Source organism: Lolium perenne, chromosome 7 (assembly GCF_019359855.2).
Source record: "Lolium perenne isolate Kyuss_39 chromosome 7, Kyuss_2.0, whole genome shotgun sequence".
NCBI classification, from domain to species: Eukaryota; Viridiplantae; Streptophyta; class Magnoliopsida; order Poales; family Poaceae; genus Lolium; species Lolium perenne.
The window spans coordinates 203,759,822-203,831,758 of NC_067250.2; the positions used below are offsets into that span (position 1 = coordinate 203,759,822).

The 71,937-nt window shown below is 45.0% G+C and overlaps 4 protein-coding genes across 5 annotated transcripts; all 4 read right to left on the reverse strand.

The window, feature by feature from the left end:
• Nucleotides 1-38,202: 38,202 nt before the first annotated feature.
• On the reverse strand, nt 38,203-38,715 carry LOC127315637 (non-specific lipid-transfer protein A-like). Its single transcript, XM_051346107.2, has 2 exons — nt 38,312-38,715; nt 38,203-38,244 (listed from the first exon to the last, which is right to left on the reverse strand). The coding sequence occupies exons 1-2, from the start codon at nt 38,684-38,686 to the stop codon at nt 38,203-38,205; spliced, it is 417 nt and encodes a 138-aa protein (XP_051202067.1). The 5' UTR covers nt 38,687-38,715.
• Nucleotides 38,716-39,101: 386 nt separating this feature from the next.
• LOC127314439 (cytochrome P450 703A2) lies at nt 39,102-42,254 on the reverse strand. 2 transcript variants are annotated; one of them, XM_051344905.2, is made up of 3 exons: nt 41,975-42,254; nt 40,395-41,266; nt 39,102-39,880 (listed from the first exon to the last, which is right to left on the reverse strand). In XM_051344905.2, exons 2-3 carry the CDS (start codon nt 41,241-41,243, stop codon nt 39,215-39,217), a joined length of 1,515 nt encoding a protein of 504 aa, XP_051200865.1. In that variant the 5' UTR covers nt 41,244-41,266; nt 41,975-42,254; the 3' UTR covers nt 39,102-39,214. The 2 variants fall into 2 exon arrangements, with proteins under 2 accessions (XP_051200865.1, XP_051200864.1); XM_051344904.2 differs by lacking the exon at nt 41,975-42,254 and having other exon boundaries at nt 40,395-41,922.
• Nucleotides 42,255-42,270: 16 nt separating this feature from the next.
• Nucleotides 42,271-44,434, reverse strand: LOC127314438 (pentatricopeptide repeat-containing protein At1g53600, mitochondrial-like). The gene has a single exon (XM_051344903.2). It carries the CDS (start codon nt 44,374-44,376, stop codon nt 42,271-42,273), a length of 2,106 nt encoding a protein of 701 aa, XP_051200863.1. The 5' UTR covers nt 44,377-44,434.
• Nucleotides 44,435-46,924: 2,490 nt separating this feature from the next.
• Nucleotides 46,925-52,214, reverse strand: LOC127314437 (hydroxyproline O-galactosyltransferase GALT2). The gene is made up of 7 exons (XM_051344902.2): nt 51,214-52,214; nt 49,586-49,818; nt 49,209-49,499; nt 48,558-48,686; nt 48,023-48,196; nt 47,580-47,687; nt 46,925-47,486 (listed from the first exon to the last, which is right to left on the reverse strand). The coding sequence occupies exons 1-7, from the start codon at nt 51,971-51,973 to the stop codon at nt 47,280-47,282; spliced, it is 1,902 nt and encodes a 633-aa protein (XP_051200862.1). The 5' UTR covers nt 51,974-52,214; the 3' UTR covers nt 46,925-47,279.
• Between the last annotated feature and the right edge of the window lie 19,723 nt (nt 52,215-71,937).

Genomic DNA, 71,937 nt, shown 5'->3' on the forward strand with positions numbered 1-71,937 from the left:
GGCACTGTATTTGCACGTCGGCTCCGTTAGGATTCGTGTTGACTCTCATCCGCCGACGTGACCGCTGCCCAACAGATCGATGTTGAACACAAGCAGAACATGTGGTGAAGATAATTTTGGCCGATTGCTGAAAATCGGCCTCCATATTGATCGAAACGCTCAATGAAGGTCTTGTAATTTTCCTTCATAGATTTTTGGGGCCGATCACAAGGATCAGCCTCGCCACGTTTTCTCATCGGTTTGCTCTTGCTACTCGGTCAGGCCAGTGGATAAGACCAGCCTCACCTCATCCTTTGTCATGTCGATGCGCTCGCCGTCGTCCACATTGAGTGCATCGTTTAATCCTGGAGCGCTAAACTCCATTGGAAGGATGAGCACCATGTTTGTGCCAGCCGATGTTTCATCATCGGCTTTCCTTTGCTTGGGGCGCCACTCCATTTTCCGTGGTCGACCCTCTTCATCCAGGGTTCGCTAAATTTTCGCGGCCAGATCAGGCCGCGCCTTCCTTAACGTGTGCAGGTATAACCTTTCGGCTTCCTCCAAACCACGCAGTCGCTGAACCCTACGCTTTTGGGAACGGCTAAGTCCATCAGGGCACCACCTTGGCCGGTGGTACCTGTCTTCTTCTTCTTCTCCCTCGTCTTCCAAATCCTCGAGATCTTCCAACCGAGGGGACTCAGCGCGTTTGCTTCGAGGCGGGAGAGGCCCTAAGCGTTGGAACACGGACACGTTGGCTGCCTCCTTCTTCTTCTGGTTGCATTCTGGGCAATTGCCGATTGTAGGCAATCGGCTCATTCCTGAATCCCAGCAGTGTCTGAAGAAGGGACAGTCCCAGTGCCTGTCCTCGTCGTCTCGCTCCCTTGACTTTTCCTTGGCACGGCGCTCGTACTCCTCCTCATCGCGATCATGCCGACGATGTCTTCTGGCTTCTCTAGCCGGACGATCTCTTTCATCATCATCGCTGGATCGTTGGCGTTGGTCATACTGACTCACATACTTGTTGAGGAGGTGATCAGAGAGGGGTCGCTGATATCTTATGTTCTTCACTTCTCCCTCTGTGACGTAACGCTTGCCATCGTGACGGAGCCGATCGCGTGGAGCGGCCTCCTCTGTGTCCTTGCTACGAGAGCAACGGCCCTCGTCTCCATCCTTGCCAGCGTGGTGTCCAAGTCCTACCATGTTGATGCTGAATGAGGATCCTGGCTGGCAACCTTCAGGATAAGTGCACTCCACCATGTTAACGGCGGGGAAGGGGTGGGTGTCGACCTTCATGGCGTACTGGTTGAAAATCAGACGTCCTTGTTCTATCGCCATTTGGATCTGCTGACGCCACACCCTGCAGTCGTTGGTGGCATGGGAGAGCGAATTATGCCATTTGCAGTATGGCTTTCCGTTCAGCTCCTGTGCCGTGGGGAATTTGAGACCTTCGGGTATCTTCAACTGCTTCTCCTTGAGTAAGAGGTCGAAGATTTGCTCAGTTTTGGTCACGTCAAAATCAAACCCCCTGGGCGGGCCTGGTGGCTTTACCCATTTGCAGGAAACGGGGGTTGCCCCCCGAGTCCATTCAGCCACTGCTACCTCTTGATCTCCCGCAGAACCTTCGTCTTCATCTGCCTCGACCAGGACTACTGCACGCTTGAATTTGTCCTGGTACAAGTCTGGATGGCGCTGTTCATATGCTGACAGTTTCTGAACCATGTGCGCCAGTGAAGGGTAGTCTGCCTGGAAGGCCATGTCCTTGAGTGGCGCTGCAAGGCCCGCCACTGCCAACTCGACTGCTTCCTTTTCAATCACACGAACCGAATAGCATCGGTTCCTAAGATTCCTGAAGCGCTGGATATATTCTACCACAGTTTCTCCACGCTTCTGGCGGATTTGTGCCAGATCGGCAAGGCCAGACTCGGAAGCTTCTGAGTGAAACTGCATGTGGAACTGTTCCTCAAACTGCTTCCAAGTCCGGATCGAGTCCGGTGGCAACGAGGTGTACCACCCGAAAGCCGATCCCGTGAGGGACTGTGCGAAGAACCTCACGCGTAGTGGATCCGACACTGAGGCCGTTCCTAGCTGTGCCAAATATCGGCTCACATGCTCGATGGAGCTGGAACCATCTGATCCGCTGAATTTGGAGAAATCAGGGAGCCGATATTTGGGTGGTAGCGGGACCAACTCGTATTCATCGGGGTACGGCTTGGAATAGCCGATTGTCCTCCTTTTCGGCACCATGCCGAACTGGTCCCGCAGGATCGTGCTGATCTGATCCACGGTGCTGGCTGTAGGAGTCGAACTCTGAAGATTCGCCGGGGTGGCGTACTTAGCCAGCCATGCTTGCTTTTCCAGCTCTGAGCCAACTGCAGAAGCTGGGCTCTGGAGGTTCGTCGGAGTGGCGTATTTAGTTAGCCACGTCTGCTTCTCAAGATCTGTCGCTGACGCTCCTCCTGTTTTCCCAGAAGTCCCTGATGTTGCGGCCTGGTTTGCGAGCGCCCAGTTGCCGCAATCTGGCACGTATGTGCACATGTACCCGTGAGGGATCTCCTTAGGCGCCTCTTGCAAGAACTGGCAGTCACTAGGGTCACCACCGATCTTGTAGACGACGAATGCCGGTGAGTTCAGCACTTCTGGTGCTGCCAACGCAAATGGCAGCGGTGGACGGGACTGGAGTGGCAACTCTCCTTGATGTGTCCCGAGAGCTGGTCCTGACGGCGAGTACTGGTGCCTCATGATCTCCTGGATCACCCGAAGAACGACACGCTCCAAAGTGTTCACCAGGTTCTCGGAGTGGCGGTGTAGCGAGTGAGCCACCATGTAGTTGATCTCCTGCCGCAGGGACCTGGTGCGTTCTTCTGACGGGGCAGAGAGGTCTATCCCATCGAGCGCACCATCCGGCGAGAACCCCTTCCACCTGATGCCATGTGAACGGGTTCTGTGAAAAGAGCCGATGAGGTCGGCTTCGAGGATTGCTTTGACCTCGTCATACTTCTTCTTGAGCTCGTCGGTCAGATCCTCGTACGTGACTGGCGTGCCGTCCGCCATCTCAGATGTAGATGGCGATGTGGTTGGTGTCGAAGCTTGTCCCACCGGGCGTGCCAGAATGTGTTGTCGTCAGAAACCCACCGGCGGGCAGCGACGGGCAACACAGTAGAGCCGGGAACAACTTAGGGCTGCGGCTGGCCCTGGTCCCTCCGAGCGACGGCCCGCAAAGCCTCTGGTACACACGTCCGATGCTGGTGCAAGGGCGTGCCACCTGACCTATACCTGGTCAGGAAGGTGATGGAGATGCCTCGCTTAGTTTCCTGCATGGCATACACATAAACATTAAATACGAGCCTCGATCGGCTCTCAGGATATCCTGTGAATCGGCTCAAAGAGCCGATCCACCCATGATTCGTACGAGGTGCACGAATATATGGTGGTCCTGCTTGATCAAGATAAAGCTAAAGCGATCTACGACGATTTAGGGTTTTCACCGCATAATCGGAACATCCTACTCACGATTGGGCCTCGCGGCCACGCACGGTGATCGTAAGCCGATCCTAGATAGGGCCTAAAAACCAACACGAGGTTGATCCCCGGAACATCCTGTCTAGGACTAGCAAACGACACCCTACGTGCCGCTGGATCCTCCAACCCTTTGTAAGGCCTAACTATTGCAGATATTAAACTAATCCTTGAAGAAACAAGGAGCAACCGTAACGGATCGGATCTACTAAATAATGATCAAGCGGGGTGCCGCCCCTACACCTAAGATAGGTGTAAGGGCGGCTAGATATGCAAGGGTTGCACTACGACATCATATGATACGAAGAACAATGCTAACCCTAACACATCTAAGATAACTACGTTGCTCGCCATCAAAAAGGCTTCAGTACGAGTAACGCGTGAACAACATAAAGCTTGTGCTGCCTAGATCGCAAGATGCGATCTAGGCAGCATGATGCTTACCGGTAGAAACCCTCGAGACGAAGGAGTTGGCGATGCGCCGAGATTGATTTGTGGTTGAACGTTGGTTGTTGTTTATTCCATAAACCCTAGATACATATTTATAGTCCAGGGAACTTTCTAATTCAGGCGTGCACCTAACCGTGCACGGGTCAAACTCTATCTTCTAATCTAAGATGCGATCTACTATATTAAGATACACGGGCAATCTAGCCCAAACTCCTCGTGCAAGGCCGCTTCAGAGATCTTCTACGGGTAATCTTCCACGCCCATCTCCCTTACGGCCCATCTCCTGATTTGGCCAAAATCTGGTGATAACAGAAATTGCATACCGCAAAGTGATCATAGTCCTTTTGCATGATGATCTTGAATGATGTAGCACGCCTGTTTGAATACTTGCAGTTGTCCATAGGCGGATGGCAGAACTGACAGTTGCCTTGATCCATTTGAACCTATCAGAAAATAGAAGACGATATGAACCCTAAAAAAGTATTTACAGTGGTGGAAACATATCTAATCAAGCAAACAAACGCATGCAAGGACGAAAAAGGATAAACAGATTGGACTAATGCAGTCAAATCAAGCAAACAAACGCATGCAAAGATGAAAAGGATGAACCAGTACAGTAAAATCAAGCAAACAAACGCATGCAAGGATGAAAAAGGATAAACAGATTGGACTAATGCGAACAGATCTAAGAAGATTAGATAGAGGGAATGAAGAATGTTCAATAGATTGAAACCCTGCAGAGACATCAATCAAGAAGAACTGGCACAAAAAAATCACCTTATAGAAAAGACGGCAAGAACTGGAAGCAAGGAGAGGGGGTTTTTTTGTTTCCAACTAAACTTGCAGAAGAGAGGGGGTTTTTTTTTGTTTCGAACTCACCTTGCAGAAGAAGCGACTGCAAGATCTTGATGAACTTGAAGAAGAACCGTCGACGAACTGCTACAGGAGATAACCGCTTCCAGTCGTCACCGTCGAGGAACTGCTACAGGAGAAGTGGGAGAAGTGGAGCGATAGAGAAGAAGTGGAAGAAGTGACGGAGAGAGAGATGAACTGGTTAATATAGTAGGGGGACGGTATGACTTCCAACAACCCAGCCCAGGATGAATTATATATGGGCTGGCGACCGGCCCAAAAATAAAATGAAGGCCCATGCAAGAAAAAATCAACTACTGTTGCAATAAAAAATCCATGCAAATGTGGTAAAAAGCCCGGTATGACTTCCAATTTACTACTTTCAAATCAACTACTGTTGCAAGAAAAAATCCATGCAAATGTGGTAAAAACACAAGTGCCTTAGGAATTCTTGCATCATAAAACTTAAAAATCCTGGATTTTTTGGAAATCTCCTTTAGAAATGGCAAAAAGAACATCAGCTGTTGCAAGAAAAAATCCATGCAAATGTGATAAAAACACAAGTGCCTTAGGAATTCTTGCTTTCACATATATAGTAGTAATCATAGTTGATTACAGTAGTCTTATAATTGAATCTTAGCAAATCCAAAACACATTTAATACTATGAAGCAAATCACAGTAGATTACAAAACACAGTGTTCTAAACATTACACACTTCATCCATTCAAATAATAATCACAGAGATTAAACAGCAAGTCACACATTACCACTTAACAACTAGACCCTATACTTCATGGGTTGATGATCTCCACAAAGTCCAGATCAATTGCTTCCGCCCTTGGTGTTGCAATCATTAGAAGGAGAGTTCCTTCAACAATATGTGCCTGCTCCCTAAATTGATCCCACCCAATTGTAAATGCAATGTGATCATCTCCTTCAATGTGGTAAAAGGCTACAACAGCCTCTTCAAGCTCCCTCTTCCACAAGTGTGCAAATCCATTGACAGGGGAGCCGACATGGTTAAATGGTTTTGGATTCAGGTACTGAAAGAGAGAAAAAAACTCTTGTCAGTACAGACTTGTATTTACAGTTCCACAAGTGTCATGCACATGTCTTATTAGATGTACAACTTACCAGGGCATCAAAGTGCACATGTTCCTCATTATAAATGTGAGCAAAGAACTGGAACTCCTTTGTACTCTCATAGAACTCATTTTCATCAAGTTCCTGGTTTGGTGCAGCCAACACAACTTTGGTCAGGCCAAAGGTAATGGCAGCCATATGCTCCTCAGTGATGGCTCTGATGTTTGTAAATATTGTCTTGTGGAGTTGCACTCTGATTCTTGGGATGACATCATAAACAACTGATCCTGAACAAAGAAACAAGTCAGTACAGATTATTATTTAGAAGCTGTAATGATAACCTCATGTCAGGCAAAAAATACATGAACACATGAATAATGTATCATACCTTGTTCTCCAACATAAGGTTTTTCTTCCTTGACAGTGTTCACAATTTGGTACACATTGAGATGGAATCTGTTCTCTTCTTCCATGTAGGTGAAAGAAAGTACATCACCAAGTTGGATATTATATAACCTGACAATGGACCTCCAGTATGGACCACAAATAGTTGTATTGGTACCATCTTTCACAAGGTACATGTCATAAACCCTCATTGGGCATTTTGCCACCATCCAGTTCTCTGAACATGCAAGCTTACTAACTTGCTCCTTGAATTTGCAAGGCACAATCTGAAATAAATTAGAAGAGCAGGGAGGAATGAAAAACTAATAGCATACCATACTGAGCATTGCAAGGCACATCAAGAAATAATTTGGTAGAGCAGGGAGGCACATCAAGAATTATTAATGCAAGGGAAAAATGCAACTTATTAGAGCAGGGAGGCACATCAAGAAATAATTTGGTAGAGCAGGGAGGCACATACTAACCATTCAATTTTCAAATCCCTGCATCATCTGAACTTCAAAAGAAACTGCACGCCTGTTAGAACGGCGACCACAAATTTCCAGTGGTTGACGACAGAAATGACAACCAACCACATCCATCCCTGATAAGAACATGATTATGACCATAGAAGAAATGGGCATGAAAATTGATGCAGAAGCAAGGAAGTATGTGTACCTACCGAAAGTGCAACGCAGAAGAAGGAAAACAAATTGTCCAAACTGATCCTCCCTAGGGTTCTGGCGCTGCATGAATCATCAATGAAGAAAGAAGAGGTACAAAGTCATGATCAATGAAGAAGCAATGAAGAAAAATGATAAGTGAAAAATAGAGGAACTCACCAGGAACTGCTTCTGTGTATTCTCTTGGACGGTTGGCCTTCTTATATAAATGGAACTACCACCTACCCACGTTCCCACGACAGGAAGGGCAACACCCTCATGTCGTTTCCAAAAAAAGGCCCACATGCCCATTATGCAAATAACTAATTCAAGTGTAGGCCCAATGGAACAGAAATACATTGAATGGACATTTTTTAAATTGCCAAATGTTGGCTACCTGCCTTGTTCTGAATATAGATTAATTCAGAACATTGATGTCAGGATAGTCATTTTGTTCAAAAGGGAAAAAATCATCATCAATACAGGCGGGCAAATTCAAAAGATCCATGCATTGCAGAACAATACAGGCAGGATAATCAGACGTCAAAAGATCCATGCATAACTTATAATAGTCTTGACCAGTATTATAGCAAGACTATGAGACTTAATTCATAAGATCCATGCATAACTTATAATAGTCTTGACCAGTATTACAGCAAGAACCAATAACACTTAACTTATAACTACTGAACCATCTAACACTGGACTTCTACACTGAACAATCTTCAAGTTTTGTGATAACCATCCTTAGCCAGGCAAACTGATCCCTCCTAGCCCACGGAATATCCCTCTCATCCTTGAAGGTTATCTTGCAAACCTCTCCTTCCTTGAGTTTGAATGATTCAACAGTTTTTGTCCATCCAACACTGATCTTGGCCTTTCGATCACCATCATACCTCATCCTGCAGTACTTGCTTAGAGAGCTTGTACTACAGTTGACAACTACAACGACATCATGAGCTCCACCAGAAATGCCATACTTAATGTGCTGTTGTGACATGAGAAATTTAACAAGGTATGCACTGGTGTACTCTTGTGAAAAATCCTGAAATTGATGGAACAAATTCGAAATCAGTGAAATTCCTACAAGAATTTACAATGTTATGGAACCATGCATCATCCTCCAAACCAACCAAAGTCAATCAAACCAGAGACATAAGAACTAAACCAAGATCATCCAGGAGCAAGAAGGATAAGGGCAAGTAAATCAAACCAGAGACATAGGAACTAAAGCAAGATCATCCAGGAGCAAGAAGGATAAGGGCAAGTAAATCAAACCAGAGACATAGGAACTAAAGCAAGATCATCCAGGAGCAAGAAGGATAAGGGCAAGTAAATCAAAACAACAATCAAACATGACCATTTAGGTAACATCACTTGGTTTGACCAAGAGTTGCTGGCAGAATGTGAGCAACTAGATACAGATACTATTTAGAAGCTATTCTTGTGCAAATATATAAAAATAGATGGAAAGCAACAACATTCAAAAGACAGTGACTTCATCAGTTGCTATTTAAAATAATGCAAAGAAAGCAGTATCACTTACCATTGTTTTTCATCAATGTGCAGACATAATGCTTCATTTGTGGCATCGGCAGCTCCTCCACAATGCTACATAGCTGATTCCTTTGATTGCAAGTCAGCTACACTTCATTTCCAAAAATGCAGCACTTGTCAAATGATTCATCACCACCGAAACCTGGCCCTATTTGGCAAAATATTGTGGTGTTAAAATAATAGTAAGGTAATGCAGCACTTGTCATCTTTGAAACATAACTTTGATTAAGAAACAAAACCTCGAAGAATGGTCCATGTGTTCCAATCATCCTCGTCAGCACTGAAGTAATCATCGTCTTCACTGTAATGATCATCGTCTTCACTGTAATGATCGTCGTCTTCACTGTAATAATCATCCTCTTCAGTCTCATAGTCTGGCTCCTTCTTGTTCTTCTCACTGTGATGGCAAACAGTATAAATTAAGCTTCCCATAATGGACCAGTACATAAATTTCATGATGGACAAACAAGATGAATTAAGAATGATAAATTACAACTCTGATGCTAGATTAGGAGCTAAGTACTTTGTTCCTGTGTATAGAACTGTCTGTTGTTCTTATGATCGTGTTTGTGTGCCATTATGTGATGGTAAAGTCACCATATTTGAATGTGGTGAGGAGAAACTGTTGCCAGGGTGCCCAAAATGGCAATCAAACACATGTGCTGTGGCTGAACAGAGATGAATTGTTGTATGTAGGCATCCAAAGAATGTGCAGTTATGTTCGGACATGTGCAGTACAAGCTATCAAACGATGAACTAAACATCACATAAGATGAATTAAGAATGAAACAAACCTGCTGGCGAGGGTGCTGCTGCTGCTGGCGAGGGTGCTGCTCCTGCTGGCGAGGGTGCTGCTGCTACTGGCGAAGGAGTGTCCGGTGGTTGCAGATCGTAAAACGGAGATGTTGTGAATCTGTCCCGGTGGAAGGGACTCCAGGGAGGGAAATGTTGAGGAAGTTGGTGAGAGCGGAATGGTGACGGTCCTGAAGAGGGGAGCCTGTGGTGCCTGCGCCGGAGATGATGAAATGTAGAGTCAGTACCTTGTTTCAAACATTCACCAACTAAGGACATAAACAGAGCTTCCAAATCTACCTAATCGAGAGTGAAAATTGATGTCAGTACCTTGTCTCTCATCTCCTTGTCTTGGTCCTGCGAACGAGATGGTGAAGGAGATGGGGCATGGAAGGGCCTGCGATGGGGACCTGCTCCGGTAGATCCTGCTCCAGTAGATCCTGCTCCGGTAGATCCTGCTCCGGGGTTCCTGTGCCAATGAGCTTGCGATGGCTGCACAGGTGGCAGCGATGGAGACAGCGGCCCAAGATTGCTGATCTTGCGGCGTGATGCTGGTGGCTGCACCGGTGGCAATGGCTCTCCATACTTGCGACGGAGAAAAAGACCAGAGGAGAACGGCCATTGCGGATAAGAAGGATCCATGGCGGTCGGCGAGGGAGAACGGCGGTGGTGAAGGAGGAAGAACGGCTGATACGCTTACAGCACGCGACCGTTGGGAACCCCAAGAGGAAGGTGTGATGCGTACAGCGGAAAGTTTTCCCTCAGTATGAAACCAAGGTTTAATCGAACCAGTAGGAGCCAAGAAGCACGTTGAAGGTTGATGGCGGCGAGATGTAGTGCGGCGCAACACCAGGGATTCCGGCGCCAACGTGGAACCTGCACAACACAAACCAAGTACTTTGCCCCAATGAAACAGCGAGGTTGTCAATCTCACCGGCTTGCTGTAACAAAGGATTAGATGTATAGTGTGGAAGATGATTGTTTGCAGAAAACAGTAGAACAGTATTGCAGTAGATTGTATTTCAGTATAGAGAATTGGACCGGGGTCCACAGTTCACTAGAGGTGTCTCTCCCATAAGATAAACAGCATGTTGGGTGAACAAATTACAGTTGGGCAATTGACAAATAAAGAGGGCATGACCATGCACATACATATTATGATGAGTATAGTGAGATTTAATTGGGCATTACGACAAAGTACATAGACCGCTATCCAGCATGCATCTATGCCTAAAAAGTCCACCTTTAGGTTATCATCCGAACCCCCTCCAGTATTAAGTTGCTAACAACAGACAATTGCATTAAGTATTGCGCGTAATGTAATCAGTAACTACATCCTCGAACATAGCACCAATGTTTTATCCCTAGTGGCAACAGCACATCCATAACCTTAGAGGTTTCTGTCACTCCCCCAGATTCACGGAGACATGAACCCACTATCGAGCATAAATACTCCCTCTTGGAGTTAAGAGTAAAAACTTGGCCAGAGCCTCTACTAATAACGGAGAGCATGCAAGATCTTAAACAACACATAGACATGAATTGATAATCAACATAACATGGTATTCTCTATTCATCGGATCCCAACAAACACAACATATAGCATTACAGATAGATGATCTTGATCATGTTCGGCAGCTCACAAGACCCGACAATTAAGCACAATGAGGAGAAGACAACCATCTAGCTACTGCTATGGACCCATAGTCCAGGGGTGAAGTACTCACACATCACTCCGGAGGCGACCATGGCGGCGTAGAGTCCTCCGGGAGATGATTCCCCTCTCCGGCAGGGTGCCGGAGGCGATCTCCTGAATCCCCCGAGATGGGATTGGCGGCGGCGGCGTCTCTGGAAGGTTTTCCGTATCGTGGCTCTCGGTACTGGGGTTTTCGCGACGAAGGCTTTAAGTAGGCGGAAGGGTAGGTCAAGGGGCGACGCGAGGGGCCCAGGAGACAGGGCGGCGCGGCCAAGGGTGGGGCCGCGCCGCCTGCCCTCCTGGCCACCTCGTGGCCCCACTTCGTTGACTCTTCGGTCTTCTGGAAGCTTCGTGGCAAAATAGGACCCTCGGCGTTGATTTCGTCCAATTCCGAGAATATTTCCTTACTAGGATTTCTGAAACCAAAAACAGCAGAAAACAGCAACTGGAACTTCGGCATCTTGTTAATAGGTTAGTTCCAGAAAATGCACGAATATGACATAAAGTGTGCATAAAACATGTAGATATCATCAATAATGTGGCATGGAACATAAGAAATTATCGATACGTCGGAGACGTATCAACGGCAGCGGCGGCAGGAGGAAGAAAGCTAGGGTTTTTTTTGGTCGAAAGAGGAAGCACGAAAGGAGGAGAGCGGTATTTAAGTGGAACGCCGCGGTGGGAGGACGAAAGTGTTTAAGTGGAAAGCACGAATGGCTTTTTTGCAAAATTAACGTCGACGTGGGAGGACGAAAGTGTGTAAGTGAGAAATCACGCAGGGCTTTTTTCGCAAAATAAGAAGTGCATATATTGCCTCTTCCTCTCCGCCCAGACACGATCTAGGTTTCATTTCCCCCACTCCGCTAGGGTTTTCTTGGACACTCCGGAAGGAGGAGACGGAGCTGAGGAGCCGGAAGGAGGAGACCACGCCGGCGAACACGTCGGAGGCAACGCCGGCGAACACGTCCAAGGCAACGCCGGCGAGGAAAGGTACAACCAAATCTTGGACTCTCCATTCCAAATCTTGATCCTTGATCCCCATTCCAAGATCTTGATCCCCATTCAATAATCCTTGATCCCCATCCCCAAAATCTTGTCAACCATTCCTCCTGTAGATCCGCCTATGAAACCAGTAATCGTTTAGGCTTCTGTTGTTGGTGTCCAAAATCAGGGATGGTCTGTCGTTTAATCATGTGTGTAAATCTTCTAAAAATATGAACAATTGAGGTTCAGATGATTAAGTTTTGTTGGGCTGTGCATATACTGGTCTTAGTGGTTGATGAGGAGCATTTCTGTCATTTTGCATTGATTGCATGTACTGGCTTGTGCATGCCATGCTAATCCATCCTGGATTGCATGTACTGGCTTATTGATGCTATCCTATACTTCTTGGCTTGATCCTACGCTTATATGGATGAATTGCTAGCTGTTGTCTTCACTGATGCATGCTACTGATGCTACTTATGCATCTGAATATGTGTTCCTGTTGCTTTACAGTGATACCTTGGCATAATTCATGCATGGATTTGTTATGTAATCCATCCTGGATGAATGGATTACTGATGAACTGCATATGCAGTGATGCTTAAGTGTTTTGCTTTGCATGATTTGATGTTTCCATGGATACTTTGGAAATAAATAAAGTCTGAATGCATTACTGGATAGTGATGGTTATCTGTTGTTGGTAAATTGATGGATTTGTGTTTGTTGTGACCTTAGTAGCCTTGCTACTAACTGGTTGCTCACACACTTGGCTTAATCTTGTTGGCTGCCTATCTCTGCTTGCATAATAGGGAATCATAGTTCATATGAAAGCCATTATGCTTGCTTATGAAGAATTTCTAGGATTTCTGATGGTTTAATTATCTAGGGTTTCATTGGGTGGTCTTTGATTGCATGTACTGGCTTGTGCATCCAGTGGTGCTGGTGGTAGATGGAACTGTCAAGTCTTTTTGGCTATTGTCAACTGCCAAGTCTTTTTGGCTATTCAGACAAATGAAACGCAAGAGATAAATTTGTTTTGTGCTTGGTGATAATGACTTGTTTAACATGGCAATTGCTTTTGTTGGATGAGTTACAAGGCAATAGAAACTGTCTCTGTTTACCAATTGTCTGGTGATAATGTCTGGTTATGGTTTTATACAGATATGCAGATACATAAGCAGTAGCATAGGACAATAAGTATAAAAGCATATGCAACTGTTTGAAGTGGTTTAATTATGTCTGGATCAGTTCCTCCTATTATGTCTATTTGAAGTTGGTTTAGCTCCTAGCCTTAGAAAATAGTACATGCAAATGAAGCCCAACCATCTAGTTGCTCTACTGTCTTCAGTTAAAATGCATTACTGTCTGTCTGTCTTCATATTGTTTTGATATTAATTTGAGTTGTCTATTAATATTATAACTTCAACCTTCTAGATGGGATCCACAAAAGACAATCCAATTGAAATTGACAGTGACCCAAGCTTGTACTCCGGTTCTTCAAGCTCAGATGCTGCCATGTCTGAATGTGACAAGTCTGAATGTGACTGTCATTCCTTTGGGGTCTTCAGAGGTATGAAATTGCAATTGATTCCTTCTTCTTCCTGTTGGTTAATATCATCTCTAGTCTAATGTGGGTTAACATCAATGTTGGTTAACATCAATGTGGTTATTTATTTATTTTTACTAATGTAGGCTTCCATTACTTAACAATGACATATCTCTTTGTTACAACTAGGGCCACTGGTAAGTGGGAGCCATGATTTTGATGAGCACTGCATGTTTGGAAATGACATGTACTTGACAAAAGGTCAAGTCAATTTCCTTAATGAGCACTGCAACCACTTTCCAACAGAGGAATTTCAGTACTATGTCTACGGGATGACCAAGTCAGCAGTGATAAAAAATAAATGCAAGCTGGTAAAAATACAAAACCTAACCTTCATTACTGTTGAGTACTATAAGAATGCTATTACTGTTGCTGATTGGAACTGATTGTATACATTGTATGGTTGACAGGATATTGGAAAGAAGTTCACTGGCAAGTACCTGAAAAGGTTCATTGACCATGCTCCGTGCAATGTCATATCTTGTTGCTCTAGAGTACACCGACAGCGATGCATGCTTTAAAGTGACCATGAAGATGGCAAAGGGAAAGGCCAAGAATGCAATCATAGCAACTGGTTGGTCAAAGGCTATGAAGACTTATGAGATCAAAGAAGGAGCCATCTGCATCTTTGAATTCTACGTTGACATGAAAGGTAAGCTTGGTCTGATGATCCACAGTGTACCTGATGACTCTGATGACTCTGATTCATCTGAGTCATCAGAGTAAGTGCTCAACTTCCCTGAGCCATCCAGTTAGTTATGGACTATTAGTTGTCTAAGTTGCTGAAGTTATGGACTGTTAGTTGTCTAAGTTGCTGAACTGCTGAAGTAAGTGCTGAACTGCTGAACTACTTTTGATGCCTACCAGTGGGCATTATAATGCCTGTGATGCTTTTGTATGTAATGCCTGACATGCTTTCGATGCCTACCAGTGGGCATTATAATGCCTGTGATGCTTTTGTATGTAATGCCTGACATGCTTATGATGCATCTTACTGCTATGCCTGTGATGCTTTTGTATGTAATGCCTGACATGCTTTTGATGCATCTTACTGCTATGCCTGTGATGCTTTTGTATGTCTGCTATGTCTGTGATGCATTGCCGGCACTTACCTGTATGCCTGTAATGAGCATTGCCGGCACTTTTGAAGATTTGCCACGAAAACAACTGGAGGCATATCGATAAAGTGCCGGTAATACTGAGCATTGCCGGCACTTTTGAAGATTTGCCACGAAAACAACTGGAGGCATATCGATAAAGTGCCGGTAATACTGAGCATTGCCGGCACTTTTGAAGAGTTGCCACGAAAACAACTGGAGGCACTCGATAAAGTGCCGGTAATACTGAGCATTGCCGGCACTTTTGAAGATTTGACACGAAAACAACTGGAGGCACTCGATAAAGTGCCGGTAAAAATAGGTATTACCGGCACATTTTGAAAAATGCCGAGAAATTACTGGCACAGACCCAAAAAATGCCGGCAAAGATTACAAATGCAGGCACATTTGAGAAGTGCCGGCAAGAAAGTGCCGGCAATTCTAGCACCTGACATAGTGTAACACGATGCAAAAAGCCAGGAGATATCCGTTTAGACGTGCAAAGTAGTCTCACCGCCCGCCATAGTCGGTCCTACCGGATACATGGTGGCGCGCAGATATGGGTATACCCTTTGGGTACCCATTATTAGTATACCTGGCTCGGCCCAATATGGAGAAGACCCAATATAGAGAAGACCCAACAAGGCAACCCGAAGAAGTAGTTGATTAGGACTCTTGTAAAACCCTAGGCTGGTTGCGTATATAAAGCTAGCCAGGGCACCCGATAGAGGGGCCAACACATAGACAACATAGCTCCGCCTACGGCGGCACCCTGTAAAGATACTTATGATCATATAGTAGATTGCTAGCAGCATGTAGGGATCCTCCACCGAGGGGACCCGAAGCTGGGTATATCGTGTGCCCAATCTCGCTCCCGGAATCTCCATCGTCGCAATCTCCCGAAACCCAAGTATATAATCTGTAGGCATTGCCGAGGTGATCCCTCGTCAATTGGCGCCGTCCGTGGGGATCGCGGCGACTGGATTTTGTTATCCGCGCAAGATCGTTATCAACATCTTCCAGATCGCATCGAGCTGGGTCGTCCGCATCGAGCGTGTTTCCATCGCATGTTGGCTGACAGCATACGGTCCAAGCGGCGGTGGCAACAATTACGTCACAAGTGGTGACGGCAACAATTCCAGGCCACGCTAAGGGCATCTCCAGCGGCGCGACGCAAACGGACGCTCAGTGACCGTTTTCGTCCGCCGTGACCGGAAATGCGTCTGGGGCCTGTTCCAGCGGGGCGACGCAAAGTGACTGGGCCCTCCGCGGAGACGCAAACCTGGCCCAAATATGCGCCAGGTTTGCGTCTCCCGGACGCTCGACGGTCGCTCCGAGCGTCCGCTCGCGTCCCCACGGGCCCTCATGGCAGCGACCTAGGTTCGAATTCACAACCGCCGGTGACCAACCGCCGCAATGGAGCGCCGAACCGCCGCGGAAGAGCAACCGCCGGCCTCTTCGTTTTATGCGCCGCCGTTAATCCGCGCACATTATAACCCCCGCGTCTACGGTAATTCAAGTTCAACCGCCTCCTTCTTCATCCTCTTTTCTTCTTCAACACCGGCACGTCATGAGCGACTACACACTGCCGTCCGACTCGGAGAGCGAGGGCAAGTCGCCCGGATTCCTGCATTGGTGGGAATCGCCGGCGACGCCAAGCGATCCGGGCTCCACGCCCAGCTACCCTACCTCCACACCGAGTGAGGACGAGGAGGAGGGAGGCGGCAATGGCAGCGAAGGCCAGGAGGAGGACGGAGGCGGCGCTGCCAGCGACGCGGACGACGAGGAGGAGGGCCAGGAGGAGGAGGACTCCGACAGCAAGTTCGCCCGATTGGAGGCGCAGGAGGCGGCGGACGACAAGGCGGCGGCAAGGAAGAAGTCCAGGGCGCGGGCGGCGCGTTGTCGTCCGTTCACCGACGATGACGACGAAGACGCCATTTCTTCCAGTTTCAAGTCCTCGACGGGCGCGTCGTCCTCCAGTTCCGACGACGAGGTGACAAGCAAGAGGCGGAGGAGTTTCCACGACGACGACGACGCAGGGCCTTCGAACAAGAAGGCCAAAAATAGTTTTAGTTTATATGTTTTTAAATTTCTTCTTATTTGTATGTTAAATATGTTTGAATCTAGTCGATTGACGTATCCGGTTAATTGTTTAGGCTATAATCTATTCGATTGGACCAACATGACATCATGAGTACATCTTTTTCGCGTTTAAAACTTGATCATTCAACTATAAACTGTAAAGAAGTAGCACAAAAAAAAGAAACAGTTGCATGTCCAAAATGCATCGGACCGCTGTAGGTAGCCCCCGATGCAAACGGATATTTCGCCCATTGCGATCAATTTAGCGTCCGCGGGGCGACGCAAACGGACGCTCGCGATCACTTTTGAGCGTCCGAAATGCGTCGCCGCGCTGGAGATGTCCTAAGGAGCTGCACGTTTTTGTCAAGTAGAGATTCGATTTGCCGTGAGTCGGGGCATCATCATGCAAAGTCTAAAAAAAAGCAGCAGAAGAAAGGCGCGGCCAGCAGAGATAATCTCTCCTCGAGGGGAGTGCACGCACACATGCACCTGTTGTTGGTGTCCACGGCTGACGGGATCTTTACTATCTCATCTCTCTTCTTACAATTTTGTTTTCTTTCTCTTTATTGTTGATTGTTCTATTCAGATCTAACCTCTTATGCAAGGCAAGATTAGATTGGAAATCTAGCAGTCAATTCAGCGCTGCCTTATTCACTCTCTGGCACCGCAAATCATGCTTTGGTTCATATGCAGCAAAGTTCAAAGGCGTCCAAATCTTATCATTGAGTGAAGTTACAACTTATTTTGCGTGACGCTCAAGGGCTGACATGTCGCAGACCTGCCGTAATAATTTCACCACCGATAAAAAGATCATCAGGTGCTATATTTCCAATTAATTACTTTGTTTTTTACCAAATATTTTTCTTCTCGTACTATTATTTGCGCGCAGATTTTTGCGTCTTAATACAATTGTAGATCGGAATAAACTTCGACTACTCGCCTGTCGTGGACTCGACATTGCGAACTTAATACACTCAGAGGCTCACCCGTGGCGGTTACGTCACATCTGTCGCGTCTTCTTCATCGACTACTTCCGATCAGGCACCGCGCGACTACACCGACTGCGACTCGAGTGGAGCCTACTCCCATCGGGAGCGCTGGATTTTATTAAGTCCTCTAACAGGAGTCGATAAAAAGAGGGGTTGCGCCCAGAAATATAATCAAGTTCTTCATCGAGTAGTACAACTTGAGACTATGCCCAAGTGCAAGCACTTGCCCATAGACTCGGGGGCTACTCCCATCGGGAGCGCTGATACGTCTCAAACGTATCTATAATTTCTTATGTTCGATGCTACTTTTATGACAATACTCACATGTTTTATACACACTTTATATCATTTATACGCATTTTCCGGCACTAACCTATTGACGAGATGCCGAAGAGCCAGTTGCTGTTTTCTGCTGTTTTTGGTTTCAGAAATCCTACAAAGGAAATATTCTCGGAATTGGACGAAATCAACGCCCAGGGTCTTATTTTCCACGGAGTTTCCAGAAGACCGAAGAGCATACGAAGTGGGGCCACGAGGGGCTGTAACCATAGGGCGGCGCGGCCAGCATGGGGCCCGCGCCGGCCTATGGTGTGGGGCCCCTGCGCCGCCTCCAACTCTGCCCTTCCGCCTACTTAAACTCTCCATCGCGAAAACCCTATTACCGAGAGCCACGATACGGAAATACTTCCAGAGACGCCGCCGCCGCCAATCCCATCTCGGGGGATTCAGGAGATCGCCTCCGGCACCCTGCCGGAGAGGGGAATCATCTCCCGGAGGACTCTTCATCACCATGATCGCCTCCGGATTGATGTGTGAGTAGTTCATCCTTGGACTATGGGTCCATAGCAGTAGCTAGATGGCTGTCTTCTCCTCATTGTGCTATCATGTTAGATCTTGTGAGCTGCCTATCATGATCAAGATCATCTATTTGTAATGCTACATGTTGTGTTTGTTGGGATCCGATGAATATGGAATACTATGTCAAGTTGATTATCAATCTATCATATATGTGTTGTTTATGATCTTGCATGCTCTCCGTTGCTAGTAGAGGCTCTGGCCAAGTTGATACTTGTAACTCCAAGAGGGAGTATTTATGCTCGATAGTGGGTTCATGCCTCCATTGAATCTGGGACAGTGACAGAAAGTTCTAAGGTTGTGGATGTGCTGTTGCCACTAGGGATAAAACATCGATGCTTTGTCTAAGGATATTTGTGTGGATTACATTACACACCATACTTAATGCAATTGTCTGTTGTTTGCAACTTAATACTGGAAGGGGTGCGGATGCTAACCCGAAGGTGGACTTTTTAGGCATAGATGCATGCTGGATAGCGGTCTATGTACTTTGTCGTAATGCCCTAAGTAAATCTCATAGTAGTCATCATGATATGTATGTGCATTGTTATGCCCTCTCTATTTGTCAATTGCGCAACTGTAATTTGTTCACCCAACATGCTATTTATCTTATTGGAGAGACACCACTAGTGAACTGTGGACCCCGGTCCATTCTTTTTCATCTGAATACAATCTACTGCAATCATTGTTCTCTGCTGCTCATTGCAAACAAACATCATTTTTCACACCATACGTTTAATCCTTTGTTTACAGCAAGCCGATGAGATTGACAACCTTACTGTTAAGTTGGGGCAAAGTATTTTGATTGTGTTGTGCAGGTTCCACGTTGGCGCCGGAATCCCTGGTGTTGAGTGATACGTCTCCAACGTATCGATAATTTCTTATGTTCCATGTTTGTTTTATGACAATACCTACATGTTTTGTTCACACTTTATATCGTTTTGATGCATTTTCCGGAACTAACCTATTGACGAGATGCCGAAGTGCCAGTTCTTGTTTTCTGCTGCTTTTGGTTTCAGAAATCCTAGTAAGGAAATATTCTCTGAATTGGACGAAATCAACGCCCAGCATCTTATAATTCCACGAAGCTTCCAGAACACCGGAGAGGCACCAGAGGGGAGCCCTATGGGCCCCACACATGTGGCCGGCGCGGCCCAGGGGGCGCGCCCCCCTATTGTGTGGCGCCCCCGTCAGCCTTCCGACTCCGCCTCTTCGCCTATAAGAAGCCCCCTGACCTAAATCTTCGATACGGAAAAGCCACGGTACGAGAAACCTTCCAGAGCCGCCGCCATCGCGAAGCCAAGATCTGGGGGACAGAAGTCTCTGTTTCGGCACGCCGCCGGGACGGGGAAGTGCCCCCGGAAGGCATCTCCATCGACACCACCGCCATCTTCATCACCGCTGTTGTCTCCCATGAGGAGGGAGTAGTTCTCCATCGAGGCTAAGGGCTGTACCGGTAGCTATGTGGTTAATCTCTCTCCTATGTACTTCAATACAATGATCTCATGAGTTGTCTTACATGATTGAGATTCATATGAGTTTTGTATCACTATTCATCTATGTGCTACTCTAGTGATGTTATTAAAGTAATCTATTCCTCCTCCATGATGTAATGGTGACAGTGTGTGCATCATGTAGTACTTGGCGTAGGTTATGATTGTAATCTCTTGTAGATTATGGAGTTAACTATTACTATGACAGTATTGATGTGATCTATTCCTCCTTTTATAGTCTGTCGGTGACGGTGTGCATGCTATGTTAGTACTCGGTATAATTGCATTGGTCTATCATGCACTCTAAGGTTATTTAAATATGAGTATCGAATGTTGTGGAGCTTGTTAACTCCGGCATTGAGGTGCTCTTGTAGCCCTACACAATTAATGGTGTTCATCATCCAACAAGAGAGTGTAGAGTGGTTTTATTATGTGATCAATGTTGAGAGTGTCCACTAGTGAAAGTATGATCCCTAGGCCTTGTTTCCAAATACTGCAATCATCGCTTATTTACTTGTTCTCGCATCTTTACTTCCTGCAATATTACTACCATCAACTGCACGCCAGCAAGCTATTTTCTGGCGTCGTTACTACTGCTCATATTCATTCATACCACTTGTATTTCACTATCTCTTCGCCGAACTAGTGCACCTATACATCTGACAAGTGTATTAGGTGTGTTGGGGACACAAGAGACTTCTTGCATTGTGATCGCAGGATTGGTTGAGAGGGATATCTTTGACCTCTTCCTCCCTGAGTTCGATAAACCTTGGGTGATCCACTTAAGGGAAAACTTGCTGCTGTTCTACAAACCTCTGCTCTTGGAGGCCCAACACTGTCTACAGGAAAAGAAGCGTGAGTAGACATCAAGCTATTTTCTGGCGCCGTTGCCGGGGAACGAAAAGCTACACCACAGAGATTCTACCTCCCACGTCAACCACGCGCCAGTTGTGGACATCATTGAGCCGCACTACACTCCTCCGCCAACAACCTTCACGTGGTCCTTGACTCCTACTGGTTCTATAACCTTGGTTTCTTACTGAGGGAAAACTTGCTGTTGTACGCATCACACCTTCCTCTTGGGGTTTCCAACGGACGTGTGCTTCACGTGTATCAAGACTGTTTTCTGGCGCCGTTGCCGGGGAGATCAAGACACGCTGCAAGGGGAGTCTCCCACTTCCAATCTCTTTACTTTGTTTTGTCTTGCTTTACTTTATTTTATTTACTGCTTTGTTTGTTCTTTATATCAAAAATACAAAAAAATTAGTTACTTGCATTACTTTATTTACTGTCTTGTGTTTGCGTTCTCTATATTAAAAACACACAAAAAAAATTAGTTACTTGCATTTACTTTATTTAGTTTGCTTTATTTACTATTGCTAAAATGGGTACTCCTGAGAATACTAAGTTGTGTGACTTCACAAGCACAAATAATAATGATTTCCTATGCACACCTATTGCTCCACCTGCTGCTACAGCAGAATTTTATGAAATTAAACCTGCTTTACTAAATCTTGTTATGAGAGAGCAATTTTCTGGTGTTAGTTCTGATGATGCTGCTGCACATCTTAATAATTTTGTTGAACTTTGTGAAATGCAAAAGTATAAGGATGTAGATGGTGACATTATAAAATTAAAATTGTTTCCTTTCTCCTTAAGAGGAAGAGCTAAAGATTGGTTGCTATCTTTGCCTAAGAATAGTATTGATTCATGGACTAAATGTAAGGATGCTTTCATTGGTAGATATTATCCTCCTGCTAAAATTATATCTTTGAGAAGTAGCATAATGAATTTTAAGCAATTGGATAATAAGCATGTTGCCCAAGCATGGGAAAGAATGAAATCTTTGGTCAAGAATTGCCCTACCCATGGACTGACTACTTGGATGATCATCCAAACCTTTTATGCAGGACTGAATTTTTCTTCGCGGGACCTATTGGATTCAGCTGCTGGAGGTACTTTTATGTCCATCACTTTAGGCGCCGCAACAAAGCTTCTTGATGATATGATGATCAACTACTCTGAATGGCACACTGAAAGGACTCCACAAGGTAAGAAGGTAAATTCTGTTGAAGAAACCTCCTCCTTGAGTGATAAGATTGATGCTATTATGTCTATGCTTGTGAATGGTAGATCTAATGTTGATCCTAACAATGTTCCTTTAGCTTCATTGGTTGCTCAAGAAGAGCATGTTGATGTGAACTTCATTAAAAATAATAATTTCAACAACAATGCTTATCGGAATAATTTTGGTAACAACTATAGGCCATATCCTTCTAATAATAGTAATGGTTATGGTAATTCTTATGGGAATTCTTACAACAATAATAGGAGTGTACCCCCTGGTATTGAAGCCATGCTTAAAGAATTTATTAGTACACAAACTGCTTTTAACAAATCTGTTGAAGAAGAGCTTGGTAAAATTGATATTCTTGCTTCTAAGGTTGATAGTCTAGCTGCTGATGTTGATCTTTTAAAATTGAAAGCTATGCCTAATGAAACTAAAGATATTAAGTCATTTGCTACAGCAAACGCTATCCAAGTTCGAATTAATGAGAATATTAGATTGATGGCTGAATTGCATGCTAGGTGGGAAAAAGAGGAAAAATTTGCTAAAGAGAATAATGTAGCTAAAGTTTGGACTATTACCACCACTAGTAATGTTGATGCTTCACATGTTGCTAAACCTCCTACTATCAATGGTAAAATAATTGGTGTTAGCAATGTTTCTACTCCTAATGCAAAGCGTGCAAAACTGTCTGAAACTGCTGAAACTGCTTGTGATAAAACTGCTGAAACTTTTCAAAATATTGGGGACAATGGTCCCATTGCTGTAGATCCTAATGGTTTAGATTTTGATGATTGTCATATCTCTGAAGTTATTAAGTTCTTACAAAAACTTGCTAGAAGTCCCAATGCTAGTGCTATAAATTTGGCATTTACAAAACATATTACAAATGCTCTCATTAAAGGTAGAGAAGAGAAACTAAAACTTGAAACTTCTATTCCTAGGAAGTTAGAAGATGGTTGGGAGCCCATCATTAAGATAAAGGTCAATAATTTTGATTGTAATGCTTTATGTGATCTTGGTGCAAGTATTTCTGTTATGCCTAAGAAAATCTATGATATGCTTGACTTGCCACCATTGAAAAATTGTTATTTGGATGTTAATCTTGCTGATAATTCTATGAAGAAACCTTTGGGGAGGATTGATAATGTTCACATTATGGTTAACAATAACCTTGTCCCCGTTGATTTTGTTGTCTTGGATATTGAATGCAATGCATCTTGTCCCATTATTTTGGGAAGACCCTTTGTTCGAACTGTTGGTGCTATTATTGATATGAAGGAAGGTAATATTAAGTATCAATTTCCTCTCAAGAAAGGTATGGAACACTTCCCTAGAAAGAGAATGAAGTTACCTTATGATTCTATTATTAGAACAAATTATGATGTTCATGCTTCATCTCTTGATAATACTTGATTCACACTTTCTGCGCCTAGCTGAAAGGCGTTAAAGAAAAGCGCTTATGGGAGACAAACCATTATTTTACTTCTGCACTTTTATTTTATATTTGAGTCTTGGAAGTTGTTACTCCTGTAGCAAGCTCTCCTTATCTTTATTTTATTGCATTGTTGTGCCAAGTAAAGTCTTTGATAGTAGGGTTGATACTAGATTTGGATTACTGCGCAGAAACAGATTTCTTTCTGTCACGAAATTGAGTAGCCCCGTCTGTAGGTAACTCAGAAAAATCTGCCAATTTACATGCGTGATCCTCAGATATGTACGCAACTTTCATTCAATTTCAGCTTTTTCATCTGAGCAAGTTAAGTGCCCCAGAAAAATTTGTCTTTACGGACTGTTCTGTTTTGACAGATTCTGCCTTTTATTTTGCATTGCCTGTTTTGCTATGTTTGATGGATTTCTTTGTTCCATTAACTTTCAGTAGCTTTGTGCAATATCCAGAAGTGTTAAGAATGATTATGTCACCTCTGAATATGTGAATTTTTGATTATGCACTAACCCTCTAATGAGTTTGTTTTGAGTTTGGTGTGGAGGAAGTTTTCAAGGGTCAAGAGAGGAGGATGATACAATATGATCAAGAAGAGTGATAGGTCTAAGCTTGGGGATGCCCCCGTGGTTCATCCCTGCATATTTTAAGAATACTCAAGCATCTAAGCTTGGGGATGCCCAAGGCACCCCCTTCTTCATCGACAACTTATCAGGTCACCTCTAGTGAAACTATATTTTTATTCCGTCACATCTTATGTGCTTTACTTGGAGCGTCTGTATGTTTTTGTTTTTTTTTTGTTTGAATAAAATCGGATCCTAGCATTCTTTGTTTGGGAGAGAGACACGCTCCGCTGTTTCATATGAACACTGGTGTTCTTAGCTTTACTTTTAATGTTCATGGCGAAGGTTGAAACTGCTTCGTTCATTGTTATATGGTTGAAAACAGAAAATGCTTCATGTGGTAATTGGTATAATGTCTTGAATAATTTGATACTTGGCAATTGTTGTGCTCAATTAGATCATGCTTAAGCTCTTGCATCATGTACTTTGCACCCATTAATGAAGAACTACCATAGAGCTTGTTGAAATTTGGTTTGCATGATTGGTCTCTCTAGAGTCTAGATATTTTCTGGTGAGGTGTTTGAACAACAAGGAAGATAGTGTAGAGTCTTATAATGCTTGCAATATGTTCTTATGTAAGTTTTGCTGTACCGGTTCATACTTGTGTTTGCTTCAAACAACCTTGCTAGCCAAAGTCTTGTATTGAGAGGGAATACTTCTCGTGCATCCAAAATCCTTGAGCCAAAAACTATGCCATTTGTGTCCACCATACCTACCTACTACATGGTATTTCTCTGCCATTCCAAAGTAAATTACTTGAGTGCTACCTTTAAAATTTCATTCTTTGTCTTTGCAATATATAGCTCATGGGAAAATAGCTTAAAAACTATTGTGGTATTGAATATGTAGCTTATGTATCTTATTTCTTATAAGTTGCTTGTTGAGCGGTAACCATGTTTCTGGGGACACCATCAACTATTACACCTTTGTTGAATATCATGTGAGTTGCTATGCATGTTCGTCTTGTCTGAAGTAAGGGTGATTTATCATGATCAAATGGTTTGAGTATGCATATTGTTAGAGAAGAACATTGGGCCGCTAACTAAAGCCATGAATCATGGTGGAAGTTTCAGTTTGGACATTAATCCTCAATCTCTTATGAGAATATTATCTGTTGTTGAATGCGTATGCATTAAATAGGAGTCCATTATCTGTTTTCTATGTTGTCCCGGTATGGATGTCTAAGTTGAAGATAATCAAAAGCGAGAAATCTAATGCGAACTTTCTCCTTAGACCTTTGTACAGGCGGCATAGAGGTACCCCTTTGTGACACTTGGTTGAAACATATGTTATGCAATGATAATCCATGTAAATCCAAGCTAATTAGGACAAGGTGCGAGCACTATTAGTATTCTATGCATGAGGCTTGCAACTTATAGGATGTCTTATGCATAACACATATGAATTATCACTACCGTTGACAAAATTGTTTCTATGTTTTCAAAATGAAAAGCTCTAGCACAAAAATAGTAATCCATGCTTCCCTCTGCGAAGGGCCTTTCTTCTACTTTATGTTGAATCAGTTTACCTACTTCTTTCTATCTTAGAAGCAAACACTTGTGTCAACTGTGTGCATTGATTCCTACATACTTGCTTATTTGCATTCCTCATATTACTTTGTGTTGACAATTATCCATGAGATGTACATGTTGAAGTTGAAAGCAACCGCTGAAACTTATATCTTCCTTTGTGTTGCTTCAAAACTTTCTACTAAGAATTTATTGCTTTATGAGTTAACTCCTATGCAAGTCTTATTGATACTTGTCTTGAAAGTACTATTCATGAAAAGTCTTTGTTATATGATTCAGTTGTTTAATCATTGTCTTTACCATTGCTTCGAATCACTGCATTCATATCATATGCTTTACAATAGTATTGATCAAGATTATGATAGCATGTCACTTCAGAAATTATCCTTGATATTGTTTACCTACTCGAGGGCGAGTAGGAACTAAGCTTGGGGATGCTTGATACGTCTCAAACGTATCTATAATTTCTTATATTCCATGCTACTTTTATGACAATACTCACATGTTTTATACACACTTTATATCATTTATATGCATTTTCCGGCACTAACCTATTGACGAGATGCCGAAGAGCCAGTTGCTGTTTTCTGCTGTTTTTTGTTTCAGAAATCCTACAAAGGAAATATTCTCAGAATTGGACGAAATCAACGCCCAGGGTCTTATTTTTCCACGGAGTTTCCAGAAGACCGAAGAGCATACGAAGTGGGGCCACAAGGGGCCGTAACCATAGGGCGGCGCGGCCAGCATGGGGCCCGCGTCGGCCTATGGTGTGGGGCCCCTGCACCGCCTCCAACTCTGCCCTTCCGCCTACTTAAACTCTCCATCGCGAAAACCCTATTACCGAGAGCCACGATACGGAAATACTTCCAGAGACGCCGCCGCCGCCAATCCCATCTCGGGGGATTCAGGAGATCGCCTACGGCACCCTGCCGGAGAGGGGAATCATCTCCCGGAGGACTCTTCATCACCATGATCGCCTCCGGATTGATGTGTGAGTAGTTCATCCTTGGACTATGGGTCCATAGCAGTAGCTAGATGGTTGTCTTCTCCTCATTGTGCTATCATGTTAGATCTTGTGAGCTGCCTATCATGATCAAGATCATCTATTTGTAATGCTACATGTTGTGTTTGTTGGGATCCGATGAATATGGAATACTATGTCAAGTTGATTATCAATCTATCATATATGTGTTGTTTATGATCTTGCATGCTCTCCGTTGCTAGTAGAGGCTCTGGCCAAGTTGATACTTGTAACTCCAAGAGGGAGTATTTATGCTCGATAGTGGGTCCATGCCTCCATTGTATCCTGGGACGATGTGAGAAAGTTCTAAGGTTGTGGATGTGCTGTTGCCACTAGGGATAAAACATCGATGCTTTGTCTAAGGATATTTGTGTTGATTACATTACGCACCATACTTAATGCAATTGTCTGTTGTTTGCAACTTAATACTGGAAGGGGTGCGGATGCTAACCCGAAGGTGGACTTTTTAGGCATAGATGCATGCTGGATAGCGGTCTATGTACTTTGTCATAATGCCCTAAGTAAATCTCATAGTAGTCATCATGATATGTATGTGCATTGTTATGCCCTCTCTATTTGTCAATTGCCCAACTGTAATTTGTTCACCCAACATGCTATTTATCTTATTGGAGAGACACCACTAGTGAACTGTGGACCCCGGTCCATTCTTTTACATCTGAATACAATCTACTGCAATCATTGTTCTCTGCTGCTCATTGCAAACAAACATCATTTTCCACACCATACGTTTAATCCTTTGTTTACAGCAAGCCGGTGAGATTGACAACCTCACTATTAAGTTAGGGAAAAATATTTTGATTGTGTTGTGCAGGTTCCACGTTGGCGCCGGAATCCCTGGTGTTGCGCCGCACTACACTCCTCCGCCAACAACCTTCACGTGGTCCTTGAATCCTACTGGTTCGATAACCTTGGTTTCTTACTGAGGGAAAACTTGCTGCTGTACGCATCACACCTTCCTCTTGGGGTTCCCAACGGACATGTGCTTCACGCGTATCAAGCGCTGGCCACGCACCCGATAGAAAAATAATTTCGAGACATCATCTACGCTACACATGATCTACGACATGGACCTCGCCTTGTATTTCTTTGACTTTGGAGATGGTTCTGCTTGGAGTCTCTACGCAAGTCTTCGACTTCCCTAGACACTCGGGGGCTACTGACATGGGCATACCCTTCGGGTACCCATTATTAGTATACCTGGCTCAGCCCAATATGGAGAAGACCCAATATGGAGAAGGCCCAACAAGGCAACCCGAAAAAGTAGTCGACTAGGACTCTTGTAAAACCCTAGGCTGGTTGCGTATATAAAGCTAGCCAGGACACCCGATAGAGGGGCCAACACATAGACAACATAGCTCCGCCTATGGCGGCACCCTGTAAAGATACTTATGATCATATAATAGATTGCTAGCAGCACGTAGGGATCCTCCACCAAGGGGACCCGAAGCTGGGTATATCGTGTGCCCAATCTCGCTCCCGGAATCTCCTTCGTCGCTCTCTCCTAAAACCCAAGTCTACAATCCGTAGGCATTGCCGAGGTGATCCCTCGTCACGCGCCCAACTGTGAGACGCGCCACCACCTCTCTTTTCGTCATCGACCGTCCGATTCGCTTCAATCTTGTGTGCCAGCCGACTTCGTTTGGCCTAAAAAGCTCTATATATATGACCCTCCTAGGTTTTTCTCTAGGGGAGCGCCGCAGAAACACCGAAACACGAAAACAGAGGCTACAACGACGAAGATTGGAGGGGAAAACTCCACCGGAGCTGCCACGGAGGGATCTCCACTTTTTCCAAGGTCTTCCACATCAACACCATGTTGAAGCGGGAGTAGTCCACCTCTATACTATGAGTTTGTGGCAGTAGCTTGATCTATTTCTCTCTTGTTCTTTATAGATCTTAGTATCATATGAGTTTCCCAACATGATTATGGTTATATATGTAATTTCTATGTGGTGGATCTTTATTCTATGATATTGTGATATGAGATTGGAATATATTATGTATAAGATGTATTGATATATGCATATTATGTACCCCGTTAAGTATTGGTAATGATCCAACTTGTATGCAAGAGCATGTGTAGAGAGATTTTTGTATTAGATGGAGTAACATGGTTTAGTGATTGAATAGTGACAACAAATTCATGGTCTATTATGGTTTCGCTTTTCCTTTGCTACCTGTCACTAGGGATAAAGTGAATGCATATGCTATGTTTACCACGTGATAAAAGTGATGATCTTGTTTGTTCAAGGTAGCATATTTGATATTTAAACATCATGTCAAAGTATTTATGGCTATGCTCTGTTAATTCTTAATACAAGATTGTTTGGAGTTTTCCCTTTCTTGTGGAGTGTAAGAGAGATGTGTTGCATCATCTATATGTTACGACGTGATGCACATATGAATGCTTATCAAACACATATTGAAGTTCCACCAATATTATCTCATTGATGAATTGTTATTATCCACTACAACTTTAAAAAGAGAGTAGACAAGTGAACCCATGAACCCCGTTCTAATTTTAATCATAAGAAACACTTTTCCAATTTATCTTACTTTCTATTTGTAGCAATATTTTAATCCGAAAATACAAAAATAATTAGTTTACTTAATCACATACAAAACCCAAAAACAACTATCTCTCTACTACATGTACTTAGTTTACTTAGTTTATTTTGTTTGCTTTACTTTTACTACATATTTTAATTATCTACAAATACTAATACGAAAACTTGTGCTTAACAACCACACGGTGAAGTTGGGCACACAAGGCAATTTCCTTACTTTGCAGGATTACTAGAAGAAGAGGAAAAGAGATAACTCTATACCAATTCCTCCAAGAGTTCAATATAAATCCTCGAGTCACCCTCGTGGGGAAAATTCTTTGCTAATTACAATAATCTCCTCTAGAGTGCCAACGTAATTAAGGCAATCCATTATGAATTCCCATCAGTGCTGCCTCAAGGGGACTACCTCTAAAATTGGGACTTGGTTCCCCTTTATCCATTGGTTAGGTTAACCTAACCTAAATAAGAACCCAATGGGTCAGGTGGTTAACCCCGAAACAATCTAGGTTCAAACGGTTCGATCTCGTTTGTACCAAAGGTTAACCGCGCACGGCACCTCCCGCTAGACCACCTCTACTCTGTCTTCCTCTCGCTCGGTACACCTAGAAAAAGTATTAACCAGCTCGCCCACGTCGCCGCAGTACTCGCCGGAGAACCACTACCCCGCCAGAAATTTGCTACCCCGATCATCGGAATGCAACTCCGGTCGGCCAAATCGAATTCTTTTTTGCTAATGGAGGTCGATCTGGCTGAATCGATGTTAACTGGGAGACATACGCAGCCGCCTCACCTGGGTGCTCCCGGCCTACCGCCCCGCCATCCAGAGAAAATACGGCACCCGACCTCGGAAGCACCCATCCGCGAGCTCGACGGGGCCCAGCACGGAGGCCCTGGCTGCCGTCCAGGAGCTCGACCGGACAGGCTAGCGTGGGGATGGGACGGGGGAGGTGGGGTGTCTCTGTTGGCAGGAAGGCTGGTATTTTGCAACATGGCATAGTTGGGAGGTGCGGCTGAGGAAGCCATGGCCAGCGTCAAGACGGCGAGGTGGCTGGGCTTCAAGTGGAAGCAGCTACGGGAGGAAGATGACTAGCTCTGGGAGAAAAAAAAGTGACAACACTAACAGGTGGTCCTAGGAGATATTCACTTTGGCTCATAGGAGCATTTGCTCCCACTATGTGAATCTACATTTCGAAATGTCAAAAAATTCTAAAGTAAAAAAATTTCGTGTACATCTACACATTTTATGTTCGTGCATAAGTTTTCAAAAGAAACTAAAAAAAATTATGTCTCCTGTAAAAAAGACAAATTTTGATGCTATAACACGACTACATACAGGACAATTTTTTTGTCTTTTTTGTACACGCCGCATAAAATATTGTTTCTCCATGAAAATTTGTGCACTAACAAAGAATGTCACGATGTACACCAAAACATTTATGTCAGAATTTTATGACATTTTTAAAATTATTTTTTAATTATTTTGTATAATGGGAGCATTTGCTCCTATGAGCCAAAACGCCACCTCCGTGGTCCTACACGGTAGTTTTTGTAAGTAGAGGCTCTATGTTGTTAGGCAACTGACATTGCAGGGTATCCACACAGCATGCAAAACTGTCAATAAAAATCTTAAGAGTTCAATTCGCTCATCCTGCTCGCTGGGAACGACATGTATTCGAAATCTTAGCAAAAAAGGTTCAAACCTTAAGAACCGATGGTTAACCATTTATAACCCTAATAACCAAATGGTTAATCTGTTTTACCGTTTATGTGAAATGGTTCTTTAGGTTCGAGTTCGGAAAGTAAATGGTTAACCAATTCCCATCGTTAGCTAGCTCCGACAGGCTAGGTCAGTAGGCTTGAGCACCATTTTACTTGAATAGTCTCTTCGTTAGATCTTCCAGCATTGCTGGCCTTTGAATAATTAAGGAATTAACATATGTTACATGTATCATCTTTCAACCAAATAGCACCAATTGGGCGACTGGACCAAAAGGAAAGACGAGGGTCGCACTCAATTCTATGTACTTTTCATCCGATTGAAAAAAATGCAGCACGCTAATTCTCCCCTCCAAGTTCCTCCCGTAGAACACGAGTTTCTGCGTCAGGGTGGCTACCTCCGACAAGGGCGGGTGGGGGGGCACCTGCCCCCTACTCAAATTTGACAAAAAAAATGTTCATCAGAGGTAATGCTCCGTTTCCTCATCGATGTTCATTACCCCTCAAGCTAGCCGACTCTTGTATCGAAAGTGACCCCCTACATGTCCTAGCTTGGTGTCACCTGCATTCGAAAGAAGATGGCAGTGCTTAGCTTACCGGGTTATGCACTCAATAGCACAATAAGCTAGAGCCTACGCAATTTAAAAGGGCTTTTGGAGATAAGGCTTGCAGACAACTACCTCACGGGGTGTGTTCCAAAAGTCTGAAAACCTTAATTTGTTGAAGAAAATTGAATTTTCAATGGTCAACTTGATTCCGCCTCTTCACACATTCAACCACAAAGTGATGGTGAACATTGCTAGCAATGTCGATTTCACTGATAGCACTAGGTGAGCTTACTACATTTTTTGCCTAGGTAGTTCAAATGAAATTTCCCTAAGCTACATCGGAAAATCATCAAGCGGAAGGATCTCTCTATTTTTGTTTATAACCACACCTCGTGCAAAAGGAGTGGCATAATATATTATAATGGATTAGTGGGATACTTTTTTGCATGACAAAAGAAAAGCAACTTGGTAAAGATTATAGTGCCACTTGTAGCAGGTCTCGTAATATTTATACGCATTGGTATATTCCAATACAGCGGGAGCTACACAAGATCTCATGTTTTAAAGTTTCAAATATTATTTGTCTAAGTGAATGTTAAAAGAAGAAAAGGTTGATCTGTAGCAGTCCAACAACAAAAAAAGGAAATCCATAATTGAGAGTCTGGCACTGAAAATCTAGATTTGCCTTTTTCAGTTATAAAATCATACTCGTCCAGTTCAGCAAAGAACGTTGAACTCAGTCAACAGAGAAAAGTAAAAGTATAACTACAGTTTAGAGAAAAATACAACTCATTTTCAGCTAAAAAAATGCAGCCGGTTTCCGCTGCATGTTTTTTGGTGATTGAGACTTCAAAATTCTCAGCCGACTAAGACATAGCAAATCCTTATAAATATAGTATTTTGGCATATTATTCATCGGTATTCCTTCAGCTTTGTCCCTATAAATTATTGCATTTTTTCGCAAATACATGTCGTCAAGCTTTCAAAATAAAATCATTTACCTATATTTCTCAAAAGCCGTATGACCCATTTCCTAGACTTTCAGTCAACATCCAACCTTTCTCATATCGAACTCGCACGTCTAATATTTATCCCAACCTAACTTCATAGACAAATACTAAAACGTGATACAAAAATAAGTATCGAAGGATATAATGCAAATCGTGTCGCGATCGATGTCCAGAACGAAAAGGCAGTATATAGCCTACTTGCCAGACCCTCAGTCTCTGTATTTGATCAGTTTATTACACTCATTTTGCAATTAACCAAGGATGATTTAGCAGAAGCAAACAATTTGAGGCTCATATACCGAGCAATTGAGCAAGGGAGTAAGCAAGCAATAGCTTGTTCCGGTCGACAAGATTCATGGCGTACATCTGCGACGCCGCGAGCCGCATCAATCGGACCTGCAGTTCTCCACGTGCACCACGCCGTTCATGTACTCATCTGCGAGCCCGGCGAACTAGGTACCGCGGCAGCATGTAGGGCGTGATTGGTTGGTCGCATCCCTTTGCTACATTAAGTAAGATCTTTTCCACAGAGTCATGTTTAACTAGGCCAAATCCATATACCTGAATGGCATTTTGTTTGGTTGCCAATAAAGTTTTTTAGCCCATTTATGCGTCTTGTTTGGTTGGCAAGAAAACTACAATTTGTGTCTCAAGCGCGCATTTTGGTTGTTTGGTTATCTACGAAACGTAGTTCTAGTTACCACTTCTTTCAAGTGTAACATTACCCCTCACCAGCAAAGAGCAAAGAGGAAGCGGTGACTTTCAACGATCTTCGTGGGGGTGGCCGAAGATGCAGGCTTGATCATCTCTCCTCTGAGTTCTCCAATAGCATATAGCGCTTCCTTGAAGTACCTACAACCAGTTGATCTCCTCCATGTACTATGGATGACTCGAAATCGTTGGTTGTGCCTGATGACATGAAGGAACATAGCAATTTGCTCTTCGATACAAGTGTGGATGTTGTTCCTGGGCAACCCCTTCCTCTTAATGTGTTCACGAGTTGGTTGAAGGCAGTTTTTTCATCCTTAGCATGTTCACAGATTGCACATTGTCATTGTTGTAGATGTAATTCAGGTTGTTAATCATCTCTCTGTCGCGGACATACATTGGTGCATATGTCACGCTGGGCCTAGTATTCTGACGAATGACTCTCGCGTGCAGACATAACACCCATGCCTGAATGACAGTTACAAATGCACCAGCTTGAACAAATATCTTCTGCAGGCCGGCCTAGGCATTTTGATGCGGCTAAATCAGGAGCTAAATTGGCATGAATCTAGGCTAAGTCGGCTTGTTTGTAAGCTAAATCAGTAAGAGGAGGGGCGGGAGTAGGTTGGTCAAGCTTACAGTCTTTTTGAATGGCGGCCGCATCTTGCCGGAGCCGAAGACGAAGGGGCAGGTATGGGTCACTACTCCAGGAGGTCTTGGACTCGAAAACCAGCTACACAGCTCGTCGGAGAGGTTGCGGGAGACGGTCCTGGAGATTTCCGCCGCAGATCTAGCTCATTGCCGTCGTCACAGATTTAGATCACCGTTGTCGCTTTCTTCGCTAAAGGGAATCTTGTTTTCGGGGCGGGGGAGGGGGGGGGGGGGGGGTGGGGTGACCGACTATGGCGGGCAGCGAGGCTACTTTGCTCGTCTAAACGGAGATCTCCCGCCTTTTCCACCGTGTTCCCCCGCGCAAAATTTTGGCCGATTTGCGCTCGCCAACTTCTGTTTCCAGAAAAATTGCCGAATCAAGCGTTACTTACGGATTAACTTTTGAGCCGCTTTATAGTTGGTGCGATGCAGAATTGCAGACCCAGTCCCTTGCCAGGATGCTTCAAAAGGCATGTACTAGTGCACTACTGCAGTAGTGCAACTCACTACGGAAAAAGAATTCTGATCTGAACCCCAATTCTACTCGGACTAATCTCGTGTTAAGCGAACGTAACCACACAGATTACCCTTAATCCTACTCGGCTCCGCGCTCTGCCTCCGGCTGAGTATATATATAGGTCAACACCATACCAGGTACGCACTCCTTCTCATCGCGCGCGGAACACCAGCAAAGCTTAGTTCTGCGACGTCGCATCGTAACCGGGCGCTAGCAATGGCGGGTGCCGGCGAAGGCATCCGTGGCAGCGGTGGAAGCAAGAAGCAAGCCGAGGTTGCACTCCCGGCGGAGGCGAGCGGCGCCGGCGTAGGCACCGTGTCCCCGCACTCCGGCGAGACACACACGAGCGGCAACGGCCACAGCCCGGCGCAGCAGCTTATGGAGGCGCTGAGGAAGAGCCAGGAGGAGATCGCCGGCATGGGGGTGGCCGAGGTGCTTGCCTACCAGGAGCGCCTGCAGGCGCTCAGGCTCCGCGTTCTCCAGCGAATCAAGGAGGAGCAGGAGAAGATCGCGCCGGCTGAGCAGGCCACGGCGCCGGCGCCACGCCGTGCTGGTTGATTGCTTCTAGCTAGATCATGCATTGCAGGATTCTTTAATTCTTTTTTTCTTTGATGGAGGATTCTTTAATTCTTTATTACGGCACCTGTGACTCTTTAATTCCAATTCTTTTGCTCGTTCGCCATGCATGTATTCATGTGTAACCTAATGTGTATGGTTGTGTCCAATTGTTGATAATGCGATTTTTCTCTCGTGTATTTAGTTTTGCGAACAAGATATATTTGACCTTTTTATAATGTGTTAATGATGATGAAGAATTGTGTCTGTGTAGGTAGTAGGTACCCATGAAATTAGACATGTTTTATTGTCTAGGTACACATCTAAGTCAAATAATTTGGAACGGAATATATGTGATTACACGATACCTTTGTAATGTTCGATTTCAGATTGAGCACAAGTTGATTCAAATCCTAATTAACCAGTGTCGTGGTTTAGCAACAACTTTCTTTCTTTTCACTGAATCAAATCGTCCCCACGAGATTATCTTTTTTTTTAGATAAAAGGCACTCAAGTGCCCAACTTTGAATTAACAAAGCCACCAACGGCGAGAACGATACAAAGTGCTGGACACAGCTTACAGAACGACACCACACACTCACACGAGCTACCGAAGAAGCTACAGCCGGAAGCGCGACCAACAAGCTCAGCCTACGCGCCTACGAGGACTCGGAGCAGAGCTGGAGTCTACAGTGTCGGACCGGAGCTCACTCGAGAGCGAGTCATTTTCACGCGCGCCTCAACAGACCTACTCCGTCGCAGAAACACCACCGGAAGCCGACCACCACCGGGGACCAAGCCAAGATGCTCACAAACCGAACAACAGCGCCAAGGAAGCTCGACAAGGGAAGGGCACGTAGCAAGCCTTGCCGAAGATCGCCGAAGAATCACCTCCATCACGACCATCGGTGAGCCTCGCGTTGTGGGTTCCAAGACGGTGTCTTCAAGAAGAGCACGACACCGGGGTGCCGCCACCGCCCGATCCGGGGATCTTGGGTTTTCACCCGGACGAAGTAGAGGGACGGAGATTGTCCTCACGACGCCTTCAACAAGGGAAAGCTGCCCGCGGACGCCGCCGCCGTGGCCGGAGGGGCAAAGGTTTCCCTTTGGCGACCTCACCGCCATCTACCCCCCACAACACTCGACTCGCCGACCACCACGCCGCCCTCACGGCCGTGGTCACCAGCCAGCACACGAGTCATTGGCTCGCCCGCCAACCAACATGACTCCCACCTTCCAGGGCCGCCGCCCCGGCGTCCCAACTCAGAGCACCGACGAACGAGAGAGGAGACGGGAAAACGCCGCCGCCTCACGAGGAACAGAGCTGCAAACCGACAGCCCCAGTGGCTACCGGGCACGCCAAAACTGGAGACGGATTGAGCCAAAGCCCAGGGCCCCTGCCCTGGCCTGCAAGCGCGGCGGCCAGAGAGCCCATCCAAAACCACCGCCGGAATGCCGCCGCACCGCCGCCGCACCAGGCAGGGGCGGAGCTCCCCTTTGGGCAAGGTGTGGCACTTGCCCTACCTTGATTTTTGGCAAACAATCGAGTGTATATATGTATATGTGGATATACCATCAATTTTGTACCCTTTTTTTAAGGGAAAACAAAAGAAAAAACAGGAGTTGGACGGGCAGGAGGAGAACAATCAAGTAAGCAAACGAACTGGGTTATGCTAGGTGGGCCGCACGTGGTTGACGGAAACCAACCGTCCGTGTCCTGCGATTCATTCGCCTCGATCGCGAGAAGGAACAACAATCGTGATTTGTGTCGCCCAGAAACGACTTTCGCCCGGGAGACCAAGACTTGTCTTTGATCGTTTCACTGTGCCGCCAGCTGCCCATGCACTGGCGAGATCCCTCCGACTCCCCTACTCCCTGGCCAAGCCGTCCGGCCACGCGCGTCTAGTCCTGCAAACCACGCGGATCTAGCTTCTAGGTTTTCTGGAGACCGCGGAGCTGTTTTTGATTCAGAATATGTTGCTATTACCATAGTACTAGGCAACTATGCTTACCATCATATGAACTAACAGTTTATTCTTTTGCGTTTAAAATTTCACCCGACCTCAAATTTTTTTCGTCCTCCGCCACTGGCACCAGGAGATCACCACCAACCAGTTCGGCAACCAACAGCCCCCAAGGCTGCGGGAGCCCGCAGATCTGGAGCGGAGGTGGGTCGGCTCGAAAGGGGCGCAGGCCCCTGCCTCGGCCCGACTCGAGGCAACTAGATCGAGATCTGGCCGCACTACCCAGCACCCCACGAGATTATCTTCTCGTTCGATCGTGCAATACCATCGGTGTGGGTGAGAGAACAGACTAGAGGTGAACCGAGGCCTAGCCTAATGGAGTGAGACCTACCGTGTCGCTTGAGTTCGAGTGACAGCGTCCTCTCGCGGATATCTTCTACTCTATGAATCGGCGTGGGTATTTAACTACTAGATCGAGGTCTGTGACCAAGTTGCATTTTTTTCAGAGTAGAGACCGGTCGAGCCAGGAAGTGTTTTGGGTCACGAGGCTAGTAGATATGGCACACACACACCCATTGACTGGCATCCACTGTCGCTTCACCAACATGGAACAGCTTGAACTAAAGCCCCAAGATTTTTTTTATGAAACGAAAGAGCCCCAACATTAATTTATTATTGATCGGATGGGTACTTTTTTTTGGCTGATGACATTGCAAGTTTAGTTCTGTTGGAGGGACGATAATTACGAGATTCACGATTTCACTTACCCTGTTTGCATAGTAGGATCAGCTTAGTAATTGAGAATATGAATTATTTTGTGCTTTGTGAGAAAACAAGTTATATATGCCTGGGATTTGCTAGTTCTCGGCTAGCTAAAAATTTACTTCGTGCTGAGTTAAGTCCTATACCATTTAGTTTGCATTGTGATTCATGCTAGTTATGAGTTGCAACTAAGATTTGATAACATCATCTGTCTGAGCACCAAGTTAGTTCAATAGTCACACCCTATATGCCTCCATGTATGAATTGCGACAGAAGAAGCAGCACCGAATCTAAAAAACGCATGTGTTGGATTTCATCTTTGTTATTTATAAGATGCTAATATCAGATAGAACATTTGCATATTGTGAGGCCATATTTTATTCCATCTCTATTTGGATTTTCCTCTGTCTTGCTCCCTTCCTAGGAGCGATCTTGGGCGCTCTTGCTCATGCTCTCGGGATGCTGCAGCAGAAACAAAACGCACAGTGAAACAAACAATCAGAAATGCTAGCACAAAAAAAGAAAGTACTCGAACAATGCTGAGGTAAGATACGCACGTGTTGCAGTCGAAGTCGAGGGCGAGAGGGAACGGCAGGGGCGAGCCGCACGCCGCCGGGAGGTCGCGCGCGATGTCGCTCTTGAGCCCGTCGAACCGCGCCGCCGCGCTCTTGATGCACTCGCAGACGAACCGCCGCTCCACCGTCCCCGCCGGCAGCGCCCGGATGCGCTTCACGCCTTGGCAGCACAGGGCGGGCGGTGCCGCCTCCTTGCCGGTCACGTACTCCGCGCACGGGAGCAGGTTGGCGTCCACCTCGACGCAGGTCAGCGCGCCGTGGCCTACCTCTGCCAGTAACGCCACGGCCAGTGCCGCCACCACGACAGCCGCCGCCACGGTGCCCTTCATCTTCTCCAGCTAGCTACCGGGCCGCTTGCTTGTGGTGATCTTCTTCTCGACCGTGTGGAGCTTGTGATCATGGAGTGTGGCTTCGGGCTGGGCTTTTTATAGCGTGGAGATGCATGGTGATCCATGCCATACTCATTAAATGCCATGTGTGTTTGTGTGCGGAGAATGGATGAGATGGTTAGTTTGTTACAACGCCATGGCAGAAGAGACGATGCTGTGTATGAAGTCCGCGGCAGCCTTCTGTAACAGAAGATGTTGCTTGGCAGCTACCATTATGTCATGGTTGTTCACCAAGTAATTGCATGCATCTAGTATGAAGCTAGCTCAGTTATTTACTCAGAGATTTCAAGCACGAGGAAGACTTAATTAGTTACAGGTTACACCTAGTGAACGAAAGATCAAAGGAGACAGTTAATGATCAGGAAGAAATCATTCAATTCTTTGTGTTCCGAAATTGTCAGGGTGCATATATGTATTTTTGTTCACCATTCTTGTGGCAGTATAATAGGATCTATGTTCTGCTCGAGCTTACATCTGCATGCCATGGCTAGGACAGGAGCCGTACATCTGCGGCGGCAAGCGCGGTTGAGCGGCGGCGATGAGCGGCTTGGCCTTGGGCATGGTCATCCCGTAGACTTCGTTGGTGTCGATGTCCTCAGGGCGGAGGCCGTCCGGCGGGGACCAGTCGAAGCAGTGGAAGAGCCTGGCGAGCGCCATGAGCACCAGGATCACGCCCAGCGGCGCACCTGGGCACTTGCGCTTCCCCGCGCTGAAAGGCAGGATCTTGAAGTCCGGCAGGTGGCTGATCTCCACGCGCCCGCCGTCCGCCGGGAGGTGCCTCTCCGGCCGGAACTCCTCGATGTCGTCCCAGATGCGCGGGTTCCGGCCCAGCGCGTGGGTGTTGATGAAGATCCTCGTCTGCGCCGGGATGTCGTAGCCCATGATCGTCGTCGGCTTCAGGGACTCGTGCGGGATCAGGAACGGCCCGGCCGGGTGCATCCGGAAGGACTCCCGGACCACGCAGCGGAGGTACGTCAGGTGGGGGAGGTCCGACTCCACCACCATGCGGCTGCGGCCGACTACGGCGTCGAGCTCCTCCTGGATCTTGCGGAGGACGCGCGGGTTCTTGATCACCTCTGCCATCACCCACTCGTTGGTCACTGATGAAGTATCAGTTGCAGCAGCGATCATGTCCTGCGTATACAGTTATACACATGCATGGATGAGTTTGTTCATTCAGAATGTGTTGTGAACTTCAGCCTAACTTTTCTGATACAGGAAGTCACGCTCAATAATCAACATGTAAATGTACTTCCAATTTCTTTGTGATTCAGGGGGGAAGCAGTAGCAGCAATATATTCATTTGCAGTACCGACCATGTGCCTACAAACCTAAATCAACATAATCTACAATGGAAATAACATGGTGCTTTCTTTAGTGCAAAAGACAAATAATGGCAAATCCCAAGCTTCTGTTTCAGAAGAATAGGTAAATTCCAAACTGTGCTGTGAAATCAAACAGTGTATTCCCTACTCGGTTACAAAAAAAAAGTAAAAGAACTTATTTGTGGCTCTCTTTTAGACATAATTGCACAACAACTAGGAAGTCATATATAGTTTCAAGAATAGCACATGCAATGTTGACAGAGCACAAACAGGAAAGACCGAACTAACTTAAAGGAAATGAACTTGAGGAACAGTAAAGATACCTGCATTAAGGCTTTGATCTCCACATCCTCCATGTGCTCCTTCCCATTCTCGCCAGGCAAGGAAAGCAGCACATCAACAAAGTCCATCTCTTCTTTGCTATCATCACAATCATCATCAAGGGATGCACTCTTCCTGGCCTCCCTTGCCTTCCTATGCTCATCAATTATCTTCTGGTGAAAATCATCCACCTTCTTCTCAACCTCCCTCATCTTCTTCTCGCATCCATATGGATCGACCCATCTCCAGGCAGGCAAGTAATCGCCAAGATAGATCAGGCCCAGCAGAAAGAACAGCTCATGGGTGATGTGCATGAACTCCATCGCTTCACCGGGGCCTGCTGACTGCAGCCCAAAGTACTGCTTTCCTAGCAGCATTCTCGTCACATTGTTCATTGAGAAGGCCCCAAGAACCTCTCTGAGATTCACAGGCTTACCTGACTGGGATTTAGCCCATACAAACTGACAGAGGTGCTCAGCTTCCTCAGCTCGGTGAGCAGCAAAGGATTCCAGCCGCTTGGTGGTCAGCAGGTGCTCCATGCAGACCCTCCGCATCCTCTTCCAGTTTGGCCCCAGTGGAGCAAGAGCCACGTCACCGCACCCATAGGCAAGGTGAACAGCAGCCAATGTCCGGGGCCGTGAAGCAAAGATCTCATCTTGCCGGATAAGTATTTCACGGATGACTTCAGGGTCATCAGTGGTGATGGCATCAATGGTTCCAAGACGAAGATAGACAAGGGGTCCATACTTGGTGCAAAATCGAGCAAAGTCCTTGTGGGGAAGAGGACTCAACTGGAGAAGGTTTCCAAAGATTGGCCACCTTGGAGGTCCAGGTGGAAGCCTTAGCCTCATCCTGTTGAATCTTCTCCAATACACTGCAGCAAGGATCCATGAGCATAAGATGATGGAAAGAAGAAGTGGATCCATAGATCACAAGAGGATGGAAATTCTAGTCGAATTGCAAATGTTGTTCTATTTATGGGATCTCATCAAGCTTGCCGGTGAAAAATCATTAAGTTGAAGCGATATGGTTAGAGTATTAGAGTGGTCATGATTCTTGTGCTGATATGTATGGTTAAACATCTCACCTAACATCGTATAACAAATGTCATGATCTTGACATGACTAAGGTAGTGATGCAGAGAGCGGAAAAATGCCAAGGGAAATGTATATAGAAAAGAACTGGAACAAAAAAAAACTGACAACAGATCTTATATTCGCAAAACATATGACTTCCACACTGTTATCAGCAATTTTCTTGGCACAAATTCTATTTTTACAAAACTTTTTTTGAATTAGGCATGAACGATCGAACATCATCTAGAAGTTTGTTCAGCAGATTCCTGTCATTATGAAGACATAATATATTTAGCATGCAAATCTTACTCCAACATCTACCACATCAATAATATACTAGCAGATATAAATCATAGTTTACTTAAGAGAACATGGAGAAATCTATCGTTATCTCAAACACAGTATCTAACTCCCTGGTGCACTTCTCCCTGTAAGCCTACCTTAAGAGGTTGGAAATTCTGCTGCTGAAACGAAAAGATCAATAAGAAATAAGCCACCCAATTTACCTTGGCCATAGTTGTCTCATTCAAATTAGCCTTAGGCTTCGCTCAGCAAGCAGATCCTTTGTTCTTCAGTACTTCTCTATAGCAGATGAGTTGTGTGCATAGGATCCTCGATCTTTCAAGTGCAGTAAAATAGGGACTGCACATGATCATGTGAGTTCTTTCGGAAAGTCATCTCAATTTATGTGTCTCAACATGTATGCATACATAAGCACAGCCTGTCAGTTTTATATTTTTGTGTCTTGGCCTGCCAGTTACCTAAATCTAGAACTCTAGAAGTGTTCATTGTGTGTTCTGTTTTATGCTACCTTATCCTGTATAATAAGGCTATAGCCAGCATTTTTACTGGCCATGTTGGACAACTGTAAACCTTTTAGCACTGCTTCATCATCCTTCATCCCGGCAGATGAGAACATATTTGACAGGACTGTATAAGCTGTTGCATCATAAGGATCCATCTCGAGAAGCTTCTGTGCTGCTATTTTTGCATAAGCAAGATTGGAATGGAGACTACTAGCGCTGAGCAAAGCTGCCCAAGCATCAGAATGATCATTCTGAGACATCGAGTTAATCATTTCCAGTGCTTCGGCGAGGAGGCCTGCACGACCTAAAAGATCAACCATACATGTGTAGTGGTCAGGGTTTGGATCAATGCCATAGACTGATCTCATTGACTCAAAGTATTTGTAACCTTGTTGAACCAAACCAGCACGTGAACAGGCAGTCAGAATTCCCAAGAATGTCACATGGTTAGGCTTGTGGCCATCAATTTGCATTTTGGTAAAAAGTTTGAACGCACCTTCAGCAAAATTATGCTGTGCAAATGCTGTAATCATAGAATTAGTAGCGAAAAGACTTGGCCTGCTAATGCTTGAGAAAACACGATAAGCTTCAGCCAATCTTCCACACTTTGCGTACAGTGATACCAAAGAAGTGTGAACAGAAGAGTCAAAGACCCATCCCATGTTGATTGCGTACGCATGAGCTTGCATTCCCTGATTCAACATTGTCAGGCTGGCCAAAGCACTGAGTAGACAACTAAAAGCTATGGTGTTAGGTTTGCACCCTTCTTGTGCAATGCGACAAAACCACCGCACTGCACTTAAATAGTCTCCATTTGCAGTCAGACTAGAAATAACTGCAGTCCAAGCAACCTCGTCTTTTCCTGGCATTTGCTCGAAAAGTTCAACAGACTCCCTCATCCAGCCCCTGTTAGCAAACCCAACAACCATCGATGTCCAAGAAACGACATCCTTCTCAGGCATTAACTTGAACAGCACATGTGCTTCCTCGACCATGTTATGCTGAACATAGCCTGTGATCAACGAGTTCCACGATACTATGTCTTTCCACTTCATGCAAGCAAACACCCTTCTAGCATCAACCATCCAACCAAACCGGGAATACAAGATGATTACTGAATCAGCCAAGAAAACGTCGATCTCAAACCCGATTGCTATAATCAAACCGTGAATCTGAATTCCTTCTCTGACAAGGCCGGCCTCAGCACAAGCATCGAGCGCAACCGAGAGAGTCGTCGTATTGACCTGCACACCTGCCCTTCTCATGTCCAGAAACAGCAGCAAGCTATCTCTGTACATCCTATGTTGCACATATCCACGGATCATCGAGGTCCACGACACCACATCCCGCTCCGGCATGGTCTCGAACACCTTCCTGGCCTCCGACAAGCTTCCATGCTTGCAGAGCCCATCAACGACGGTGCTCCAGGATATGACATCCCTCACCGTCATTCCCTCGAACACCCTCAGCGCCATGCCAAGCTCGCCGGCCCTCAAGTACCCGGCCAGCAGCGCGTTTGACGCAACTGGGTCACGCCAGTGCCGTGGCACCTCCGCGTACACGGCCTCGGCCTCGCGGAGCATCCCTGCCCTGGCGAGCCCTGAGATGACGGCGCCGTAGGACACCGCGTTCCTGGCCGGCGCCTTGCAGAAGAGCGCGTGCGCGGCGGCTGGTTGACCAGCGCGGAGGTAGACGGAGAGCAGGGCGTTCCAGGAGGCGGCGTTACGGCGGGGCATGTCGTCGAAGACGAGGCGCGCGGAGGCGAGGTCGCCGTTGTCGGCGTAGGCGGTGAGGAGCGCGGTCCAGGAGATGACGTCCCGGCGGGGCATTCGGTCGAACAGCTCCTGGGCGTCCCGGAGGCGGCCGCGGCGGCCGTAGGACGTGAGCAGCGCGTTGAGGTGGGCTGTGTTGGCATGGCGGCGTGGCGGCGGGGCCTCCTCCTGCGGGATTGCGTGGCGGCGGGGGACGCCGGCGAGAGTGGCGATGGCGGGGGCGCTTGGGAGTCGGGGTCGCAGCGCAGCCATTGGCGGTGCGGAAACCACCGTGTGTGCCAGTGGAGACATGAAACGCCGGCTCCCGCCGGAGAAGTAAACTCCGAGCATCGACAATTCTCTGCTTTTCCAATATTGTGTAAGCTTCACATTTAGTTAGACAAGTTCGTGGCATTTGGTTTCAGCAACATTTTTCTAAAACAAATAAAATCTTACCACATCTTTCCGCGTGCTCACGTGGCACAGAAGCTGACAAATTATGAAAAGCGACTAAACATGTCATGATTCGACCAATTTGAAGGCATAGCTTGTAACAGCATCTCCAACGGGACGACATGAGCTATCTTTGCGTCCGTAGTGGCCAAAAATGTGTTTGGGTTTTGTTCAAGTGGGGCGACGCCAAAGTGAATAGGTCATCTGCAGCGACGCAAATCTGGTTCAAATATGCGCCAGGTTTGTGTTTCCGCGATCGCGTCGAGCGTCCTTCTTTTCTTACCCGGTCCCGCATGTCAGGGACAGTGGAATCGAGCGCTTCGATTTGCTTCTTTTTCCTCTTCTTTGCTTCCCTAGTGCGACGCCACCACCCCAACCCCACCCGTCGCCGTCCCGCCGCAGCGCCGCAGTACTCACCGTCGGCTCGGTTCTCGGCGCGCGGGAGAGCAGGATCGTAGTCGAGGTAGGCTACGGCGCACCCGTCGTCTGTTTTGGGGCCAAACGTTGCCGGTTGCGCTGCCCGGCCTCGCCGCGCACGACCTGTTCGGTCAATTGCGCCGGTAGGTTTCTTACTCGTGTTTTCGGCGTTATTATGCACGGCCATTGATCCGCAGTTTGTACCCACGCAGATGAACATGTGGCAAGAAAAGTTCCGCGCGGAGGTCGTTGACTCCTCTTCCGACGAGGAGTCCGATCAGTCGACGCAGACATTGGCTACTGTTGCGGTCTCCATCCTCCACGAGTTCAATTCAAAGCAGGTGTCGGTGCACCGGGGCCCTGTCAAGGGCCGCTCAAAAAACATGCCGCGCAACAGAGTGGAAGGGCACCTCCGGCTCCACAGGGACTACTTCCACCGCACCGATCCGATGTTCAAGAAAAAAAATGTTTAGGCACCGGTACAGGATGTCAAGGGAGTTGTTCATGGTTATTCTACGGGGCGTCAGAAACTACGACCCCTACTTCCAATGCAAGCCCGATGCAACAGATGCGCTAGGCTTCACCTCCTACCAAAAATGCTCTGCGGCTATTCGCATGCTATCATATGGAATGGCTGCTGATATATTCGATGAGTATCTTCGAATGAGTGAGAGCACCTGCCTTGAGGCCATGTGCAGGTTTTACCGAGCCGTGATTGCCGTTCGGACAACGTTACTGTAGGGAGTCAACTGTTGAGGATATAAGGCGGATGTTGTCTGTCAACGAGTCTAGAGGGTTCCCATGAATGATTGGCGGCATAGATTGCATGCACTGGGAGTGAAAGAACTGTCCATTTGGATGGCAGGGTCAGTACATCGAGCATGTGGAGGGACGGACTGTCATTCTTGAAGCTGTCATTCTCAAGATTTATGGATTTGACATTCATTCTTTGGCATGGCCGGTTCCAGCAATGACATCAATGTGTTGCACCGATCACCGATTGTCAACAGGCTTAAGCAAGGCAAAGCTCCCCGGATGAGCTACGAGGTCAATGGAAATGAATATGACAAGCCATATTATCTTGCTGATGGCATCTACCCTGACTGGGCCACACTGGTGAAGAGTGTCCATAATCCAAACTCGGAGAAGACAAAGAGGTTTGCCAAGATACAAGAGGCTTGCAGGAAAGATGTGGAGCAAGGATTTGGTGTGCTCCAAGCTCGGTGGGCATTTGTCACCCGGCAAGAACATGGTCGTTGAAGACCATGCATGAGGTGATAATATGCTGCGTGGTCATGCACAACATGATCGTTGAGAACGAGCGTCCTGATGGCCGCAATGAGAACCACTGAGAATTCAAGGTGAGCTGGTTGCGCCAATAACTAGGGATTTATGTTCGGAGGACTATCTGCATATGAATATGAATGTAGAAGTCACTGATGAGACCATGTGCAAACGGCTGCAGACGAATCTGATTAAGCATCGGTGGGCATTGGCTAGCCATGAAGATAATGTGGAATACCATCTTATTTTCATGTAGTTTTTTTATTATTTGGATGTAATAACTATGACTTCGTTGAAACTCTTTATTTTGTTGTTTTCAAACATCCTAATTCATGCCGACGCAGAAATGCGTCGAGCCGCTGGAGACACTCCCAGGTGCAAACGGACAAACGGACAAAAACGATCTTTTTCGCGTCCTCGGGGCGACGCAAACGGATGCCCGCGGACAATTTAGGCGTCCGATTTGCGCCGCCCCATTGAAAATGCCCTAAGGTGACAAGATCATATACTAGTGAAAATATGGAGTATATCATTAACATCTCTAATGGTGATTCTTGATTTGAACAATTACAAATGTTTCTTCCAACTGTGGCATACATACATATCATTTTACTCTTGCCGCTGGAACTTTGGTAGCAGCAGAACTCCAGCCGCCGATGTGATACCCCACCATGTGAGGGGAAGAAATAATAAGTATAATCATAAATGAGAAGAAACTATGATGATTTAACATCACCCAGAGACGAGAAGAACATGTGATCATTTTGTCTACCATAAGTTATCAACAGACATACATCTCAATATATTTTGATCACATCTTCTACGTCAAAATGGGATTAATTTCCCTCAAAGAAAAGTGGGACCAATTACATGAACGTAAACCAGGCAAATGTATGAAACCAGAGGGTTGCAGCTTCCTACCTAATCTTCAAGCTTCAACCTCACAGCAATGTAAGCTCAATTGAGCAAAGGGAGCAGCAGCCTCTAAGCTATCCATGGGTGATTCGTGTCAAAAAAAGGGAACACCAGCCACAGCCAAACTCACCGGCTGGGATAGAAGGAATATGCTGACTACCAAGTGAATGACAGATCACATCCCGCTATCTGTAGTTGCAGCAGGATGGGCGACCCCGGACCAACTTCTCCCACAAACATAGCATTTGCCTTGGTGACTGATAATGTGCCGTGTAGTAGTTCTCGAGGCAACCGTACTGGCAGAACTTCCAGCTGTGAGAATACCTGACAGGCATCGTAGAATTGAACTTTTCGACCCATAGCCCCATACTTACATCCTCCATCTTGAATAGCTGCAAAGCATAGCCAAAAAAAGTAGACTGATTGAACAACATGATACAGGTTATCAAAAGGTAGTAAGTTACATCAATGGATGGGAGGCTCACCCTTAAACTCTGATTGGCATGCTGAGACATGACGAATTTTGCTATCGCACCAGAAATTACATAACCAGGTCCGTTTGCATAAGGTGGGTAAATATCTTCAGGCCATTCCTGCATTGTATGAGTAGGGATCAAAATGAAGATAATGGCACATATGTTGGAAAAAGGATTCAAATTTATAAAGAAAAATACAAGTTCATGGTGGACATTTAGAGAATTTCCTATGTTTGAATGGCCACATAAAGTCGTCTGCTCAGCCTTTAAGGCAGTAAAACACAGCTCACAAATTTGTGAGATTACATATCTCGGTTAGAAAAAAAGATTCAGGTAAGCAGCAGTATAACAGATTAACTCACAGGTTTGCATGACATCTAAACAGATAATAAATGAACTTTGAATAATCAACTGATTAACTTGAGTGTATTGTTTCTTTTAAATGATAATACCTCCTCCGTAACTGCCCATTTTCCAGTTCTCAGTGGTCTGTGCAAGAGATTAAGGTTTCCCATATATAATGGTTTGCTTAAAGAGTTCATCTTGATGTGTCTAAGGACCACATCTACCCTCACAAATGTATCGTCGTCGCACTTCATGACATGGGCAGCTGTCAAATTCTGCACCTGCAAGGTGATATGATGAGCAGATGTCAGGTTTGTTATATAGTTAACACTATGCATAGCGACTTGTATTCATGTAACTTTTGTGATACCCATAGACTATAATCCCAGTTTGGAGGGAAGTGACTCTCAAAGAGTTACATGGAAAGTAATTAAGCTCCTCGCTCCAAAGTGGTAGAGCTTAAGCTGCTTGAAGCTTAAGCTCAAACAATCTCTTTTGTTAAGGTAAGCAATAAGGCCATTGCCATTTATTGAGTGCGGGCTGGCTTACAACTTCCAGTTGGCATTGGAGATCAATTTCTATGCCATAACTGCAGCAGAAGTCTAACGAAAGATGATGATAGCAAAGCAAAGAGGGTCTCACCCCATACTCGCAAATAGCGATTGTCTTAAGAACTACCAGTTCATAACGATCTATGAATGGCAAAATGACAATATCTCCAAAGTATTCCGCCTCTTTCTTCAGCATCACATTGACCTCCTTCCTAGAATTCTGCAACCACAATTTGTGATGAATAACATTATGGCATGCATTCATTTCCTGACGAACACTTTTTTTCTTTACGACATAATAAACATGCTACTGATATTTCCTATCAATTGAGTGCATGTCATTAACAAGTTAATTAGTAGATATTCAATGCTGATACTGATTTGTTTTTATTGCATATATGTAAGAAGTATGCATAAATTATAAGCTAGTGAAGCTATGTCAAATAATTCAAGACAATGGCAATCAATGCATGAAGATGAGCCGTAGATAGCCAGTAGAGTCCTCTGCATAGAAGAAATTTCAGACCAAATTTGTTTGTGCATGTGGATCAGATATGTGGCTTGCATATTACAACTTGTATGATATATTGTACTTCCATAATTCCAGTATTCCAATCGACAAACTGATCATGCATATAAATATAGAACACTAGTAAGAAAATCTAAAGATGCATTGCACAGACAAAGGACAAAGACACTTTTGACGGAGATATGATTTAGTTTGAATGCACAATTTGCTTACCAGTGCAACAAAGAATCGTGCTACTACTTTAGAAGACCTAATTTCTGAAGTTTGCATCCAAGTTTTTCTCACAGCCATGCGTTCAGCAAAATGATTCGATGCCGAGAGTATTCCGATAAAAAGGTACACTGGATCTCTTGGCAGTGGTTGGGACCTCCATTTATCTGACATCTCAAGGACTTGCTGGAGAGAAAAACTGGGATGAGACATAGGAAGAGCAGTGCCATAGACTGAATGGACATCCACATCACCCTTAACATATAATCCTGTTGCGTCCTCAAGAGTGAATCCCTGAAAATGATTGTCTTTGCCCATTAGAGTTTCTTCTAAATATCATAACAGAAGGGAAGCAGGATTAACATCTGTGAAGAACATACTGGCCGATAAGGGAAAGATGTCACATGGCGGCCACCAACATATATGTGGAAACCTTCAACTCCAGCTTGTATTGTAAGAACAAACAGCCTGTCTTCTACAAAAGGGAATGGCCAAGTCATTGCTGGTTTCTTCGCACGCCCTATAAACCTCTTTAGCCATGAAGTTGTCTTGGATTCTTTTCTGTCAACGATATCATCACGTATCCATTTTTCACATTTGGTGAACCCATCGACTGTCCAAAAATATGAAATTGTAGGTTTTAGCCAAATATGCTAGCCTGAGGATAAAAGGACATAGTGTTACCATAGAGGAGCTAACACCTTGAGGTTTTCATTTTGCAATGAAAAGTGCTAAAATGGATATTCCAAAAAAAAAATGACAGTTTGAATAAATTTTTGTATTACTTCAATATGTATCAGGCATATCACGTCAGGTAACATTTGGACGGATGTGAAAGCAAGCACTTCCAAAAAGGAAAAATCCTATGCAATTGAGAAATTGTCCATACCCCATAGATCTATTCATAATTCTCTGTTATACTGACATGCAATAACACATGGTAGATATTAAGGTACTAGTGAATAATCATAGAAATGGTACGTACATATGCAAGTGTAATTCTTAATGGTACTAGTTTAAACGGATATTACTCAAACGATAGAGGCACTAAACATTATTATAGCTCTAACATGGTCATCCCATCAACATATTAAAAAGGAATCTACCATAGCAAAATGGTAATGGCATCAAAATATAAGTCCCTAGAATTCCTTGCACATTGGCCAAAAAAGTCCTTATGTGTTGGGCTCTTTGATAGTTTGATCGAAGAGAGGGGCACTAAATGACATTATAGCTCTAACATCGTCATTCCATCTACTCCCTCCAGTCATTTTTAATCGACGCAGAGTAATTAACTGCATGTAGATTAGCGTGGTGCCCGCGTCGGTTAATACGGATCAGAGGTTGTACATATTAAAAAGGAATCTACCATAGCAAAATGGCAATGGCATCAAAATTTAAGTCCCTAGAATTCCTTGCACATTGGCCAAAAAAGTCCTTATGTGTTGGGCTCTTTGATAGTTTGATCGAAGAGAGGGGCACTAAACGACATTATAGCTCTAACATCGTCATTCCATCTACTCCCTCCAGTCGTTTTTAATCGACACAGAGTAATTAACTGCATGTAGATTAGCGTGGTGCCCGCATCGGTTAATACGGATCAGAGGTTGTACATATTTAAAAGGAATCTACCATAGCAAAATGGCATCAAAATTTAAGTCCCTAGAATTCCTTGCACATTGACCAAAAAAGTCCTTATGTGTTGGGCTCTTTGATAGTTTGATCGAATAAACGTTAGCCATTCCATGGGCTAGAACTTAGAAGCAGTTGTGATGGTTAATTGGTCATCATAACTCTATAGCAGCCCAATGGTTAAGGTTAACTAGCAATTTCAAAAGTCAAAACAGAAACATGGCAATATGGCTCCACTAGCTCTGTACTAATTTGGCAATGCAATTGATGTGTCTTCTTCCCTTATCTCCACTAGCAAGTAGCAAGGATGCAAGTACAATAACCGGATTACTACTACAAATCACAAGGGATTCGCACTAATCAGAAAGAAATGTACCCTTATCTTCGTTGTCCTCCGGCGGTAATCCGTCACAACGCTGCGCCGAGCCCCACTGCATCCTGTAGCATGTATTGTGCTCGATGATGGGTCGCTGGCTCCAGTCCCCCCTGAGCCTGGGGTTGAGGTGCAGGATCCTGGGCGGGTCCTCGCCGTCTACGGCCCTGAGGCCCTGCAGCTCGACCATGAACTGCGAGACGTGCACGGTGCCGTCGCCCTGTCGCATCCTGGCGAGCTGCGGCACGTACTCCCTGTGCGCGACCCTGGGCGTGCCGACGACGGTGACGGAGGAGCCGGCGGCGAGGCCGCAGGGCAGGATGACGACCCGGCCGCGCGCGCGGACGGAGACCGCGGCGGGGCACTTGTCGGCGGGGGCGGCGTCGACGGCGGCCAGGTCGGCGGGGTCGCCCGCGAAGGCCGCCGCGTCCTCCCAGGCGGTGAGGCCGAGGGCCCAGGCGTCGTCCGCCATGCGGTCCAGCGCCGAGCGGTTCCGCGCGGCGAGGTCGGGCAGGGAGACGCGGTCGTAGCGGTGCCAGAAGGGCTGGACGGGGAAGAGGGTGGCGTTGGATGGGGAGGTGGAGATGCCTGGGTGGAGAGGCGGCAGGTGGTCCGTGGAGGACGGGGAGGAGAAGGCGAGGTCGGAGGTGGAGAGGTCGGAGGTGGCCAGGTCGAGCACGCGGCGGAACTTGAGGGAGATGAGGATGAGGTACGCCGCCGCCGCCGCGAACACCAGGTGCGACGGCCGCCACCGCCGCGCCATTGCCCTCGCGCGCTCAGCGGGCCGTGGCCAGGGCCCCGCGTTGCCGCTCTCGCGCCACGCCGTGGGCGGAGGTGGCGATCCTTTGTGCGGCCTGGCGGCGAGGGCAGGCGGCGCCGCGTTGCGCCTGCCGCCGGCGAGCGGCGGCCGGATCTGGCGAGGCGAGCGGCGAGGTGGCGAGTTGGAGATGCGCGCGCGTGCGTGCGGGGAGGTCGGAGAGTGGTGGTGGTGGTGGGGGCAATCGGAAATGGAGAGGCCGCCCGTGATGTGGACCTGTTTTTTTGTCTGGTTTGGCTCCGGCCGGCTTACGGCTTCCGGCTTCCGGCGTTGGAGTCCACGCTTAATTGTCCGGTTCGGTCACCTCCGGACCGTGCTAGCCACGTTGGACTGCCAGTGTAGCCTGCGGTGGCCACGTCGATTGGCACTTGCTACCCATGTGGAAGCTTGATTTGTTATCTCATGTGCTAACCTCCTCTAAACATTATTGTCGACCAAGCTGTATTTTTCTTCCTAGGTGTTAGGAGTCAATTAGAGTTGATTTAAGGCTAATGAGGCACTTATTAGATTCCCTAGCATATTCTTCTTAGCACAGACACAAACATTATTATGTTTAGCGGATAGTGCTACCACTAACATAATTTTAAGGGAAACGAAATACTTCCAAACTCTTACTAAGAGAAAGAAAGATGTTATGACTATAACCGGGAATAACAAAGCAATAATTAGTTTAGGAAGAGCCACATTCCACTCCCTGTGGGTACTAGTATTGTAATTCAGAATGCACTCTTGTATCCTGAATCAACACGTACCCTCATAAGTTTCAAGAAATATCCGATCAAATGATTTCCATCTTAAAACGGTTAAGATGGATAAGAAAGAATATTTAGTTTTATCAAAAAGCGGCGGATACGAGGAACAAACTCTTGAAAAATTACATTCATTTTCTTCCGGACTATACTTTACATACATTAAACCCGTACCTTATGTTCCATACAAAAAAAAAATCAAAATCTTGATAAATTCAAGACTTGGAATGATCGTCTTGGTCATCCTGGAATAGGTATGATGAGAAAAAAATATAAGCAATTTTGTTGGTCATAATTTACCAATTAAAAGATTTCCTAAGTCATCAGACATCAAATGCACTACATGTGCTCTTTGAAATTAATTATTCGGGCATCCTACCTCAAAGTTAAAAATGAGTCGCTTAATTTTCTTGAAAGAATTCAAGGATATATGTGGTCCAATACAACCTCTATCTGGACAATTTAGGTACTTTATGGTGCTAATTGATGCATCCACTAGATGGTCATATGTGTGTTTATTATCAACATGTAACCATGTCTTTGCCAAATTAATAGCTCAAATAGATACCTATATAAAGGTTGGCTGATTTCTCAGCCTATGAGCAGCTTAATGTCACATGGCACTGTTCATGTGCTATTTGTTGCCAATTAAAATTGACACGTAGGCAGACTGCTACAGCAACAGTTGCTAAATAGTGTCTCGCGATGACCAGTGTCGATGAATAGTGCCAGTGGTTGAACAGTACTTGATGTACACTCTGAACAGTGTCGTTTTCCCTGTCTCGCGGTAATTTTTCGACGCAACTTCCGACAAAAAAAGTTTGACAATTTAATATATTTTCTGAACAATCGCGACATTTAGAGGAATAAGTCAACTTCAAAGTGGATCTGTTGTGCGAAGAGTGTCTGCGTAACTAGGGGTGCAAGTTCAGTACATCGTACTTTCATAATGAAATCAAAAGCAAAGGGCCAAATACACATGTTTAGTGCATTTTCAAAATAAAAAAAATCAATAAAATTCTGCCATGGGCGTGGCATTTTTCCCCTCTCGCGGTAATTTTTCGCCACAACTTCTAACACAAAAAAGCTTTGCCGATTTAATATATGAACAGTACCTGAACAGTGCTATTTTTCCTGTCTCGCGGTTATTTTTCGACGCAACTTCCGACAAAATAAAGTTTGATGATTTAATATATTTTCTGAACAATCGCGACATTTAGAGCAAAGAGCCAAATACGGATATTTAGTGAATTTCCAAAATTTTAAAAAAAAACTCAATAAAATGCTGCCACGGGGGCGGCGTTTTTCCCCCTCTCACGGTAATTTTTTGCTACAACTTCTAACACAAAAAAGATTTGCCAGTTTAATATATTACCGCATATTTGCGCCATTTAGAGTAAATGGCCACATGTTGATGTTTAGTGCATTTTTAAAAATACACAAAAAGAAGTTCGACAATTTAATATATTTTTCGAACATTCACTTTTCTACGGATATTTCATGCATTTTCAAAATAAAAATAAAAATCAAAAAATGCCGCCATACGTGGCGTTTTTTCGCCCTCTCGCGGTAATTTTTCGCCACAGCTTCTATCACAAAAAACTTTGCCAATTTAATATATTTACCGCGCAGCTTAATGTCACATGGCATTGTTCATGTGCTATTTTTTGCCAATTAGAATGCGACACGTAGGCAGACTGCTACAGCAACAGTTGCTAAATAGTGTCTGGCGATGACCAAAGGTCGATGAATAGTGCCAGTGGTTGAACAGTACTTGATGTACACTCAACAATGTTGTCGTTTTCCCTATCTCGCGGTAATTCTTCGACGCAACTTCCGACAAAAAAAGTTTGACAATTTAATATATTTTCTGAACAATCGCGACATTTAGAGCAAAGGGCCAAATACGCATATTTAGTGCATTTTCAAAATAAAATAAAAATCAATAAAATTCTGCCACGGGCGTGGCATTTTTCCCCCTCTCGCGGTAATTTTTCGCCACAACTTCTAACACAAAAAAGCTTTGCCGATTTAATATATGAACAGTACCTGAACAGTGTTATTTTCCCTGTCTCGCGGTAATTTTTCGACACAACTTCCGACAAAATAAAGTTCGACAATTTAATATATTTTCTGAACAATCGCGACATTTAGAGTAAAGGGCCAAATACAGATATTTAGTGAATTTCCAAAATTAAAAAAAAAACTCAATAAAATGCTGCCACGGGGGCGGCGTTTTTTCCCCTCTCACGGTAATTTTTTGCCACAACTTCTAACACAAAAAAGATTTGCCAGTTTAATATATTACCGCATATTTGCGCCATTTAGAGCAAATGGCCACATGTTGATGTTTAGTGCATTTTCAAAAATACACAAAAAGAAGTTCGACAATTTAATATATTTTTCGAACATTCACGACGTTTAGAGCAAACGGCCAAATACGGATATTTAGTGCATTTTCGCCCTCTCGCGGTAATTTTTCGCCACAGCTTCTATCACAAAAAACTTTGCCAATTTAATATATTTACCGCATATTTGCGCCATTTAGAGCAACGGCCAAATGCGGATGTTTAGTGCATTTTCGAAAATACACAATAAAAATGCCGCCACGGGCGCGCCGTGCCGCCGCGCCAAAGCCTACTAGTTATTAAATTAAGAGCAAATCAACCTGAACACATGATTAAAACAATAAGAATGGACAATGCGGCTGAATTCAGTTCACGCGCATTCAATGATTAGTGTAACAAACGAAAAAAAATTAGAGGTTTTACAAACCCAAGCTTGACCCGAAGGTCAAGCCAAAAGAATAAGCCTACTCTCGCGGTATTACAATACTCAACACTTTTGTCCTCGCCAAGTTTCACATTGTCACCTCTTCTTTGATTTTTGCAACAAGCATGTTCGCAGTGGATGCGCTATTCCAGAACAATCGTGCATTTTGTTCCTTCCAAAATTTCCAAGATCTCAACATTGCAAGTGAGGCCATAGCCTTCCTTCCTTGAGCATGTTTGTGGATCTCCTCAATCCACCACTCCTTGACGGGGCGTCTAGTATGCCACATATTTGGATCAACATCATGTTGCCCAAGACAATTCTTCACAATTGTCTACATGTGGGTGGTGAAGCGACATTTGAAAAGAATGTGAGATGCGGATTCTTATACTTGATTGCAAAGCTTGCACTGTCCACAATTTTACCACCCACATTTCTCAAACATATCCTCCATCCGAACTTTATCTTGAATGATCAACCAAGTAAATAACTTGCACTTCGGGGGAGGCCTGGCAAAGGGTTAACTTCGTCAATGCACATTGTGATGGACTTGGGTTTCAGGATGGAGGACATCGGCGAATCAACAGACTGGTCAGCTGAACTTAGGCAGCCGATTAATATTAGTATCAAGGGAGAATCGTCGAGATTACAGTATGTGGAACCAGGGTTACAGGGGTGTTTGCTATGATTCGATCTGTCCCCCCTCGGTGGCTCCTCCCAATCCTTATATAGTGGGTTGGGTCTCAGAGTTCACCTCGAGGTCGAGTTAGCTTATGTCCGTTTACCCAATATGGGCTTAGCTTTCCTAATATGACATCCTTCGGATTCTTCTGGAACTTCTTCATGGGATTCTCTATTTCCTACTGAGCTTTGTACCAAGGATATCAATGATGCGGACCCGATATGGCATACCCATGTCAAGGCCATACCCATGTCAAGGCTATGGTCTCCCAACTAAGGATGGCATGGAAGAATTAGGTTGGCCCAAGAATTGCATGTTGTATGCCGACTTCAACGAATAGCATCCAAATGGTGAGCTTCCACGGGATTGAATCCGGAGTATTAGGATCCATTTGCAAGGGACTTAGCAATTCCCGAAGGTTGGTGAATTGCACTATGTGCTCAAGGGAGAGGCCATCTTGCATATTGATTTGAGTGATCCAATAATTGTTTTCCAAAGCCTTGCTAACAGAGCATCTCCTCCTTTGGAAGCCTTTAAAAATGAGTGGAGCAATATCTTTAGGCCGCCTTACATCTAACCAAGGAGCCTTGGAAAAGAGCGCTTTCTTTCCATTCAAATTGAGAACTCAAATCATCCATTCTAACCAAGGGGTAATATCATCTCGTCAGTTGGTACAAGACACAAATCTTAAACAGAACTTAGCAACAAGAGAAAAGTTACATTCAGCTGAGAAAAATCAATATAGCTGCTCAAAGAAAGTAGGATGCTGTGGGCATGTTGTTAGCTTCACAAATTCAACCTCAAATCCTGAGTGCAAAAGAACTGCCTTGTGATCTGACAGGACAAGTTCAGTCGCACCCCTGCATACATGCATGTAGCTTCAAAGAAACCTATTCATTCAAATGAATTCAAAATTTCAAAGCTTCATCATTTAGATAATTTTTGTAATCAAAGCAAACTATTACAGGTCTGGAAATCATCAAGTACATGAAGCGAGACTAACAAATAAAACTCAGGAACCTTTCTCCTCCGTTCAAAGTAAGTCACTTTTCATTAAACATCGGTCGATCATCTTTGTGCCCAATCGAACGCCTCACTTGTCAGCTGCCATAACATGCTCCCCATCATGTCAGTATACTTGCACTTGCGCTGCATCGTTTTGCACTCCTGAAAACCCAAGATACAACTCAAAACCCAGTTGCAAACATAGACATCACATCTCTAAGATAATTTCGTAAATTAAAATAAAACAAGTATAATTACCTGGTTCTCCCGCAATGCCGCAACCGACTGGGTCGCTAAAGTTTAACGAGTACCAAAGATGAAAATCAATAGGGCTACACAAAACACCACATTCTGTATATGTAAGGCTGAAAACAGTAGTTTTCTTGCAGATTGAGACAAAGAGAGTAAGCTTCAGTGCATCGAAATCAAACAACTACCATGACAAGTGTTCTTTGCCACCATTCCAGCAATATGCGACGAATCATCCACACAAAAACATAACCTGAAGCTAATAGGATTCAGGTTCCAGCTAGGTGTTACAAAAATCAACTCTCCAATTTTAGCATGTGCACTAGCTCCACCCCTTTGTAGAAATAATGCCAGAATTTTGTAATATCATCCAGATATAAGTACACAGTAACAAAGAGAAGAATAAACTTCAGAACGATCATCGATGAGTTAGGCATTACAATTCAAGGTACATGACAACAAACTGTTTAAATGTCCGTAGTTCATATATCCTCCAAATGCATATGATTATTTATTCATTTGGGTGGTTCCTGACACATTAAAGAAAGAATAACGAGACAAAATAAAATATAACTTTTCTGCCACTCCTGGTCAATCGCACATGGATTTTATGTAGTTATTAATTGGTAAAACAATAAGAATAGACTAGGACTCAAGTGAGAGAGCACAGCGTAAATACAGATATTAATGCGCTGGCTAGGACCAAGACCTACACTGGGATAGATCAAAAGTTAAACTTTAGCTGTGAGTGTGATCTTTTTTTTCTTCATTTGAGCACATAAAACAGTTTTCAGGACTACAGAAAAGATGGAAAGATTTCCAGATCCAAGTATAGGATAAGAAAGCAAGAGGTGTCTTAAGAATCACCAATGGTAGGACTTTCAGAATCACATGCTCAATTCGAATTGAAAGAGTAAATAACTTTAACTGAGGCTATATATCAAGTAGATTACTGGTAAGGAAAATTGAACCAAGAAAACAAAAGATAAACATCAAAACACAAGAGTTGTTGTCCTGGGACCATTCTTCCACGAGAAAAGAGTCTAGGTGCGCTAAACCTGAAACCTTTATTTAGAGCACGGTTACCTTAAATAATGCTGGCAGTGCTTCTGACAGAACTTCCAAAAGACAATGTTACCTAGATGGGAACAAAAGAGGAAATTAAGAATCTCCACGCACAGGATGTTCAGTTACTATCTGAATTCCATCTGAAGTATGGCAGCCATCCAAACCCACAATTTTGCACCCTCATATGTTGTCGCACCAAAGAAGAATGATCTTCCATTACGCAAATTCTACTCACATTTATCATGAGAACGTTAAAAGATGCAGAGTTTCTGGTATGTTTCAGTAAGGAAGGGGAATAATAACCAGCCTCGCCACCCTTAGCGATGTCTGCTGCAGCCCCGTCCTCGGATCAATGTTCAAACTTCAAACAAAACGTACATTCAACAGAGATGCAGCAGAGGCTATACCTGCAGTAGGAAGTCCAGGCAAAAAAAAAGTGGTGGTCTGCCAGAGAGGGCACATGGACCTAATTGGACCAGCCTCGCCACCCTTAGCGATGTCTGCTGCAGCCCCGTCCTCGGATCAATGTTCAAACTTCAAACAAAACGTACATTCAACAGAGATGCAGCAGAGGCTATACCTGCAGTAGGAAGTCCAGGCAAAAAAAAAGTGGTGGTCTGCCAGAGAGGGCACATGGACCTAATTGGGCCTGGGTCGGGCAGGGAGACGCGGTCGTAGCGGTGCCAGAAGGGCTGGACGGGGAAGAGGGTGGCGTTGGATGGGGAGGTGGAGATGCCTAGGTGGAGAGGCGGCAGGTGGTCCGTGGAGGACGGGGAGGAGAAGGCGAGGTCGGAGGTGGAGAGGTCGGAGGTGGCCAGGTCGAGCACGCGGCGGAACTTGAGGGAGATGAGGATGAGGTACGCCGCCGCCGCCGCGAACACCAGGTGCGACGGCCGCCACCGCCGCGTCATTGCCCTCGCGCGCTCAGCGGGCCGTGGCCGTGGCCCCGCGTTGCCGCTCTCGCGCCACGCCGTGGGCGGAGGTGGCGATCCTTTGTGCGGCTCGGCGGCGAGGGCAGCGCGGCGCCGCGTTGCGCCTGCCGCCGGCGAGCGGCGGCCGGATCTGGCGAGGCGAGCGGCGAGGTGGCGAGTTGGAGATGCGCGCGCGTGCGTGCGGGGAGGTCGGAGAGTGGTGGTGGTGGGGGCAATCGGAAATGGAGAGGCCGCCCGTGATGTGGACCTGTTTTTTTGTCTGGTTTGGCTCCGGCCGGCCGGCTTACGGCTTCCGGCGTTGGAGTCCACGCTTAATTGTCCGGTTCGGTCACCTCCGGACCGTGCTAGCCACGTTGGACTGCCAGTGTAGCCTGCGGTGGCCACGTCGATTGGCACTTGCTACCCATGTGGAAGCTTGATTTGTTATCTCATGTGCTAACCTCCTCTAAACATTATTGTCGACCAAGCTGTATTTTTCTTCCTAGGTGTTAGGAGTCAATTAGAGTTGATTTAAGGCTAATGAGGCACTTATTAGATTCCCTAGCATATTCTTCTTAGCACAGACACAAACATTATTATGTTTAGCGGATAGTGCTACCACTAACATAATTTTAAGGGAAACGAAATACTTCCAAACTCTTACTAAGAGAAAGAAAGATGTTATGACTATAACCGGGAATAACAAAGCAATAATTAGTTTAGGAAGAGCCACATTCCACTCCCTGTGGGTACTAGTATTGTAATTCAGAATGCACTCTTGTATCCTGAATCAACACGTACCCTCATAAGTTTCAAGAAATATCCGATCAAATGATTTCCATCTTAAAACGGTTAAGATGGATAAGAAAGAATATTTAGTTTTATCAAAAAGCGGCGGATACGAGGAACAAACTCTTGAAAAATTACATTCATTTTCTTCCGGACTATACTTTACATACATTAAACCCGTACCTTATGTTCCATACAAAAAAAAAATCAAAATCTTGATAAATTCAAGACTTGGAATGATCGTCTTGGTCATCCTGGAATAGGTATGATGAGAAAAAAATATAAGCAATTTTGTTGGTCATAATTTACCAATTAAAAGATTTCCTAAGTCATCAGACATCAAATGCACTACATGTGCTACTGGGAAATTAATTATTCAGGCATCCTACCTCAAAGTTAAAAATGAGTCGCTTAATTTTCTTGAAAGAATTCAAGGATATATGTGGTCCAATACAACCTCTATCTGGACAATTTAGGTACTTTATGGTGCTAATTGATGCATCCACTAGATGGTCATATGTGTGTTTATTATCAACATGTAACCATGTCTTTGCCAAATTAATAGCTCAAATAGATACCTATATAAAGGTTGGCTGATTTCTCAGCCTATGAGCAGCTTAATGTCACATGGCACTGTTCATGTGCTATTTGTTGCCAATTAAAATTGACACGTAGGCAGACTGCTACAGCAACAGTTGCTAAATAGTGTCTCGCGATGACCAGTGTCGATGAATAGTGCCAGTGGTTGAACAGTACTTGATGTACACTCTGAACAGTGTCGTTTTCCCTGTCTCGCGGTAATTTTTCGACGCAACTTCCGACAAAAAAAGTTTGACAATTTAATATATTTTCTGAACAATCGCGACATTTAGAGGAATAAGTCAACTTCAAAGTGGATCTGTTGTGCGAAGAGTGTCTGCGTAACTAGGGGTGCAAGTTCAGTACATCGTACTTTCATAATGAAATCAAAAGCAAAGGGCCAAATACACATGTTTAGTGCATTTTCAAAATAAAAAAAATCAATAAAATTCTGCCATGGGCGTGGCATTTTTCCCCTCTCGCGGTAATTTTTCGCCACAACTTCTAACACAAAAAAGCTTTGCCGATTTAATATATGAACAGTATCTGAACAGTGCTATTTTCCCTGTCTCGCGGTTATTTTTCGACGCAACTTCCGACAAAACAAAGTTTGATGATTTAATATATTTTCTGAACAATCGCGACATTTAGAGCAAAGAGCCAAATACGGATATTTAGTGAATTTCCAAAATTTTAAAAAAAACTCAATAAAATGCTGCCACGGGGGCGGCGTTTTTCCCCCTCTCACGGTAATTTTTTGCTACAACTTCTAACACAAAAAAGATTTGCCAGTTTAATATATTACCGCATATTTGCGCCATTTAGAGTAAATGGCCACATGTTGATGTTTAGTGCATTTTTAAAAATACACAAAAAGAAGTTCGACAATTTAATATATTTTTCGAACATTCACTTTTCTACGGATATTTCATGCATTTTCAAAATAAAAATAAAACTCAAAAAATGCCGCCACGGGCGTGGCGTTTTTTCGCCCTCTCGCGGTAATTTTTCGCCACAGCTTCTATCACAAAAAACTTTGCCAATTTAATATATTTACCGCGCAGCTTAATGTCACATGGCATTGTTCATGTGCTATTTTTTGCCAATTAGAATGCGACACGTAGGCAGACTGCTACAGCAACAGTTGCTAAATAGTGTCTGGCGATGACCAGTGTCGATGAATAGTGCCAGTGGTTGAACAGTACTTGATGTACACTCTGAACAGTGTCGTTTTCCCTATCTCGCGGTAATTTTTCGACGCAACTTCCGACAAAAAAAGTTTGACAATTTAATATATTTTCTGAACAATCGCGACATTTAGAGCAAAGGGCCAAATACGCATATTTAGTGCATTTTCAAAATAAAATAAAAATCAATAAAATTCTGCCACGGGCGTGGCATTTTTCCCCCTCTCGCGGTAATTTTTCGCCACAACTTCTAACACAAAAAAGCTTTGCCGATTTAATGTATGAACAGTACCTGAACAGTGTTATTTTCCCTGTCTCGCGGTAATTTTTCGACACAACTTCCGACAAAATAAAGTTCGACAATTTAATATATTTTCTGAACAATCGCGACATTTAGAGTAAAGGGCCAAATACAGATATTTAGTGAATTTCCAAAATTAAAAAAAAAAACTCAATAAAATGCTGCCACGGGGGCGGCGTTTTTTCCCCTCTCACGGTAATTTTTTGCCACAACTTCTAACACAAAAAAGATTTGCCAGTTTAATATATTACCGCATATTTGCGCCATTTAGAGCAAATGGCCACATGTTGATGTTTAGTGCATTTTCAAAAATACACAAAAAGAAGTTCGACAATTTAATATATTTTTCGAACATTCACGACGTTTAGAGCAAACGGCCAAATACGGATATTTAGTGCATTTTCGCCCTCTCGCGGTAATTTTTCGCCACAGCTTCTATCACAAAAAACTTTGCCAATTTAATATATTTACCGCATATTTGCGCCATTTAGAGCAACGGCCAAATGCGGATGTTTAGTGCATTTTCGAAAATACACAATAAAAATGCCGCCACGGGCGCGCCGTGCCGCCGCGCCAAAGCCTACTAGTTATTAAATTAAGAGCAAATCAACCTGAACACATGATTAAAACAATAAGAATGGACAATGCGGCTGAATTCAGTTCACGCGCATTCAATGATTAGTGTAACAAACGAAAAAAAATTAGAGGTTTTACAAACCCAAGCTTGACCCGAAGGTCAAGCCAAAAGAATAAGCCTACTCTCGCGGTATTACAATACTCAAGACTTTTGTCCTCGCCAAGTTTCACATTGTCACCTCTTCTTTGATTTTTGCAACAAGCATGTTCGCAGTGGATGCGCTATTCCAGAACAATCGTGCATTTTGTTCCTTCCAAAATTTCCAAGATCTCAACATTGCAAGTGAGGCCATAGCCTTCCTTCCTTGAGCATGTTTGTGGATCTCCTCAATCCACCACTCCTTGACGGGGCGTCTAGTATGCCACATATTTGGATCAACATCATGTTGCCCAAGACAATTCTTCACAATTGTCTACATGTGGGTGGTGAAGCGACATTTGAAAAGAATGTGAGATGCGGATTCTTATACTTGATTGCAAAGCTTGCACTGTCCACAATTTTACCACCCACATTTCTCAAACATATCCTCCATCCGAACTTTATCTTGAATGATCAACCAAGTAAATAACTTGCACTTCGGGGGAGGCCTGGCAAAGGGTTAACTTCGTCAATGCACATTGTGATGGACTTGGGTTTCAGGATGGAGGACATCGGCGAATCAACAGACTGGTCAGCTGAACTTAGGCAGCCGATTAATATTAGTATCAAGGGAGAATCGTCGAGATTACAGTATGTGGAACCAGGGTTACAGGGGTGTTTGCTATGATTCGATCTGCCCCCCCTCGGTGGCTCCTCCCAATCCTTATATAGTGGGTTGGGTCTCAGAGTTCACCTCGAGGTCGAGTTAGCTTATGTCCGTTTACCCAATATGGGCTTAGCTTTCCTAATATGACATCCTTCGGATTCTTCTGGAACTTCTTCATGGGATTCTCTATTTCCTACTGAGCTTTGTACCAAGGATATCAATGATGCGGACCCGATATGGCATACCCATGTCAAGGCCATACCCATGTCAAGGCTATGGTCTCCCAACTAAGGATGGCATGGAAGAATTAGGTTGGCCCAAGAATTGCATGTTGTATGCCGACTTCAACGAATAGCATCCAAATGGTGAGCTTCCACGGGATTGAATCCGGAGTATTAGGATCCATTTGCAAGGGACTTAGCAATTCCCGAAGGTTGGTGAATTGCACTATGTGCTCAAGGGAGAGGCCATCTTGCATATTGATTTGAGTGATCCAATAATTGTTTTCCAAAGCCTTGCTAACAGAGCATCTCCTCCTTTGGAAGCCTTTAAAAATGAGTGGAGCAATATCTTTAGGCCGCCTTACATCTAACCAAGGAGCCTTGGAAAAGAGCGCTTTCTTTCCATTCAGCTGAGAACTCAAATCATCCATTCTAACCAAGGGGTAATATCATCTCGTCAGTTGGTACAAGACACAAATCTTAAACAGAACTTAGCAACAAGAGAAAAGTTACATTCAGCTGAGAAAAATCAATATAGCTGCTCAAAGAAAGTAGGATGTTGTGGGCATGTTGTTAGCTTCACAAATTCAACCTCAAATCCTGAGTGCAAAAGAACTGCCTTATGATCTGACAGGACAAGTTCAGTCGCACCCCTGCATACATGCATGTAGCTTCAGTAAACCTATTCATTCAAATGAATTCAAAATTTCAAAGCTTCATCATTTAGATAATTTTTGTAATCAAAGCAAACTATTACAGGTCTGGAAATCATCAAGTACATGAAGCGAGACTAACAAATAAAACTCAGGAACCTTTCTCCTCCGTTCAAAGTAAGTCACTTTTCATTAAACATCGGTCGATCATCTTTGTGCCCAATCGAACGCCTCACTTGTCAGCTGCCATAACATGCTCCCCATCATGTCAGTATACTTGCACTTGCGCTGCATCGTTTTGCACTCCTGAAAACCCAAGATACAACTCAAAACCCAGTTGCAAACATAGACATCACATCTCTAAGATAATTTCGTAAATTAAAATAAAACAAGTATAATTACCTGGTTCTCCCGCAATGCCGCAACCGACTGGGTCGCTAAAGTTTAACGAGTACCAAAGATGAAAATCAATAGGGCTACACAAAACACCACATTCTGTATATGTAAGGCTGAAAACAGTAGTTTTCTTGCAGATTGCAGTACAAAGAGAGTAAGCTTCAGGTACTGAAATCAAACAACTACCATGACAAGTGTTCTTTGCCACCATTCCAGCAATATGCGACGAATCATCCACACAAAAACATAACCTGAAGCTAATAGGATTCAGGTTCCAGCTAGGTGTTACAAAAATCAACTCTCCAATTTTAGCATGTGCACTAGCTCCACCCCTTTGTAGAAATAATGCCAGAATTTTGTAATATCATCCAGATATAAGTACACAGTAACAAAGAGAAGAATAAACTTCAGAACGATCATCGATGAGTTAGGCATTACAATTCAAGGTACATGACAACAAACTGTTTAAATGTCCGTAGTTCATATATCCTCCAAATGCATATGATTATTCATTCATTTGGGTGGTTCCTGACACATTAAAGAAAGAATAACGAGACAAAATAAAATATAACTTTTCTACCACTCCTGGTCAATCGCACATGGATTTTATGTAGTTATTAATTGGTAAAACAATAAGAATAGACTAGGACTCAAGTGAGAGAGCACAGCGTAAATACAGATATTAATGCGCTGGCTAGGACCAAGACCTACACTGGGATAGATCAAAAGTTAAACTTTAGCTGTGAGTGTGATCTTTTTTTTCTTCATTTGAGCACATAAAACAGTTTTCAGGACTACAGAAAAGATGGAAAGATTTCCAGATCCAAGTATAGGATAAGAAAGCAAGAGGTGTCTTAAGAATCACCAATGGTAGGACTTTCAGAATCACATGCTCAATTCGAATTGAAAGAGTAAATAACTTTAACTGAGGCTATATATCAAGTAGATTACTGGTAAGGAAAATTGAACCAAGAAAACAAAAGATAAACGTCAAAACACAAGAGTTGTTGTCCTGGGACCATTCTTCCACGAGAAAAGAGTCTAGGTGCGCTAAACCTGAAACCTTTATTTAGAGCACGGTTACCTTAAATAATGCTGGCAGTGCTTCTGACAGAACTTCCAAAAGACAATGTTACCTAGATGGGAACAAAAGAGGAAATTAAGAATCTCCACGCACAGGATGTTCAGTTACTATCTGAATTCCATCTGAAGTATGCAGCCATCCAAACCCACAATTTTGCACCCTCATATGTTGTCGCACCAAAGAAGAATGATCTTCCATTACGCAAATTCTACTCACATTTATCATGAGAACGTTAAAAGATGCAGAGTTTCTGGTATGTTTCAGTAAGGAAGGGGAATAATAACCAGCCTCGCCACCCTTAGCGATGTCTGCTGCAGCCCCGTCCTCGGATCAATGTTCAAACTTCAAACAAAACGTACATTCAACAGAGATGTAGCAGAGGCTATACCTGCAGTAGGAAGTCCAGGCAAAAAAAAAGTGGTGGTCTGCCAGAGAGGGCACATGGACCTAATTGGACCAGCCTCGCCACCCTTAGCGATGTCTGCTGCAGCCCCGTCCTCGGATCAATGTTCAAACTTCAAACAAAACGTACATTCAACAGAGATGCGGCAGAGGCTATACCTGCAGTAGGAAGTCCAGGCAAAAAAAAAAGTGGTGGTCTGCCAGAGAGGGCACATGGACCTAATTGGGCCTGGGTCGCAGCGGCCAGTTATCCTTCCACCGTTGGAAGCGGGCAGTAACGCTGCTCTACACGAGGCATCCAACGCCACCCCCAAATGCCCCCGCTCGGGTTACAAGTCCGTGCTAATTGACTCGGCGATACACTTCGATCGAAGATGCTATTTAAGTTGGTTGGTTTCCCCTTGAGGTAGCGAGGTGGGACTAAACTGGAGGGGAACGATGGTTGGCTACCTCCAGCAGAAGAGTACGCACATGAGGAGATGCTCTCGAGTGGGCTTTTGGCCTCTGGGCTGTTTTCTAGCGACCACGTAATCACTCGCAGTTTCAAACAGGCCTGACATCAGCTGCTTCCTCTGGCCTCCATTTTGTCAACTTCGACTTCTTCCTTTGTTAATTCTTGCCTAAGTTTACTTCGATTAGAGCAATTAATTCTTGCCTAAACAATAGAAACGGCACTATTATGCCTCGAGTCATTCGGCACTCTTTTCCAACACTGCGTACAGTTCGAAAGAAGTAGCAAGAGAGGAGGGAGAAGCATAGCGGGCATTTCATGAGGATTTGCAGAATGCACAAACAAATTTAGTGGTAAGTAATAGCTTGTTACAGAACTTTTGCAACTGTAGAATCAACAATCTTATACTGGGTAGCCTGATATCATCTCGTCACGAACAAAGTAGGATGCTCTGAATACGTTGTTAGCTTCACAGATTAAATTTCGAATCCTGAGTGCAAAACAACTGCCTTTTGACCTGACAACTTGCACCAGCGCGGACAGGCAGCTTCAGTAAACCTCTTCATTCAAATGAATTCAAGGACACTTCAGTAAACCTCTTTGTTCAAATGAATCTGCAGCTTCATCCTTCGGACAACGGGAAGGACTCCTGTCATATTACGTAATCAAAGGTACTATTCCAGGTCTTGAAATCGTCCAGTACATGAACAAGACTAACAAATAAAAATAACAAACATTCAAGGCACATGCCTAGTTCAAGTTCTGCACATACCAGATAGCACTCAGGAATCTTCATCCTCCTTTGAAGTTTATATCGCCTTCCATCGAACATCGGTCGACCATCTTTGTGCCTGTCGAGTGCCTCGTTTTTCACCTGTCATAACATGCTCTCCATCATCCCAGTATCTCGCATTTGGGTCACCTGGGTCTGCACTCCTGAAAAGCCATACAAGATACGACTCGCAACCCAGTTGCGAACATACACATCACAGCTCTGGCATAATTCCATAACTTAAAACAAAACAAGTAATTCTCGAAAAAAAAACAAGTATACTTATCTGGTTCTCCCGCAAGGCCACAACTGATTGAGTCGCTAAATTGTACCAAGCCAAATAAACTGATTACCAAAGATGAAAATCAACAGGTGCCACACAACAAACCACATTTTACAAAAAAAAAAAAAAAAAAAAAAAAAAACATGACTGCAAATTTACCATATGTAAGGCTGAAAACAGTAGCAGTCTTGCAAATTGCACAACAGAGAGAATAAACTTTACCTACTCAAACAAAACAACTACCATCACATTTTTTCTTTGCGGCCACTACACTAATATGCGATGAATCATCCTCGCGAAAACATAACTTGAAGCTAATAGGATTCAGATTCCAGCTAGGTGTTACAAAATTCAACTCTCCGATTTTAGCATGTGCACTAGCTCCACTCTTTCGTAGAATGTCAGAATTTTGTACTCCTTCCGATCCATAATGAGTGTCGCTAATTTAGTATTACTAGTTGAATGTCCGTGCTTTGCTACGGACTACCCAAGTTTTATTCATGTGACGCATGCAAACATAATGCATATGAAAAGTTACGTGTATAGAAAAAGATATCACACATAATATTTCAAATACAAGTTTTAGAGTGATTGACATTTTTAATTACCGTTCATTCACCTCGATCAGATGGTGGTAAATAGACGGAACCAAACTGACGGAACTAAAAGTGTGAGACCGGAGCTAAAATCTGTAGGACCGGAACCTCTAATATATTTAACGGAAATTGTAAAAAACAAACGACCATTCGATCTACCAAACCATTGGAGAGTCTGCATGCATCTTATGTTAGATGTATATATCTGTATATTGTAGTTTCCCCATATGTTAGGGGGTTTTCTGCATATGTGCACCTGTACATGTACTATATATTGTGCCTTTGACCCCCTGGTAATACAACAAGCATATTGCCCTAACATGGTATCAGAGCAAAAGTTGATCCTCTAGTTCTCCCGACCGACGTTGCTTGTTCATCTCCTTCCGTCGCCCGTCCGTCCGCTCCAATCTGCTGCTCTTCCTCTCATCTTCGATCTGGGAGACCCGATCCCCGATCCCCGACCTGCACCTGCTCGATCTGGGAGACCTGCTCCCGATCTCCATCGCCAGGCTCCGTCCGTCGCCATCCCTGGCCCGCTCGGCCCCTGCTCCCTGCTCCCTATCGCGAGGCTCCGCCTGTCCCGGCCGCTCCCCGACGCCCACTCCCGATGCCCATCGCCAGGCTTCGCCCGTCCCCTGCCAGGCTCCGTCCGTCGCCATCTCCCGCTCCCGCTCCCGCTCCCATCTCCCGCTCGGCCCGATCCCGACGCCCGTCGCTCGCCCTGCCTGCTGTCCGCCCCCGCCCGCGTGCTCTCCGCCCCCGCGCCGCGTGCTCCCTGCCTGCTCCCGGCCCGATCCCGCGCGTCGATCTCCCTGGCCCGTGCTGAGATCGATATCCTTGGCCGTGCAGTTGACTTTCATCTGAGGTAAAAAAAAAGAGCAAAAAAAAAGGAAAAAAAAAGCTATGTCTTCCTCGGGCTATGTTTCGATCCCTCGCTGCCCGGTGATCTTCGATGGCGTGAATTACCCTGATTTCGCTGCCTTCATGCGCGTCCACATGCGCGGTCTTCGTCTTTGGGGTGTGCTTTCTGGCGAGGTCTCCTGTCCGCCGCGCCCCGTTGCTCCTACGGTGCCTGTTGCACCGCCACCTGTTGCCCTTGCCCCTGATGCTACTCAGGCGGATAAGGATGCAGCCAAGAGTGTTGATGACACTGCTCTGGCTGATTATGATCGGAAGGTCCAGGACCACTCTACTGCCGTTGCGACTTACCGGCTGGATCTGACCGAGTACACTCAGTGGATAGATGAGGATGCTCGTCTTCGCCGTTCTCACCTCCAGTGTTCTGCCTCAGTATGCTGCTGAGTTTATGGGTCTTCCCACCGCTGCTGCTCAGTGGGCTTTTCTTCGTCAGCGCTATCAGCCGTCTGGGGATGCTCTCTACCTATCTGTGGTCCGCCAGGAGCATGCCCTTCAGCAGGGTGATTCTACTATTGATGAGTTCAACACTCAGAGTGCTGCTATTTGGCGTCAGATTGATTCTCTCCGTACAGCTGTGTGTGCCACCTGTCCCTGCTGTCTGACTGTGCGCGCGGATCTGGAGTTTCAGCGCGTTTTTGAGTTCTTGTCGCAGCTCCGTAAGGAGTTTGAGCCGCGCCGGGCCGAGCTGGTTGCGCTAAATCACCCAAACGTGGATCATATGTGTAGGCTTATCGTCTCTGTAACATGCCATACAAGAGTAATCGGTCCCAATCAAACGAAGAAATAGATCACCGCACCGAACTGCTGGAGCTCTGCATCTCGCTGGAGCGCCGGTGCTGGCGTGCATCCGACTCCGCGTCGCCGCTTTCTGCTCGCTATCCGCCGCGCACAGCTCTACTGGAACTCGCCGAAGCGACAGTGCCGACGAACACCCGATTCTCGCTGCTTCTCATCTTCTCATGGAAGCGACGGCGCTGACGAGCACCCGATTCATCTGAAGGCAAAAAGGAAGCACCAACACATGCGATTCCAATACTTTCTTCCCCACTGGAGTTTGTACTATACTTTTTTTAAGAGATTGGGTGTTGTATCATGAAATAGTTACTATCTTGTTAACACTTGAAGAATTTCGGTTACTATCTTGTTCAGATACCGAAACTTCAGACTACATATATTCATCTAGCAGAGCTTCGATCTTCCATCTCAAAAAAGCTTGCCATTCGAATGGTAGATAGCTAGCAAGGTTCCTTTGGTTGTAAATGTGCTCACCACAGTGCAAGACCCTGCCTTGTAGTTACAGTTGTTCTGTGTGAGACATGTCTATTTGAGGTGAAGAAAGAGTTGTTGCTACTACACTTGTGTTGATGAGATATTAGAGCAGATCGAAGAATGGCTGCTTCCAGTACATCAATGAAAGGTCGGGTTTAAAGGTCAGCGGCTGGAAAGGGCAAGGGCTATCCAAGAAGGGAAAGGAGATATTGGTGAAGTCTGTCCTGCAAGCTACGCCAACTCCTGCAAGCTACGCCAACGTATCCAATGAGCTGCTTCAAACTCAATAAACAACAATGAAAGAAGTTGGGGTCTATTTCTGCTAACTTTTGGTGGGGTGATCCTGACGGCGCACGCAAGGTTCACTGGATTGCGTGGGATAAAATGTGCATGGCCAAAAGAGCGGGTGGAATGGGTTTTCGAAATTTTGAAGCTTTCAACCAGGCCCTCCTAGCGAAGCAAGCTTGGCGCATTTTGACGGTCCCAAACTCGCTCTGTGGCCGGATACTGAAGGCCCGGTATTTCAAAAGAACAGATTTCTTGCATGCTGGGTGCCCGGGTATAGGTTCCTTTACATGGCGTAGCGTCCTTCATGGCCGCGATCTCTTGAAGCGTGGGCTGATCTGGAGGATAGGAGATGGAAAGTCAGCAGATGTTTGAAATAGTAATTGGATCCCAAGGGCGGGTGCGATGTGTCCACTGGGACGTCGGCCAAATACCCTGCTGGTGGCATTAAGAAGGTTTCAGACATGTTGATGGAAGGGGGCACTGTATGGGACGAGGCAAAGCTCAATCAGTATATGTATGAATTTGATGTAAGTGATATTAAGAAGATTGCTATCAGAGGGCCGACAAAGAGTGACTGTGCAGCCTGGAACTACACGAAGAGTGGGCCCTTCTCTGTCAAATCAGCATATCACTTGCAGATGCAATATATGAAAGCTAAGAATGGGAATGTGGGTGGCTCGACGACGGTGGCAGCGCACAAAGGATGGCTCAATCTATGGAACGCAAATGTCCCGGGAAAAATTAAGGTGCATGTGTGGCGACTGCTGAAAAATGGCCTCGCGCTAGGGGCGGAGTTATAGAGAAGACGGATCAAGGGCGGGGTTGTGTGTGTGGCGTGCGGCCGAGAGGAGACTGCTCTTCATCGGTTTTGGCACTGCCCACACGCTCAACAAGTCTGGTCCC

Coding starts and splice junctions, on each gene's coding strand:
- LOC127314438 (XM_051344903.2), bottom strand. CDS start 44,376: ATGCTCGGAGTTTACTTCTCCGGCGGGAGCCGGCGTTTCATGTCTCCA.
- LOC127314437 (XM_051344902.2), bottom strand. CDS start 51,973: ATGGCGCGGCGGTGGCGGCCGTCGCACCTGGTGTTCGCGGCGGCGGCG. Junction 49,819..51,213: donor GGAGGACAACGAAGATAAGG/GTACATTTCTTT, acceptor ATTTTTGGACAG/TCGATGGGTTCACCAAATGT. Junction 47,487..47,579: donor ATGCCAATCAGAGTTTAAGG/GTGAGCCTCCCA, acceptor TATGCTTTGCAG/CTATTCAAGATGGAGGATGT.
- LOC127314439 (XM_051344904.2), bottom strand. CDS start 41,318: ATGGATCCACTTCTTCTTTCCATCATCTTATGCTCATGGATCCTTGCT. Junction 39,881..40,394: donor AGATCAAAGCCTTAATGCAG/GTATCTTTACTG, acceptor CTGTATACGCAG/GACATGATCGCTGCTGCAAC.
- LOC127315637 (XM_051346107.2), bottom strand. CDS start 38,686: ATGAAGGGCACCGTGGCGGCGGCTGTCGTGGTGGCGGCACTGGCCGTG. Junction 38,245..38,311: donor CTTACCTCAGCATTGTTCGA/GTACTTTCTTTT, acceptor TTTCTGCTGCAG/CATCCCGAGAGCATGAGCAA.